General features: G+C 37.4%; 1 protein-coding gene across 1 annotated transcript; it reads left to right on the top strand.

Moving 5' to 3' along the window:
• Positions 1-13,492: 13,492 nt before the first annotated feature.
• Gc (GC vitamin D binding protein) lies at positions 13,493-51,747 on the top strand. Its single transcript, XM_013150123.3, has 13 exons — positions 13,493-13,679; positions 30,809-30,878; positions 31,558-31,690; positions 32,929-33,140; positions 34,401-34,533; positions 34,913-35,007; positions 37,571-37,700; positions 38,542-38,744; positions 39,906-40,035; positions 40,488-40,585; positions 42,402-42,534; positions 49,222-49,276; positions 51,260-51,747. Exons 1-12 carry the CDS (start codon positions 13,622-13,624, stop codon positions 49,255-49,257), a joined length of 1,431 nt encoding a protein of 476 aa, XP_013005577.1. The 5' UTR covers positions 13,493-13,621; the 3' UTR covers positions 49,258-49,276; positions 51,260-51,747.
• The last annotated feature ends 20,342 nt before the right edge of the window (positions 51,748-72,089 follow it).

Raw genomic sequence — 72,089 nt, 5'->3', positions numbered from 1 at the left:
ATATTAATAAGGCAGTGATTGGGCAGTGATCACAGTTGGCTAAAGCTATTTGTAACCTCTTTTAAGAAGCATTTCTGAACTTTGCAACATGACATGAATTTATAAGGGGAAAAATCAAGACTGTTACTTTTTACAAAGTTTCTAAATCATTTAACAAAAATCAGTTCCACAGTTATTGCCACACATCACAAAGTGTAAGTCCTACTATATAAGTTCATAACTTTTTCTTCAGTCCATCACCAGGTAAATTCCTAACTATACTGACGCTTTTACATGTACTTTGTCATCTACCAGACAGTAGGGTCTGAGCACTGTGCTGGCTATGACTTGCAGAGTTCTAGTTTGAGGTTTATTAGAAAATTATAAATAGAAGTACTCACACTACATATTATCCTAGCCTGAGATTCTCCTGCAAGCAAAGACTGTGACATACTTGAATATGTATTTTTTTATTTGGGGAGATGCTCGCACATTGGAATGTTTCTTTCAGAGGAACTATTCAGAACCTAAATATCCTGCCTGTTGCAAAAGAATAGCATTAATCACCAGCTCTTTTCCCACTATTCAGGCGCAGGTCACAGGTGTTCTTTCCTTCACCCTCCAAGCTTTGAACACATATCGGAAGGATGTGTTTCTGCAGGTGTCCAGCACGATGTGGCATAGGACATCCTCAGGCAGAGAATTTATTTTCTGGTCCCCAATGGAACTAAAGTGAGCTGCTGAGAATTTACGCCAAATTTCTGCAGTAGTATATGTGGGTGATGAGAAGGAAAGCAGGCTGAGAAGATGTGAGGTAAGGCCCAGACAGACCCTGGCAAGCCATGTGCCTATAAGGAGGTAAGTTGAAATCATCATGGTAATCACCAGTCAGGCACACTACAGAGCCCCCTGAAAATGTAAGACCAAAGTCTGTAAATTTCTATACCAAAGTCTAGTCTCCTTATCACATTAAGTGTTGAATACATGAGGAAAGAACAAGTGAATAAATGAACATCAATGTTATAGTTTAATTCTTAATGGAATAAAACTTTAAATCACATATTAAATATGTGTAGATCTATATGACCACTTACAATTAAGTGACATAACTAAAACATTTTGTCATACTTGTAAAGCACACATTATGCAGAAAATCAGTTTAACAACAAATAATGGAAACAAGGTACATTAATCTATACATACTTAATCTGTATGTAAAAAATAAATATGGTAAATTTAAATAATAAATCAGGAAACCTCCTTAGAGTTAACATGAAGGGAATTAAGAGTTTAAAATAGGTTAGAAACTTATATGTATGTAATCAGTTAAATTTTGGTTTTAAGAAATACTATGTTTTGTTCTACCCAGTTTAAAAGCCATGTTATACACAAGTGTAGCATACTTATAAAACTATATAATTTCTTTAGAAATCTCTAGATCCTTATCTAATATGTATTTTAATGTATTTTATGGACGTATTTAACAAATGAAATGATACACAGAAATAGGTGGTAAAATAAGAAAAAGTTCTGGTTTACCAAGTGTACTAATTGACTAGTAAATTATAAGTTACTAGTTATAAAGAGCTGAGCCTACTGTAGACTCTGAAAGGATGTGGAGTGCATTTATATTCGTTGTGAAAATGATTTACTCTGCATTTCTGTCATAGTCCTTTAATTTTCCCTCCCATTTAAACTTTTTCTTTTATAGATATAAGGTGATCGGTAGTGGTGAAACTATAGGCATCACAAGTGCTAGGAGGTTTAAGTTCTGATCCCAAAATCAATATTGTCACTTCAACTCTTTTTCCTTATGAGAAAGCTTATTATCACCCACCAGTAACTACTTGTAATTCAATCCCTTAAGCAAAATGGCATTTCACTAATCGTGACATCTAAATATAACTGTAGGGGCTGGGGGTTTAGCTCAGCGGCATAAACGCCTGCCTTGAAAGCAGGCAGTCGTGAGTTCGATCTCTGGTACTGATAAAAAAAAAAAAAAATATATATATATATATATATAACTGTAAAGTTTGGAGAATTCCATCTTGACTGGCTAGAGGCAGTGATGCATGTGCGAGTCTCAGAGGATGTTCTTAGGGAAGAAAGGAAACTCAGAAATAAGGATATGAGTGGGGCCAAACCCCAAAGCACCTTGAGGAAGCACACAGGTTTAAGCTCAGCACCAGGGGTGTTTAGAAAGGGATGCTGGGCTGCCCCACTCTCCCAGGCTTCTGTGCATCCCTGCTCTGGAGAGCATGCTATGTTGGGAAGGAAGCTAAGCCCGGAGTGAAGGAGCCTAGAAACACAGCAGTGGCTGCACTGCCGTGATTGGACCCTAACCAGGCAACTACAAAGTAGTAGCCACTTGTCTCAACTCCTTTCTCAGAGAGAAAGAGAGAAACACAGACAGACAGACAGACAGAAACGGTGAGTCAGATATCCCCAGATTACACTGCTAAAGAAGCCATGCAGCAGAGAATCATTTGGAGGACAGTGATTGAGTTAAGACTGGAAGGCCCTTGGGAAAGTAAAAAGTGAAAGTGTGGTCTTGATTAAGGACCAGGAACCAGATGGTCTGTAGGCAGAGACTAGGCAGGCAATGTGATGGGGAGGGGTGGCAGGTGGCTCCAGCAGCACCCAAGCAGGAATTCTGCCACTGCTCTGCCAAACACTGGAGAGTTGTCTGTAAAATATACTACCCACCCCCTGCCCTTGGTGCCCTCATGGAAACGCTTCCTCCATCTGCCAAAAGCTGTACAGAACCATGAGCCACAGGGAGCACAGAGCTTGCAGACTGAACAGTGTTTCTCTGAAGACTGTGGTCAGAGAGCTTCACATGGGCAGAGAACAGAAGAGGAGCAGCATAGCCAGGTGGGTTGCATGGCACATTCACCTAAAGCAATACAAAAAAAGCAGACCTAAGTAACTGGAGGAATTCTGTGGAGGGAAGGGATGGCCTCTTCAGAAATCAGTGGAAGATTGGGTACTTGGGCAACCACACTGTGGCCCCCTGTCTTGCAACAGAAATGCAAAAATAACTCTAGCCAGCTTGTGCTTACAGGAATACAACTGAAACCAACCATGTTGCCTTTCTGAAGCAATGAGGAGGTTCCGCTGCCTGTCCAGACTCTGGCTGGAATCAAAGCTTCTCCACTTGTGAACACAGAAGGAACAATACATGATCAAATTCCTACCATAGTATAAATAGGACCCAAAGGACTTTTGTTTTTGTTCAAGTTGGTGGAAAATGGGAACTCACACAGCAGATGGGCATAAAGTGGAACAGAACTATAGCTAGCCAATAAGATTAACAGTTCAGGTAAAACTGATTAAATTGGGGACAAATAAGGAAGCGAGTCACATAGAAAGCAGGCATTCTTAGAGAGCGGTGACTCTTCTGTAGGGGGTTGGGATGTGACTCCTGGCTTCCTCAGGGTGATAGGGAACTATTTAGAATATCAGCCCTTAGGATATGGATGCATTTTGTTTGATCTTTTGTCTTGAGGTCTGGCCCATAGCAGGAAGTACCAGTCTCTCCCATAGTTGCAAGGTATCTGGGGTTGTGCACTGGCTCCTTCAAGGACCTGCCCTGTCTCACTGCCTGTAGTATTTCTGACTAACACAGCTGCCTGTAACACTTTCACTTCTTTTGTTCTTTTTCTTCTGTCATTTAGTGTATAAATGGGAAATGTTATATAAATATAAAAGAGGCTCAGGATTTAGCTCAGCAGCATAAACACCTGCCTTGCAAGCATGTGGTTGTGAGTTGATCCCCAGTATCAAAAATAAAAAAGGAATTAATCAGCAATTTAGTTTTAAAAGTGTCTTTCATGGCTGTGCCAAAAATATGTGCTTCAAACAAAAATTTTATTTTAAATAGTATCTTTCATAAAAATACCAGGTTACTTCTCACCAAGAATTGCAGTAGAGGATTCAGACACCAGTCTGATAAATTGGTTTCATCCTTCTCACTGATAGGATTTTCAGCAAGGTTAGAAGAGAGAATATAAAGTAAAAGTGGCCTTTATTCTAACATGGAGGGAATCCCATGACCACTGGGGGTCTGGTTTTCTCTGTGGGACATGTGGTGTGGGGGACATACATCTAGCTTTGGTCTGGGTTGGTACCTAAAGGGGGCATCGCTGATGGGCAAGCAGCCCATTGGAATTCATTTCGGGCCACAGGTAAATTGCCTAGGGCGGGAAAATGCCCTCAAGGTAAAGGCCCTTGGTCCCGCCTCTCACCGCTGTGTGTCCCATCTAGGGCAAAATCCTTCACTCACAGCTTCCTTTAGTCTCCACTTACCCTTCCCTCCCTTTCCCATCCTCACAAATATTTTCTCAAATCCCCTCTCTACCAACCCTCCAACCCAGATATAAAAATAAGATCAACAAAGTCCTACTTCTTTTTTCTTTCATTTGTTATTAGCTCTTCCTCCTTTCCTTCTTTCTGAACTGTTCTGCCCTTCCCCTCTCCTTTGCCCTTTCCTAATCTCTATATCCAGCTTACTCATCAGAAGCAAAATAGCATGCGGGTTTTGAAGTATTTAAAAAACATGACATTAAATTCCTATAAGTGTTAAATTACTTGGCTGAGACATGGTTTCCACTTGTAACTTCTAGTGTTTCTTTCCTTGCAACAAAGTAAAATGCTGGTCCTACTACACCGGTTAGTGTGTAAGTTACTTTTCTGTCATGGTTGGGACAAAAAATATGACACCTAAGTTTAAAGAAGGAAAGGCTTATTTAGTTCACAATTGGAGATCACAGAAAAGAAATCAAGCAGAAATAAGGAGTATAAAAATTCCATTGGAAGTGTGGACTACAGAGATGATCAAGGTGAGGACAGTGTGACAAACTACACAGTCAAGGGGGATGAAGTAGATCACGTACGCGATGAGACCCTGAAAAGAACAAGATACCATGAAAACTGGATCCAATTGCTCTCAGATGACTTAAAAAATCCCTCAGAAGTAAAGAAAAATTAGAAGGTTGCACAAAATTTATAAAAGTTGATTTACTGAAATGACAGTAGAATAGTTTCCAAGTAGGAAAAGAACTGAACTTTCAGACAAATGAGGCACTTAAAGCCCCGAGTAACCAGGCACAACACATCATTATTAGAATTCCAGAAATCCAGGACAAAGAGAATACTAAAGGTTGTTAAATATAAACACTAAGTAATTTATAAAGACAAGCCTCTCAGAATAACAACAGGTTTCTCAAACTTTAAAGACCAGGAGAGTTTGGCATGAAGTTTTTTAAGTCTTGAAAGCAAACAACTGACAGCCCAGCCTTCTATATCTTGCAAAATTGCCCTTTGAAATTAACAGAGAAAAAGTAATTATGACAAAGAACGCCTAAGAAATTCATGACCACTAACAAGCATTATAGAAAATACTCAAATATATCCAAAACCAAGAAAGCAAGGCTAATAATTCCAAGGAGCCTAAAAGAATACATCTCGCTGAATGAATATCTGAACAAAAGGAAAAATACAAGATTCGCCAATGGAAAAAAATTGCAATGATAGAATTCAGTAAATACTTTAAGCAGCATATTAAATGTAAATAATCTTAAAGCCACAAGCAAAAAGCACAGATTGGTAGATTGAACCAAAAATAAAAACCCAACTCTGTGTTGCCTTTAAGAGATATACTCATCCATAAAGAAACACATAGACTGAAAATGAAAGTATACAGAGTGATAGTTCATGCAACAGAAGTCTGAAAGCAAGCAGGCATAGCTATCTTGCTTTTAGATAAAGTGAACATCGCATCAAAATTGATCACAAGAGTCAAAGACGTTCACTATATACTAATAAAAGGAGTCATTAAGTAAAAAGAGATAACAGTTCTAGATATATATGCACTGAATGCTACTGCATCCAATTTCATAAAACAAGCACAAATGGGCCTCAAAGGTCACACAAATTTAAACAGTCATCGTGAAGGACTTCAGTACCCCACTCTCACAAATAAGACAACTAATCAAAAAGAAATTAAAAAATAAACATAAATTGAACAAACACATTTACCAGATTACAAAAATGTTTCATTGAGAAGCAGAATATACATTTTTCTCGGCAGCGTATGGAACTTTCTTTCATGATAATACTGAAAGCATACAAAGCAAAAAGGTACATCACAAACAGAATAACAATTACAAGTTACCTAACTTCGTATCAGAAGGTAATGAGAAAACACTGTAAGTGGTAAAATAAAAAAAAAGAAAAAAGAATACCTCTGAGAAAGAAATTTATAGAACCTGGAGAAATACACAGAACAAAATAGTACAAGTAAAAGACCTTATAAATGATACTATGTTGGTGGAAGTTTTTACATGCAGAAAATATGAAATGGAAATATGAAATACGACATTAAAGATATGAAGGTATAAAGTAACCTTATTTGGTCTGAAATACAAACTACCAGATGAAGAATTAATTACATTTGATTTATTAAAGTACTGTTTTTTCTAAACCAATTACTAAAAGTAAATGAAACTGTTCTCCAAGAAGGTACAAACATTAAAACACAAAAATAAAGATATTCAGTTGACACAAAAACAGTCAGCAAAGGAACAGTTATAGAAAACTGGAAAACAAATATATAGGCTCAAAAAACAAATAGCAAAGAGGTAGATTCAAACTCAATCATACTAACAACAACTTTAAAGTAAATGAACTATAAACAGTCCAGTTAAAGAGAGAAACTACAGTTCTTGATTTGAAAGAAAAGCAAGACACTACTGTGTACGTTTTCCAAGTCTTTCACTTTAATTAGAAGAACACAAGTTGAAAGTGAAACATATGTTAAAACATATATAAATGGCTCCAAATTTATAATGGTTGATTTAAAATTTTTCAACATATCTGTGATACCAAAACAATACATACTCAATAGAAATTCTGTTAATTTTGAATTTCCCAGGTTCATGACATATGATGCATCATTTCCTCACTGTCTACTGATGCTACATGGCATCACTGATGCTCCTTGATGCTAGCTGGTATCAGAATTCTCAGTCAGTAACATCATTGTGAAGCTAAGCAACTGATACTTAACAGGATACTGTGTTGTCATCTGTGCAGTTCCACAGTTTACCTGTCTAAATACATTTTCAGCTCATGATATTTTCAACTTTAGATGATATACCAAGATATATTTGATATCAAGTTATATCAGCGTATAACTCATTATTCAAGGGCTATTTGTACCACCTAAACAGTAAGTATATGGAAGATGTGATGGCAATATTATTATAGCTATTATTATTATTATTATTATTATTATTATTATTGGAAAAACAGACTTCAATATAAAAACAGACTTCAATAAAAAAGAAGGATCTATTGACAAAAGGTCTCAAGGTAATCCCATAAAAATACTATTGTGTCTTATGTCTGAATGTCCCCTCAAAGGCTCGTGAGGTCACAGATGGGGCTTTTCAGAGATGGTTGGACTTAGAGTGTGTGATGTTGGGATCAAGGGTCTATTGAATCCATCTAGCAACTGGTTTGGCATACTTCTGAGCCTGAGTAAGGAGAAAGCCCACCCTATGTGTGAGTGCCACTCTCTCTAAGATACATAAAATACACCTAGATAAATGTAGGGCAGGAAGAGGCCTGCCGTGGCCTCCTGTTTTCCACTCCTTCACTGCTTCCTGTCTGCTGTGCCTCCTGCCATGCACGCTGCCGTGGAGCCAGCCCACTATGCACTGACACTTCTACAGACTGTGACCCAAGATAAATCTTTCCACCTTTAACTTTGGGTATTGGTTATGTCATCTCAGCAATGAGAAAAGCAACTGAACAAATACCAGAGACACTTTTCACAAAACCACAACATAAATTCATATGGAAAAATAAAAGACTTGGAACAAACAGAAAGAAAATCTGGAACAAAAAGTACAAAGCTAGAAGCATTGTAGCATTTGATTTTAAGAGATACTACAGAGCCATCATATCAACAAAACAATCTGGTGTTGGCATAAAAACAAATATTCCAAATAGACATGATTAGAAGACAGAAATTAACACACAGCCACAGCTAGTGGTTTTAGGCTGGAGAAGAACAGCCTCTTTCACAAACGATACTGGCAAATTGGATTTTTACATGTGCCACATTGTAACTCGATCCCTGTCTCTTTCACCTTGTACAAAAATCAGCTCAGCGTGGATTCGAGATCTTAAGACAAGGCCTGCAGCTCTGAAAATGCTAACCCTGGAAATAGACTCAAGAGAGTAAAGAAAATGTGCAGAATGTGGGAAAATCTTTGGTAGCTTTTCATCTGAGGGACCTAATAACTACAACATTTTAAAATTTAACAAAAGAAAAAGTAAATCAATCAATAAATGGGAAAGTTACTTGAACAGAAACTTCTCACAAGAAAAATAAAAGCCAATATATATGAAAAATGAACAACTTTAGCCATGAGAGAAATAAAAATCACACCTGCACTGAGATTCTATCTCACTCCAGTCAGAATGCTTATTATTAAAAAAGTTGTTGGTGAGGAGGTGGAAAAGGGAGCCTTTCCTATATTATTAGTGGAACAATACATTAGTTGTCACCTTACAAAATAGTGTGCAGGTTTCTCAAAAAAACTAAGGTATAACTTTCATAATATCTTTTTATCTATTTCTGGGTGTGTATCTAAAGGAAGTAATATCAGCCTACAGAGCAGATATCTGCACACCTGGGTATACTGTATCACTGTTAACAATAGCTAAGACAGAAGTGGCCTCCATTCATCAACAGATGAATGGGTAAAGACATAGGCATGTGTATATTACAGAATATTATTCAGCTGTGAAGAAATACTATAAAGAATAAGAAAAATAAATCCTGTCGCTGACAGTAAAATGGTTGGAATTTAACGGCATCATGTTAAATGAATTAAGTCAGACACACCACCAAGTATCATACGTTCGCTCTTACATATTACATTGGTCAGTGTTCCATCACTAGCACAAAATACCTGACACACACAACTTAAAGCTGAGAATGTTTACTTTGCCTCACTTCAGAGCTTTAGTCCATAGTTACCTGACTCCAAAGCAGAATCATCATGACAGAAAGCTGCAGCAGAGAAAATTCCTCAAATCAGGGCAAGCAGGAGGCCATAAGGGAAGGCGTCAGGGATCAGACGCAGCCCCCTCTACCTCCCTCCACCCCCCCACCCCGGCAACTCCTGTGACTCAGGCAGAAACACCCAGGAGTATTCTTTCCTAATCTCCTACCTGCGTCTCAAACGAAATGAAATTAGCCATGACATGTGGAAACTAAAAAAGTGAAGAAAGGAAATCTGGAAAGAGAGGAGGGATAACCAGAAGCTGGAAAGCGTCATGGGGCAGTGGGGCTGGGTAAGGGGACAGAGGTTTCATGTAAGCCTGTGTGGGAATCTCACAGCAAATCCTACAGAGGCTCTCTTCTCCTCCTTGTCATGGCCCAGGAAGTTTATACTGGTAATCTTACGGAAATGTTACTGGATTCTGGTGAGTTATTTCCAATCCACTGCCTCCAAGCAACCCACAGCGAGAATAAAGCCACGAAGACATATTTAGTTACGAGCAGCAAAGGGATCCTGAGTCTGGTCCAGATGAGGGTTCATAGAACAAAGACCACAACCCAGGATCTATCCTGGATTTTATTATATGAAGAAGGGAGTGGCTAAGGTGAGCGACTGTGAGAATAGTGGGAATTATGTAAATGCTGTGAGCTGAGTTAAACAGCTCTGCAATACACAGAGAGAATATGCAGAAAGACCAATCTGCATAACACAACTAAAGCAGCATTTAAGGTTTAGGAGGCTGCTACTTCAGTTTCTGATGTGTAAACTTTTGTGTCCTGGGAAGTCATAGTTTCTTACCTTGAGGCTGAACCCAGTTGACAGCCCTGGAGCTGTTGGCTCTGCCATCCATAGGAAAGAGTTGACTGTTGGCTGGCTTCAAAGATTGTACATCATTACTTCAGTTAACCTTATTTACATTGCTTAGCACCAATTAGAGGGAAAAGGAAATGGCCTAGCCAGCTCTGTAATATCAGCACAGGGACACAGAGCCAGGTTAGCCAAAGTGGGGCTAACTGCTCTGTATTCAAGGGGAGCCACCCAGGTGGTCTTCTGCAAATCCCACAACAAAAAATACAATAAAGCAAATAAAAGAAGATACTGAAATCTGAACTGTGCTCTTTTTCTCTGTGTAAAATATACTTTAAATTTTGTACTTCTTCAAATAGTTATCATAAACATGGATAGATTGTGGTGAGGCTGTAGAGGAAGGGGAAACCTTGACCACTGTGGGTGAGAATGTAAGTTAGTATACCATGATGGAGAATAATATAGGGTCTAAAAACACTAAACTAGAGTCCCACATGACCCAGTGATCCCACTTTTGGTTTTATATCAGAGGAATTAAAATTGATACATTAAAATGATGTCTGGACTGTTTATTAATTGCAGCATTATGCACCATAGCTAAGCTATGGGAGCAATCGAAATGTGCATCAATGGGTAAACAAATAATGAAAATGTGGGTCATATACACAGTGGATTACTTTATGGTCTTTGAAAATAAGTAAATCCTGTCATTTCAATGACCTAGATACTAGTTACATAAAACAAACCAGGCACAGAAAGACACAAACAAAACATAGAAAGTTGGTTCCAAAGGCTGGAGGATGGAGAGAAGGAGGCAGGGGAAAGGGAGATGTCACTCACCTCAGACTTACAGTTAGATGGGAGGGTAAGTCCTAGTGATACATCACGCTCTAAGGTAACACTGTTACGATATAAACTTCTAATGTTCTAACCACAAAAAGTATGAAAATGGCAGTTACATTTAAAAGAAGGAGAACATTGTTTCAAGCCACTAACGTCTATTTTCTCAGTTCATTTATCAGGAAAAGATACTAATGTGTAGTTTGGTAGTATAAAGGAACCTAGTTGAAAGTTTCACTCTGACTCATGAAATCCTTCTGAAGAAGGTTATTTCTACAGGAAGAGTTTTAAAGGTTTAGTGGTAGTATTCCAAAGCTGCTATAGTGAAAAAAAGTTAAATATGTTCTTTTGTAAATTAAAAACCTAAGAGTTATTTGAAAAGAAAGAAATGTGAAACTGGAAAAGAGCTAAATAATAGCTTAATCACACAATTTTGAATAAAACTAAGTCCGATTAGGAAAAAAAATGTCTACTTTCTTTGGAAAGCTAATGCAAGATGGAAACAGAAGACAGAGACTGTTTCAGATCAGCTTTGTGGGGAAAACAACTCCTATAAAACTCTACTGGTTAAACATTTAATGAATTTTTCCCCAATCATATATATATTCTCTAATAAAGTTTAAAGTTTCTATAAGTGTTACTGTCACATTCTCAGAAGGTTTGATCTGGCCTTTTCACCCATTTTGCTAACATCTGACTTACTAGCATAACCATGGTCACATGAGCTTCTCATTAAAACCTAATTACTTTTGGGAAACTTTAGAGTCACAATTCACAATCAGCGTCTAAGAGATTAAAGGAAATCACATAAATAAGATGGTAAAAGCATGTTAGTGACAATTTTCAGCTGGATAAAGATAAATACACCAAAGGAATGCATTTGGCAGCCTGTGTGATGATTTCTCAAGTGGGAACCAAAACTAGATGTTGCAATCCTTGCAACATGTAGTTTATCACTAAACAAACGGCGCTATTGCAAAGCCAGAGATAAAGTCATAACTTTTCACAAGTGAAAGGATGGCTGTTCTTAAACTCTGTAGCACAGATTCATGAGAATTAACCTATTTTACCTTCAAATTAACTAATCATCCACAGATAACAGAAGTATTTTAAAAGAAATGAAGCTATGTATAGTATTATCTTAAAATTAAAACTAAAAATTAATACTATTTTAATGGTTATACTGATTTCTGGGTATTAGTACTTTGTAATGTTTTGACTCTCATTTACAGTTTATTTCCAAATAATTTGCAGCAAGACTAAATATATTTTTAAAAATAACTTGCAAAGTAAAACAGGACATTCGATAGTGAGAAAATGTAAAAATTTGTAGAAGACAATAAGCTGCTCTTTAAACAGTATACAGCTGGTATATTTGAACAGGAAAGCTAACTTAATATTTCCACCTATGTTCACAGATCTGCTAATGTCCTTTTTCATGTGTATTTCCATTGATTTAAAGAAGTATCTCTGCTTTGATCTTGTGTTATTAACTTCTCCAAATTGCTGGTCTCTAACACCTATGTACTTTTATATAGAGTGGCGAGTCCAGTTAAAAATGTAACTGCTTAGTGTGGATTATTAGTTTGGACTCTGTCCACATAATGTAGTTGACCACTGGCTGCTGAATTGATAATGGAATCCTAAATCCCTTAACTGTGAGATCCAGAACACAAGCCTAGATTTTAAATCTCTAACTGAGTTCCAGGTTTCTTCCGTGGCTCCAAAGACCTCTTCAGGTATTATAAATGCAGAGAGTCAGGGGAGAAACCACACTAGAATAAAATCAATAGATAACATTAGTGCATGACACTGTATGGAGTTCTGCACATGAATTCACCTCTCAGAAATAATCATGTGACAAAAGTTTTAAGAGTTATCACCTCATTGCATATGAAGAATATGACATGTAGAGAGGTATAAGAAACCTTCCAATGCACACAGCAATGAGCTGGATAAGAATGTCATTCCAGATCCCACAAACATGTATTTAATCATTTCCTAAAAGGAGGGATGCTGCAGGAATCAGGAGCTGGCCGAATCTCAATAAACGATCATCACCAGTGTTTCTCTGGACAAATCATAGCACCTACTTGGGTTTAGTGCTCCCTTCTATAAGATGAAGATGCTGGATTCCAAGTTCCATTAGGCCACCATGAGCTTGCAAGTTAAGTTATCATAAAATGTGACAGCTGTGTAAAATTAGAGGGAGCTTTAAATCATATGTGGGGAGCCTGAGATTTTCCACTGATATTTTGTGACTGGGTTCATTTAACCCCTGAAGTTATTATGTTTCTCTCTTCACAGATTCTTCAAAAAGTGTACCACAGCATATAAATTAAATGACCACACCACCATCTTAAGATTGTTTTACGGCCTTGAAAACATGGATTTAAAGAATTTTGCTAAACTGATTTGTCACTATTCCATTCTCTTCTTTTCACTTAAAATATTTGTCTGTGATAGGCAAAGGTAATGCTGTTTTTAGTAGATTTAAACACAGAAAGAAAGTGTCTAAGCACTTTCTCCAATTTTCCATTAGCATACGAGGAGTAATATATGTCCAATGGAGACACATTTCCCCATAAAGAGGGGCTAAACATGTACTTAACTATATAGTCATCATTTTTTGTGTGTGTGAAAACAGCAGTGGAAAATTATCTGTATACTTTAGCTCTTTTGCAGTTTGACAAAGTTAATGATTGAAATCTCCTAGACTTCCAGTGTGTCTGTTTTCCCTGATTGATATTTTACCTCTTTTGGGCCAAAGATGACCGCCCCTCATTTCCGCATGGAGATTAATAATTGATTAGTTGGCAGTCGGGGGTCTAGTAAAAGGGGACTGCAACTTTTGGCTGTCATCTTTTCCTTGGGGACCTGCAGTGACAGAAATTGCTGCAGGACTCCCGGGTGGAGCAATGAAGCTGGTCTTGTTTCTCCTGCTCGCTGTAGCGCTGGGCCGTGCTTTAGAAAGAGGTAAGGTCTCGAGGATCCTTACTCATTTAATTCTCATCACCACATGAAAACTGTGCAAAAAGATAAAAAAATGAAAGAATTGGAGAATATGTTGGAAGAAAGAAGGAAAAGAATCTCAGGAGAGAAAGTCTAATTATATAGTTTGTCAAATATTCCTATTTTTGATAAATGAAATCTGAAGAAATGCATTAACTTTCAAAAGACAATATGCTGGAGGGATTAATCAGTAAGCATTTTTCAGACTTCAAAGCACTTCCGCAATGGAGAGTGCAATGTTCTATGTCAGTGATGCATAAAGGCAACCGAAAGATTTCTCTCCTCCTCTTCCTCCACCTCTTCCTCCTCCTCCTCCCCCTCAAGAGGTCTTACATACCCAGTATTTTGGGGTTTTGGTAGTGTTGTTTGTTTTTATTTTTGCTATTTTATGTAGTATTTGAAAAAGCACTATGGTTTTTTTAAACATATGCCACATACAATAAAAATTTTCTGTAACTATGAAACAACCATATAAAAGATAATTGAAAGATCATTGAGTTATATTTTTCATTAAAATTGTTCTTCAAATAGTGTTATTTTTAGGTCATGTTTAAAAAATTTTTAAATGATACAAATAGATTATGTCTGGCTGATTTTTAAAATATGTATAATAAAATGTGCATTCATCTTGCCCTGTAAAATTGAAATTTTTATTGAGTGCTGTCAACAGACTTACCCAAGTCATACATTTATATTTATGTTAGCAAAGGAATCAAATACTGCGTTCATTAACCATGATTTGAAAAATATGACTCTTGACTTTGTTACTCTTTTTACATTCACTTTTCCTTGCTGTTACTTTGGCCACCCAAATTACCTTAACCGTTTCACTCATCCGTAGATCTAAGGCAGGCTACTAGACCTCAGGTAAGACTGCACAACCTGAGACAAAATGAGAAGTACAAAAAGGAAAATGCTTTGCACAGGCCAGATCCCTGAAAGTTTATTCTTTTGCCCCAGATTTCTTTGGGAGCAGATCTGACCCTGAACATCCCTGTGAACGCTAACTCAGACCAGAACCTGCAAATGCAAAGGCCCAGGAATGGCTCAATCTCGGAAATACATGTATTGGAAATCTCAGTTCCCTTGAGAGATCTGAATTTAGTCTTCTTGCTCAGATTTCATAAGTCAGATGACGCCCCTCTTAGCACTTGATACCTTACGTGCCAAGCACCTCCTGTGCATTCATTTTAACAAAAGTAGATGTAAGTTTCAGGAAATTAAAGATATTTACTTCCTGTTGTAACTTACTGTTTTAGACAACTACTTGATATATAGTTAGTGTTTGAAAAATGTTTGCATAATATCACAAAACTAGAGTGCCAAACTCCTAAGATAATTTTGAGTATTAGAGTAAAAGTGCACCAGCGAAGCTACATAATGGTCATATTGGAAAGAATAAATTCTTTGTAAAAGTTTATCATCATTATTTCTAATATTCTCATCATACGAAATTTCCACTATGGAGCACTGGCACTGAAGTTTATGCTCTGTAAATACAATTATTGATGGTACTTTATTAATAATTCCAGCATGTTTAAAAGCTTTTGGATAACTTGATTTTATCCTCACAGTACCATAACAAGCTCAGAACTATGATCCCCATTTTATAGATTAGGAAATGGAGCAAAAAAAAAAAGCTAACCATAGCAGAATTAGAGGCAATGCTCGTGGTCACTAATCTGTTGCCTCTCATGAAACAAATACTTTAAATTGAAGTTTTGTAAACTATGAACATATATATATATATATATAAGACAGGAACAAGCCACCACTGACATCAGCTTAATTGCGATTACCAGTGAGTCATTATCTGCCGCCTGACTGTGTGTATCCACAGGTGGTCCAAACCTCATCATCACTCCAACTGGGACTCCTAACGCTCCATTTTCTTTCCTGGCACTGTCGCATCTGAATTCCTTTCTCAGTCCTTTAGAGTCTTCTTGGACATTATTCAATTCATTGTTACGCCCTACATTCCATCATTCCTACATTCCGTAAAGTTTAGCTGTGACGCTGACCAGCTTTGCGCAGAATATTCCGTTGCTGAAACCTCCTCAGTCTCTCCCTCCCAAACAGAACTAGCTCTCAAAGTGTAGGTACTGCCCTTCACCCCACTCCTGCCATTTCTAGTTCCACACAGGGTTCCTAACCAGACCGGTTTTCTCCTTCTCCTGGCTATTGCAATTCACTCTCTAACCAATCAATGCCTTACCTCCCACACTTCCCCAGCCACCATATTAAGAAAATACAGTACAATCTTGATAAAGGCAGTGACTCCAAAAATGAATTAAGCACTTAAATCAGGCCACTGTTGTGAGATTAATGAAACAACAGGGCTGAGTGTGTGCAGCTGGTTGGTGGGGACTTGGACCCTGGTACCTGATATAAAGCCTCTGCGGCTGTGCCCTCTGTTGGAGTCACCTGCTCATGAGTTGGCTCAAGCTTAAACACAAACAGAAAACAAAGCCCACCATCCCCAAAAGTAGAGGTGCCCTAATGCAGTGAAATGAATAGACTGGCTACATCACGAAGGGGAACATTTAAGTTGTAGATGTAATAAAAGTTGCTAAGTAGATGAGCTTAAAATGAAAAGAGAATGCTAGTTTATCTGCGTGGGACCAGGGTAGTCCCAGCGCCTGTTAAAGGTGGAAGAGGAAGTAGAAGAGTCAGAGAAGGTGTGACTGAAGAGGCTGAATCGCAGGCAAAAGTGCTGGCTTTGAAGACAGAGCAGAGTGCCCTGGAGCCAAAGTAGACAGAGCACTCCTAACAGCGCCCTTCTGAAAGCCAGGAGGTGGGTTCATCCCCAGGACCTCCGCTGCTGATCCTGATTCTAGTCTAGGGAGATCTGTGAAAAACATAACAGTAAGGGTTTGAAATTTGAATCTCCTCATTTGTGGCAGTGTAATGCAACTGCCGCAGAAATCCAGGGTGGTGTGTTTCCGGGTCCCCCGGCTGGCTGAAAGTTCACCAGTGGAGGGGCCGGTGAGCCGCAGGAACCCTCTTACTGGGCATCTCTCCAGAACCAGCGAGATTCAGAGAAGGTGCATGCTAACTCCTTTCCCTGCTTCCTGTGGGGTTTCCTGTTTTTTTTTTTTTTTTTTTTACCTTCTTGTTTGTGTTGTACTGATCAGAAAATGAGGATTCAGCCTAATAGTATATCACATGATATGATATTAACACATTTTCAGTTACTGAATTTTAATGTAAAAATTATTGATAACAGTCACTGACAGTTTATCATGTATTACAGACTGTATGTTTGTGTCTCTCAGGGTTCATATGCAGAAGTCCTAGTGTGACAGGGTACTTTGGAAGGGGAACTTTGAAAGGAAGAGTCATTTAATGGGATTTATGCCCTTCCTGGGAGAGAGGGATGGAGGGGGGGAGAAGGACAGGAGGAGGGCAGAGGAGAGAAAGTGGAAGACAGCAAATAAAACAGGAAGAGAAGACAGGAGGAGAGAAAGAAAAGAAGAGAAGAAGGGAAGGGAAGGGGAGGAGAGGAGAGGGGAGAAGAGGGGAGGGGAGGGGAGAGGAGAGGAGAGGAGAGGAGAGGAGAGGAGAGGAGAGGAGAGGAGAGGAGAGGAGAGGAGAGGGGAGGGGAGGAGAGGAGGAGGAAGAGGGACAATCATTTTCTTTACACACATATAAAAGAATGTCATACAAGGACATATGAAGATGCCCTCACCAAATCTGTGAGCATGCTGGCACCCTGATTTCAGCCTTCCAGTCTCTAAGCTACATAACAAATAATGTCAAACTTCACAGTCAGTGGTAATTTGCTGTATCTACCTGAAGACAACAGGTTAGGCAGTAAATATGGAAGCATTCTTACATGGATTAACATTTTGTAAAATGTTAGCCTTATATTTCTGAGTCTTTTGTGGAATTTTTAGTCTTCTGGGATAGGATTATGTTGTTGGCAAGGAGTGATATTTTGACTGTGTCTATGTTGTACCTCTATCACTTATTTCTTTCATTTCCTGATTGCTCTGGCTGATGTTTTAGAACTATACTGGACAGCAGTGGTGATAGCAGAAATTTTTGTTTTATTCCTTATTTTAGGAGGGAAGTCTTTATTTTCTCAGCATTTAATATGATGTTAGCAGTAGGGTTGTTTTAAATGCCTTTTATCTGCTGGAGATAAATCCCTTTTATATCTATTTTCTTCAGGGTTTTATCATGAATGGGTATCGGATTTTGTTAAAAATGGGTATTGGATTTTTTCTGAGCCTACTGAGATGATCATGAGAAAATTATGGTAGACAGTAGTCTTGTGCTCTAATCTGTTATGAAATTTTGCTTTATTTTTTCATAGAAGAGTAGTTTTTATATTTTCCTATCTACATTTATTACATTAAAATATAAAAATAAAAGAATATCCTAATAAAGGTGATATTTATCATATATTTATCTCAAATCCAAGAATATTGTTCCTTGAATGCAAGTCATAAAGTAACTATCCTCCTACCTAATAGTTCAACGTCACCTTAGAAAAAGCAGCAGAGCTTTGGGTGCTGAGTCTTTCTGATTTATCTTCCAGCTTTCTTACTGCATTACTCACTATTCTCCAGATTTCCCAGCTTCTGTGTCTCTTGGTGCTGTAGTCTTCACTTAGAATTCCTGTCCTAATCCTTTTACACCTACTATGACCCTACTTTGCTCTCAGTGTATTACATATAGTAGTTTCTGTTCTGAGGCTTCCTGAAATTTCCTTCCAACCTGAAGTTTCCATTATATCGCTTTGTCCGTTCTCTAGTATGGTAATGATTACTATATTTATTGTACCTTATATTTAGCTCTTCTGTCAGGCTCAGCGTCCTTAAGGATTGGTAGCTTTAGAGCTCTATTTTGCATGATTCCCTGTTCCTAGTAAATTATTCATATAGATTTGTCATATGCAAATGTACAACCATCGTCACAAATGAGAACTTGACAATAATATGACATGAGTATATACTATTTACTGGATGAGGGGCGGTTACTGTTCTGAGCAAGTTAATTTATTTTATTCTCATAAAAAACTATGAAATATCTTACAAATGAGAACCTAAAGAAAAATAGAGAAAATAAGCAACTTGCCCATGGCCTGAGGCACCAAGGATTGAATTCTAGGTGGTCTGGATCCAGAGTTTGTGTCTCCTGGGGATGTGTTTTCTTTGGTTATCATGGTTTAGGCCAGTAAAATGTCTGTGTTTGCATTATGTTTTGTCTTTTTTGTTTTTGCAACGAGTGTCTCATGGCGTTGCCTAGGCTGGTCTCAAACTGGACTCAAGTGACCTTCTTTCATTAACCTCCAGAGTTCTGGGATTACAAGCATGTGCCACTTACCCAACATCACAAAAGCATCTTTAAACTTTACTTTGACTTGTGAACATCTTAAAAGTTGGAGATTTCACATAAAAATACAGATTTCTAGTTTCTTTGGAGGTATGAAAAGATATAAACACAAGGGGCACATTTTCATGTGACAGCAGTGCCCGGAGCTAACTAACTTAACTTTTGGGCTAAATTCATGGTTCATATCACTAAGCATTTTCCTTTTGTCACCTGGATCAAACAAAAATTGTGCAATTTCTGCACTCTGGACATATGAGTTTACTATTCTCAGTGTCTCAGAGACAATTTGAGATTTAATACCATAAAGAATGTTGATACATGATCATCTCTTTACATTAAAATAGGCAAAATAGTTACAGCCCTTTACATGATACCATCCATAGATAAAAAATCACATGAAGATTTTGGTTCACATTTTTATTGGTGTATTTCATTTTGGTCGATTTGTACTTACACTAACATATTTTTACTTTCTCCCCAGGGCTGCCTTGTCTTACCCTCCTCCCTGTTTTCACAATTGGTGGGTTTCAATGTATGTAACACATTTGGATCTCATTCATCCCCCTGTACACCCCTTCACCCACCTCCCCTCATTGTCTTCAGGAGAGTCACTCCTAATTTCTTTCTTCTACTTTAGAGTCCACACATTAATGAGAACATGCTATATTTATTTTTCTGAGTCTGATTCAATTTGCTCAACATGATGACATTCATATCCATTCATTTTTTTTGCAAATGACAATATTTCACTCATATATAAATATATAGTCACATTTTCTTTTCTTTCATCTGTCGATGGCCACCTAGCTGATTCCATATCTTAGCTATTAAATATTGTGTCACAATAAACATGGATATGGATGTGTCCCTAAGTACACTGGCTTCTCTTTTATTTGGCTTTGTTTTATTTGTGTGTATGTTTTTCTTTTTCCTGTTTAATTTTTTTTATTTTAAAGAGATTAAGACAAAAGAGGACATAACAAAGCAGATCAGATCAGAACAATGCAAGCAACACAACATTTTACCACAAGACAACCCATAAGTAACAGTAACTACCATAGTGTCTCTTTCTTTGAAATGGTTTAGCATAACTTCATATACGACACTATCAAACATAACAAAACAGTATGAAACCCTTCAAGAGAATGAAAGCATTACAGGGCTTTCAGAACCAAATAACAGAGAACAATCAATGGCTACTATATTATCTCATTTTCCATAGAAAATTTGTTTATACTGTCACACATAATAAAATCCAATATGATAAAACCAATGGAAACAGAAGAACAAAAGCATAGTCGGACTTCAGAGTAACATGATATTAAATCAGCACTGGCTATTATAATGCCTTGTTTTCTTCAAAATAGCTGTTTATAATATCATAGATAATAAAATCAAATAAACCAGGATAAATCCATTCCAACTAATGAAGGTATATATTATACAAAGCAATGTAATGGGGAATCATGATTACCATAAACTCTTATGTACTCTTACCATTTCTTACACTAGGGAGACTATATGATATTTATACATATGAGTTTGATTTATTTTGCTTGTGAGTATGGTCTCAAGCTGCACCCATGTATTTATAAATATCTCAATGTGATCATTCTTTATAGCTGAGTAGTACTCCATTGTATAAAAATACCACAACTTTTTTATCCATTCCTCAGTTGCTAGACACTTAGGTTGTCTCCAAGATCTGGCTATTACCAATTGTGCTGCTGTAAACATGGGTGCACATATTCACTATGTTTTGATGTTTTCAGTTCTTATGGGAATATGCCTACAAGTGAAATAGCTGGGTCAAATGGGACTTCCAATCCCATCTTTTTGAGGAGTCTCCAGAATGATCTCCACAGTGGTTGCATTAGTCTACACTCCCACCAACAGTGCAGAAGAGTTCCTTTTTCCCCACAGCATCTCCAGCATTTGTTATTGGTAGTTTTCTTGATCCTGGCCATTCTTTCAGGATTGAGATAGAATCTCAGCATTGTTTTAATTTGCATTTCTCTAATGAGTAATGATGATGAACATTTTTTCATGTATTTATTTGCCATTTGTGTTTCTTCATCTGAGAACTGTGTAGTCACCTCAGATGTCCATTTTTGGATTGGGTCCTTGAATTTCGGGGGTTTGATTTTTTAAAATTCTTTATATGTTTTAGACAGAAGTCCTTTGTCTCAGGGACAGTTCACTAAGCTTTATTCCAGGTTTGTGGGTTTGTTTTTCACTATGCTGGACATTTCTTTTGACTTGCAGAAGCTTTTTAATAAGACGTGATCCCAGGTATTGATTCTGGGAAATATTTCCTGTGCAGTTTGATTTCTGTTCATGAATTCTCTACCTACCTCTATGTCTTCAAGATTTTTACCTAATTTGTCTTCCAACAGATTTAGTGTTTCTGTTTTAATATTCAGATCTTTGATCCATTTAGATTTTAATTTAGTACATGGTGATAGGCTTGGGTCTAGTTTTAGTTTTTGGCATATGGAGAGCCAGTTTTTCCAGCACCATTAATTAAAGAGACTGTTGTTCTTCCAGTGAACATGTTTGGTCCCTTTATCAAAAATAAGGGGGTTGAGTGTGTTTGTAGTTATGGTTGTATATTCTAATCTATTCCATTGATCTTCAAACCTGTTTTGATTCCAGTACCATGTTGATTTTGCTACGGTTGCTTTGTAGTATAACTTCAAGTCAGGGATTGTGATGTCTCCTGCCTTGCCTTTGCTGCTTAGAATTGCCTTTGCTATTCTAAGTCTCTTCTGGTTCCAGATGAATTTTAGGAGTGATTTCTCTAGATCTCTGAGGTATGTTGATGGTATTTTCATTGGGATTGCATTGAATCTGTATAACAGTTTTGGGAGAATGGCCATTTTCACAATATTCATTCTTCCTGTCCATGAACAAGCAATGTCTTCCCATTTTCTGAGATATCTTCAGTTTCTTGTGTGTGTGTGTGTGTGTGCGTGCGTGTGTGTGTGTGTGTGTGTGTGTGTGTGTGTGTGTGCTGAGTATGCTGGCTTTGATTCCTTTGGGTATATACAGTTTATATTTAACAAAGTATGCTTTTCATTTTAGAGATGTGAGTTTGGAAAACACTTTTGTAAGAGCTGTAATAGCAAGAGTACTTTTAAAATAACACATTTTAAAACATAACATAGTAAAAAGAAATGTGTGAGTTTGTTATTTATTGATCTGACTACGAGCTAACAAATGGATTTAGAAACAAAGTTTTTCACATTACAAAAATGTACTAGATTTTTAAACATTAAATAAATTTTACTTACATAAATGAAGTACTGGCAATGCTTACACTTAAGTTGATGTTGACTTTAAATTTTCTTAGCAAATGAAGTTAAGGTATTATATCTAATGACAATTGGAATTAATACCTACTACATATCTTGTGGGAAAATTGGCATTTCATTTTCTACAAACATAGCAAATGACAGAATTTCTTTCTTTTAAAAGATCAAATAGTATTCCACTGGTTATACATACCAACCCCATAGTCTTAGCCTAGGTTTACATGTAAGTGATTGTGAACAGCACAAAATGAACACGGAAATGCAAAGGTCCTATAACCATATTGATATTGTTTTCTTTTTTTTTTTTATTTTAAAAATAGTAAAATGTAACAGAACAAAGCCAATCAAGACAATGTAATGAAACTGGTACAGAACTTCAGAGCTAGCTACCAGGATAATAATAATAGACACCATAATATATCTTGTTATCTTCACAATAATTGTTCATTCAATTAAGTATAGCAAAATCAAACCAAAAAAAAGAACATTATGAAGCCTATCAAAACAGAATACTGAATAGAGCAAAACAATTAATCATAATGAAGCAAAGCAGTGAAAACAATATTGGCCTTCAAAGACAAGATACAAAGAACTCCCCCATACAGGCTATATTGCATAAGGTCATTCTCCATACAGATGCTCAGACCTCTAGCTCCAGGTCAGCATAATCAACCCAACAACATAAGTATTTAGTTCCTATATGAGCCTTAGTTGTTACCAATTCAGGCTGACCTCAGAACCATCCAGTTTCTTGGGGTGGGGGGACACCACGGTTGATTGTCAGCCCTCACACTAGTAGGCTCACGGGGGACACTGACTCGCTCTCTCCCTGGTGCGCCCGCAGCTCCCACTGCGTACCAGGAAGGTTGGCTCTTTGCTTTCTTGTTCAGTCCCCCAAGTCCCAGCACCATGTTGATTTCTTTTAATACACATGCAGAAGCAGTATTGCCTGATCACACGGTAGTTGTAATTTAATATTTTCTTTCTTTCAAATGTGAAATTTTATCTTTCAATTCATTTTTATTGTTCATGTTTGCAGTGCATAATGCTAACATTCTGTGTGTGGAGTGGTACGTGTACATAACACATCTTATGGAAATCAATGTGGAGCTTTCTCAAAAACTAAAACCAGAAATTCCATTTCACACAGCTACTCCTCTTCCAGGTATCTTCCTGAAAGAGCTAAACACATCATATAACAGTATTTTTAATATTTGGGGGAATCTTCACACTGTATTTTCATAGTGGATGTCCCCTTTCTCAACACCCTCATACCTAAACTTTCACATCAGCCATTCAAACAAGGAACAGCTAATGTCTCACTGTGAACGTTCTTGTTTGTTTTGTTTGTTTGGTATCAGGGATTGAACTCACGACCTCCAGTCTGCCAGGCAGGCACTTACACCACTGAGCTAAAGCCCTGGCCCTCTCACTATGTGTCTCCTCCAGCATTAGTAGCACTGGGATTAGTACATTAGCCATTTGTATGTCTTTTTTAAAGACATATGTAAGTCACTGCCTATTGTTCATTTGGCTGTTTTCATACTTTTCAGCTGTTCTCATGTATTTTGTATATTAATTCCTGATTAGATATATGGTTTGAAATGTTTTTCCCACTTTGCAGTGTCTCTTCACTTTGTTAATTGCTTCCTTTGCTGTGCAGAAGGTTTCTGTTTGTCTGTTTGTTTGTTTGTGGTTTTTAACATGATGCAATTCCAGTTGTCTACTTTTCCCTTTGGTTGTCTGTGCTTTCAAAACCGTAACAACAAAAGTCTTGCCCAGACTCATGCCTTGTAGCTTGCACATTATGTTTTCTTCTAATAGCAAAGCAATTTTATGTTCCACGTTTAACCCCTAATCTGTTTTCAGTTGATATTTTTTGGAATTTTAATTGAAATACTATATAGTTATCACAGCAAAATTACCACCACTTCCTATTTATATCAGCTCGTCAAAGGGATCCAATGTAGATACTAATTTGTTATTGCTTACTAAATGATTTTTTCAAATGTAATAATATCTGCTTAATGAGTTGGCCTTTTAAAAAGTATACGTGCTGTATCTAGAATTGTGTCTGGCATCCAGGATCTCAAAATTTAGATGTAATCTTTATCCAAAAGAACTTTCACAGAAAGTAAAATGGTTTTATGAAATGAAACAATTAGTACTGACCCCCTTTGTTGGATCTATCACCAAATGTCTGGTATTACTTTCAGATTCAGACTCTGGTGAGACTAAAAATATGACAGACTTTTAGCTAACTCATTAACCTTTCTATTTTACTGTGCCAGACTCTAAAGGAGAAATATAAAGAATAAAAATTAACTTTTCTAGTACTGGAAGTCATAGATTAAAACTTAAACAAGACATAAATAATAAAGATTCTCTTAGTACTATATACACAAGTGCCTTTCAGTAAAATACCTCTGCAACTCACAGGCAAAATATATTCCAAAATTACTATATTAAATATTTGGGAGCTAAAACACAGTTTTCTACAAACATAATTTATAAATAAGTTGAAGTTGTTAACTTTTCAACATTATAGTTCAGATCACAGGTAAACTGTAATAAGTGAAATCTTGTAGGACTTTATGAGGATTGAAATAGCTAATGGAGGTCATGTAATCAGGCCACTACTCACCAAACTGTTGGCATGCGACCATTACCTACTGTGTTATTTTTATCACTATCTAGGTTGAATACACTTAATCCAAAAATCTGAAATCTGAAATGTTTTAATCCTCAAACTTCTTAAGTATGGATGCTTCAAGAAAATTTTGGACTTTGGAGCATTGCAGATTTGAATTTTTAAATTAGGGGACTCAACTGACAAAATCTATGTAAATGTTACAAATTTTAAAAAACAACCTGAAACCCAAAGTACTTCTGAACTCAAGAATTTCAGGTAAGGACACTCAGCCAGTCCCACTTCACAACCTAAAGGCATTCTGAGTTTCCAACTTAAGTTACAGGGCAAATCACCTTCAACCTTCCCCAAGGCTCGAGAGAGAAACATCACTTCCATCTTTATCTCTGCAAAAGTAGCTGTAGATGAGGGAATGATCAGTCCACAAAAGGAAACAGAGAGAAATAGGAAATACGGAGAAACATTTTCTGTTAGGATTTTTGTGGGTGTCCTAAAGGCCACAGCACCCCTGGAAGAAACACAAGGATGCTGGACTGAAGGCGTCTCTGCGGGCTCCTGCTCTGGCTGCTGTATTTCTAGGTCACTGACTCAGCGACCTTGTGTGTATCTCCCACTCTCTTCATGGCTTTCAGGTTTTCAAAACCTGAAATGAAGCTCCATTTGTTCCCCTGACACCGTCCTAAGAGAGACATCCATTTTCTCTAAATTAATGAATCTATAAATGTCCCACAGGTTTCTGAACTTAGTTTTTAAAGACTGAATTTCTTTTGAGTGGTCCAAACCCAGAAAACTGCATACCATCAGTAATAATAAGAAAAACCAAATCATTGTTCAACAGTAACAATCTAAAAGGTCAACGGATTTGCAACCAAAAAAGTCTGACAGATAAAGTGTTAATTCAGTCAGCTTTGCTTCATTTATGTTATTTCTAGTAATATGTCAATCTCCAATAACAAGGACATCTTCTGAAACCAGCTCAATATTCAGTTTCTCAAGTGAAATCTCCACTCTGAAGTCACCATCCTAACTAACTAAATACTGTTGATTTATTCTTGAGAGGTAAATCTTTCTTAAGGAACACTAACAAGCTGGGCCAGGTCACATACTCCTATGAGGGCACATTTGAATCCAGCCTTGCAATGTAGCAAGGCCCTGTCTCAAGAATTTTTAAAGATGACCAGGAAGAGGGAGTGCGCAGCTTAGTGTAAAGGTCTTGAGTTCAGTGTCCAGTACTGGGGATAAAACTCTGGATAAATGTACTTTCTTGACACAGATGAGCCCCTCAGTACAGAATAAAAACTAAAATTTCAAAGAAATGAAACTATAAAAATACAAAATACTAAACAAAGTACTAAAAAATATGTGATTTGGGGCTAGAGATTCAGCTCAGCAGCATAAGCACCTGTCTGGCAAGCACAAGGTCATGAGTTCGATTGCCCAGTACAACACCACCACCACCACCACCACCACCATCACCCCGCAAAGTGATTTTTCAGAACAAAAGAGAGGAGTAGCAACAGTTTCTGGGATACCTTGCTAATGTCAGCTCAAGTTTCTGTTATTTAGGATGATTTATTATTCCTGATATACAAACGATTTCTCTAGGTGACCAAATTGAAAGCTTAAAATAATTATGAAAACACCAAAAATGCCTTTTCAGTGGGTTTTGTATTAAGAGAGTGGCTGTCTCCGCTAGAATGAAGGTTTCACAAGGGCAGGGATAAATCTATCTTGGTCTCCATTGCACACTCAAACTCAATACTGGACCCAATGCCTAGCACAGAACTCTCCTCAAAATATACCTGTTCCACATGAGAATGACTATTCAGCTTTGTTGAGAGAAGTAAGGTCCATAAAGCGATAGAGATTTCCTGAAAGTAAATCAAATTTGTCTTCCAAAGTCCAGCATTGGACATGATTTACCAGAATATTTCACAATATACATAGATGAAAATTGGTCAAGATTTTGCAAAAAGTAAAACTTGATAGTGAAATTTATAAACATTTAGTATTGAAAGATCACTTGATGTGTAAATGATTTCACAAGAGCCACTAAGTTTATGCCAATAGTTACTGGCACCGTACTGAAGTCCAAATCACCCTGATCACAATTAATTCATATACTTCAGGACAGAATGTGCTATTCCATTTGAGATGTAAATTTAACCATGTGACTCACCAGTGACTCAGAGAGAACTCAATTGGGGTTAAAACATCATTACCAAAAAATAAAATTATTAAAGTGGTCCATTGACATGAGAAATCAATTTTCAAGTATCACATTATGAATTAACTTCAATATTTATTTGCTGTTTTCTACAAGATTAGAAAAGTATTAACATGTATTTGTTCAGTCTTATAAGCTAGATATCACCTCTTTGTATAAATAAATGAAAAATTTTATCATTAATGTATTTATTTTAAAAATCACCTTTAACAGCTTCCTCCACAGGTTATTTTATAATAGCAATCTACCCTGATATTTTAATTCCAAAATTTTTCAATGCACCCTTTCAAATCCTCTTCTCTGGAGTCTTCTCATGCCTAAGGCTGAATGTTTCAGCAAAAATGATTCCAAAATACTTTTAGCCTCAGGTTTAAATTTCCACTTTTCTCTCATCAGTACGCATTCAAACCAAAGCAGTGTGTAAACAAGAACTTAAATTAACTAAAACTATTTAACAACAGACAGTCTGTCACACTCATTTGCACTTCTTTCATATTTTTACATGTGTATACACACACACACATTCTCATAGTGCATAGAATGAAAACAGTTTTAGTGAAGTGAGACATCTAAACCTGAAACAAAGGTTTGTTGAGAAACAAAATTTTCTCAAAATGTTCATCAGTAGTACCCCATTTCAAAATAGCCTTTCACTTTGCATGAGCTTGAATGATCACATTAAAAGTACAAATACAATTTTGTAGGAGGTGCTATTTAGATGAAGTTAGCTCATGCTCATTAAAATTAAAAAGCTCTTATTAGACTTCTGGGTATAGCTTACAACATAGTAAGCTTTGAGGGCAGAAAGCAGTGTATATAATCTCTTATTATCTCCAAAAGGGGCCTATTTGTGGTACCTGGGAAGCAATATTAAAGATCATGAGGATACAATCTTATACTAAGTTCAAGAATCTGTTATACATATAGATGGCTATTTAAATTCACTTCAGTTTTTCCACTGAGAAAACAAACTCATTTTTTCCAAATGCTGCCATCAGTTCAACTATTAACCAGTTAAAATTTTTTCTTTATTCTTCCTGGTTTTTTTGAGACAGGGTCTCATTTTGTAGTTCGGGCTGACCCTGAGCTCTCTGTACAGTCCAAGCTGGCCTCAAACTCACTGTATCCTCTTGCCACAGCCTCCAAAATGCTGGAATTATAGGCTTGAGCAAAGTTTTCTTACATTGAGCTAAATTCTACTACTGTACAACTAATACCCATTTTTCCTAACTCTACTTTAGCAATAGATTAAAACTTTATCTGTACCCTAAAATATAACTCACTGTACACAGTTCTAACTTCTATATTTCCCTATTCTTAAAAATTTTTTATTTTAAAGCGATTAAGACAAAAGAAGACCTAACAAAGCAGATCAGAACAGAATAATTTAAGCAACACAATATTTCACCACAAGACCTATATTTTCCTATTATTGTTAGGTCTTCATAAAACACTGTTAATGATTAATGAAAATTTTCTACCTTCCTTTGACCTTTTGAGCCTGTCACAATATCTTATCTTGTAAACTAATCAATAAATTTCAGAAAATATACTAGATGTGAAGGTTCTCAGACATACTGGAGCTTTGCTGCAGGTGACCTTTTGTATTCTGCTGACCTTTTGGTTTATCAGTCTCATGACCTTCGTCTAATCTCCAGAAAATGTCAGGTTTTAACATGTAGGGACTTTCCGAGTTTCCATGGAGTTTTGATGATATTCATTTGAGTTGTTTCCCTCTTACAAAATGATACTTCACAATGTTGTCTCTAATTTCTGATTTTTCTCACCTGAGAAATCTATTTTGTGTTGTTATCTGAAAAATACAGTACAAATTCCTCTACAGTCAATTTTTATCATAAACCTACCAATCCTAAAATGAATCATTTTATTTTAAAAAAACACCTCCCAAATTTGTATCCAACATCACAACCTCCATTCCCGACCATAATACAAGCATTTCAACCTGGTTATATTCAGCCCTCCTAGAACTATAACTGTTAAAGAAATGAGGATATCTTTGAAATAAAATACATGGCAGCAGTTACCACCACAACCTTGAAGATGGCATTGCTAATGTTTAAAGTCAAGAAGATAAATTTCTAAAAGTAAAAGTCCTTTAGAATATAAACAAGGCCATTCATGTACTTCTTACAGTTCTTCAAAGGATAAAGCATGCCAGGGTTGAAAAATTTCTGAAAGGACAGAAACACTGACAAAGGACATCTCAGCAAAGTAAAGAACTCTTTGTCTATGCTGCTGTTCGCTTCTTGAATGGACTGAAATTCAGTTGTGATCATTTTTCTGTTTGCTCACAGAGAATAAAAAAGTCCTTTCATATTTTTGACCCTGAAATAACAACTTCACTTTAGTCCTGAGAATGAATGGTTAAATTTAACACGACGATGTAAACTTATTTGAAGTGGAAGCCCCTTCCCTGCCTGTGACAGGAAAGCAGACATGCAAGCTTGCCTCTCCTTTCCTCTGCCTGCGCCCCTCTCCTTGCACTCTGTGGGCTGCACAGAGCTCCTCCAGCATTAACACGCAAGGAAGGGAGCAGCTAGCAGGAGGGGCAGCATCAGGAAAAACTAACCTAACACACTGCTGTCGTCTCCTCTAAGTACAGAGATGTGCGAATAGGCTGAGAGGTTCTCTCAGTGGGTTGCTTGGCATCTCTCTCAGCATCCCTGGAGAAGTCTGCAGCTCCTGGAGATGCCCTGGGACCCTGCTTTCCAAAGGGAGCACCTCACTGCCTGCAGCCCACTGCCCTCCAGAGAGCCCTTTGGGAGGTGGCAGTACACCTTGTTTCCTGCAGGTCACCACTTTAGACTGCTTCCAGCCTGAATCAGGCACCCGTTCACTATGCCTCAAACTCCAAGGCCACCTAATGAAGTTTCTGAGGAGCTTCCTTGAAGGCCACTTAGCTACATTTGGAGAGCAGGGAAAGCCTTTCCACCTTTCCCCATATTTCCTTCAAAAACCATTTTGCCACAGTTTTTCCCCAGCTGAATTCCCAGCTTTCCTTTACAGCTCCTGCAGGGCGACGGCAGTGCTTGCTCCCTTATACCCTCTTTGGGCTCCTGTATTGGCAGGGTGGCCCCTTCCTCTGGAATGGAAAGTCTTCTCCTCTGCCTTCCTGTTCTGCTTTGTTTAAAACTTAAGTGAAACTAAAATCAACAAAAGAGAGAGGGAGGAAGGAGGGAGACAGAGAAAGAAAGGAGGAAGAAGAAACCGTTCAATTTTGGCATTGTTGTAAAGACAGGATCTCAGGGAATCGTTTTCTTATTAATAGATACAAACTAGTTGGCACAATTATTTGACTAATCTATTCTTGATATTAATCCACTCTTCATTTTTTTCTGCTGTTCATTAAAATAAAGCAACACATTGTTAAGTTGTCATCTATTATATGAAAATAGAAAGATACTCCCCAAATTAAATTGCGGATAGATAACAGATAATGCTACTTGTACCATAGATTGTATAGAAGATCACTTTATACATGTACAGTTTTTGCAATAGACACTAAAAGGGAAAAGATGAATTTTCTATTTCTGGTTCCTAGGTCGAGATTTTGAAAGGGATAAAGTCTGCAAGGAGCTCACCAACTTGGGAAAGGATGAATTCAGAACTCTGTAAGTGTGCAGGAGCTACTTGACTGTCTGGTACTCAAACTTGAACAATAAATGCAAGTCAGCCTCTGTTCAGTGCAAAGGTAGACATGATGGCTGAGAAGATGAAGGGACTGAGTTCCAGGACTTGCACCAGCAGAGCCAGGCAAAGTGGGGCACCCAACAGTTCCAATGGATTTATGGTTACTATGAAGTAATAATCTGACACCAGTAAATTTACAAATGAGCTTAAATAGATGATTAAGGGATAGTTTCCTGAGGTAAAGTGTAACAACAGGCCTCTGGTAAACAAGGGTAATGAGGTACAGCCTGAGATTTTTACAAGCGGCTTTAAGCAGATATTGGGCTGGTTTGATGCAAACTCAAAGTCCAATTTCTGTTGCTTACAAGATAAACGTCCCTAGAACAAAAAGTACTTCTTAAATTCAACCTCAAGAACAGTTTGTGTTTTCACTGTTTGATTGTTTGATCATTTTTCATGCCTATATTTTGCACTCTGAACAACTACTTTGAAGATAATATGCAAAATATTAAAAAATAAATAAATAAATTCAATCTCATTTTTAATTAGCCAAATAAGTTATAGGAAGTATCTCATTTAGAAATTGACTAGTCTTTCTATTTTACTGTATGAAAAACTGTGAGAATTTGGATGAAATGACTATTAATATTTCCCCCTCAGGTCACTAATCCTCTACAGCAGGAAGTTTTCCAGGGGCACCTTTGAGCAGGTCAGCCAGCTCGTGCAGGAAGTTGTTGCCTTGACAGAGGAGTGCTGTGCGGAGGGAGCTGCCCCCGACTGCTATGACAGCAGGGTGAGTGTTCCTGGCCGCAGTCTCCACAGCACAAAGTCCCGAGGTGTCCTTGCCACGCTTTGAGGAAGCCTAGACAGCAACTCTGCTTCCCTGGATTGAGAGAAATAAAGCCTAAAAGCTGTGAGAGGTAAAGGAGGGCTGGGTGGAGGTTCGCTTTAGGACCCACGAATCACGTTGCTTTCCTTCCTGGCAGGAAGGGCCCTTTGGAAGTTTTATCTTAGAAAACAAGACCAACATATAAAAAATAAGGACAAGGACATTAAATTACGTTTTCACACAAAAGTGCCCAAATAATTCTTCCACGATGAAAGGCTGTTTCTAATCCTTTTTGCTCTGTGAAGTCAGTCTCTTGTCTACAGTTTTATCTCACATGTCACATTTCCCAAAGCAAACAGCGTTACTGCAATCCCTCGGACAGGGCTTCCTCACTGCACATGCATCAGTGTGGCAGTGCTGTGCCAGGATACTGGAGTACAGTGTGGTCCTCAGCCTGTGCTGTGCTTCAAAACACATCGGAAACTCTGGGAAAAACTGATCTTTGCACTCCCACTTTGATGTACTGAATCACTACTCCAGAACAATCAAGTGGACACTTGTAGAAGGCTAGAGTGCTACAGTGTCAACAGTCTGCTCATTTAATAAAGGGAGGGAAGGGAGGTCCTCATCCCTGTCGGGTAACCTCAGCGAAAAGCAACGCGGGCTGGCACGGACCCTGGGGGGGGGGGTGCTCCTGTCACCTCGGGGAGCTGAGGTCCCCAGGGACACACGCAGGTAGTGGGGCTGAAAGTCGAGTGGCCGCACTCAGAGACAGTCTATTGATCACAAAAGTTCTATTGTGTGTTCTACTCTGAGGGAAGTCTTCTCTTACCATACACAAGGCCTTGTGCCTGCCTTTAATGTAGTTGTGCAACTTTTCATCTCCGCAAATCATCTCCTAGAAACTTCTGCATGACCCCTTTGTGACTAATGAGAATCGTTAAATTACAGACCAAGACCATCTTTATGCCCAAAGTATAAATAAAAGGCAAAATAATAGATAGATGATAGAAGTAGAGTCGGATCTTTCTCAGGGAGGAAAGGGGTCAAGAGAGGAGGGAGACAGGAGACGGGGAAGGACAGGATGGCAGGAATGAAGGTGCGCTGGGTGCGCACCAGCTTCACGTACTGGAGTGGAGAACTGCAGGGCAGAAACTTGCATATGGTACGCTGTGAGCTCCCTTTTCTCTCCCCTCGTCCAGACCGCGGCCTTGTCGGCCAAGTCCTGCGAGAGTGACTCCCCCTTCCCGGTGCACGAGGGGACGCCCGCGTGCTGTGCCGCCGAGGGCCTGGAGCGCAAGCTCTGCATGGCTGCGCTGAGCCACCAGCCGCAAGAGTTCCCCACCTACGTGGAGCCCACGAACGAGGAAATCTGCGAGGCGTTCAAGAAAGATCCGAGGAGATTTGCTGACCAGTAAGCTCTTCTCATAATACAAAACTGGGTTACAAAATGTCTGCGCCCAAACCTCCTCCGATGCCTCTCTGGGGCAGCCGAACAAGCAGGAAGAGTGGGTCCTGGGCTTTGACCCGAGGCAGTGTATCCTCTGTCAGCGCTGATTGTCCAGAAGCCTTTCTCAGCCAGAACCACTACCCCAAATGCTGGCCCTCAGCCGAGTTCTGTCACCTGCAGCGGACGCCTTGGATCCCCTGTCATGGTGACATAGGCCCAAACATTCACCAGTCCCTTTGGTGAATCCCGTATGACAGGGACCCTTGCAGACCCCAAATGATGAAGCAACTCTATTACTATGGACATTTTAAAATACTTACTTTGCATTATAGCATAAGAAATGCAAGTTTTGTTTTGTTTTGTTTTGTTTTCTTCACTCTTATGTTTCTTCAAAAACAGATATGGGATGGAGGGTTTAGCTCAGTGGCCTAAGTGACTGCTTAGCTAGTGCAAGCTTGTGAGTTTGATCCCTGGTTAAAACAAACAAACAAAAACAGATATGAACATGACACAGGAACTACAAAAGTGGAGATGTAACTTTGACGTTCTCATTATTTAATGTGCATGAGGAGGCAGATTAGCTTCTCATTATGTTAGTCTAGGAGTCTAAAAATAGACAAAAAATGGGGAAAAGTCAAGGTACAATAGCAGAAAACTAATACACACATATACAGATACAAATAAATCAAAAGCAATGCTATTCAAATTGTCATCATTTTTAAAAATTATAAATTGGCTTCTCCATTCCTATAAATCTTCATAGAGGACTTCTCTAAAGATTTCAAAATCTCCTTTAGCTCATAAAAACATATTCTTAAAAATGAAAATGATTTCTTCTAACATATAAGTACATTTAACTTAGGCTGTTGTCTAAAATAATCAACTGAAATACATAACAAACAGTCAATCCACCAACTACAGTCATTGTAATTAGCTCAACAGGCAGCTTAATAAGCAGTTGCAGTGGATAAGCACTTGTCTAGATACCAAGAGAATAAAAGAGAAAATAACTCCTCCCTCTGTCAAACCACATGGGAATCCATCTATGTTTTTTAAATAAATACACCGATTAGACATGACTAGTATTACAGTTCTTTCTGTAAATCCCTAATGCTTTTTAGACAAAAAATGTAAACTTGTATCATTTCTTCATCACAATACTCCCGAAGTGTTAGATTTTGTTTTCCTACAAATTCTTTAATTGATCCTGTTTTTCTCCCGCAGATTTGTGTATGAATACTCCAGTAATTATGGCCAAGTCCCACTGCTACTTTTAGTTAGTTACACAAAGAGTTATCTTTCAATGGTCGGGTCCTGCTGCACCTCCCCAAATCCAACCGTGTGCTTTTTGAAAGAGGTAGGTTCTGTTTATTATGCAGTTTTGTTCTGTTTCTCTGCATGTAATTTTGCAATGAGTAAAAGTTTCTAAAATGTGTCCATTAGAATTTCATGAATTGGGGGCCAGGGATTTAGCTCTGCAGTATGAACGCTTGCTTTGCAATTACAAGGCCGTGAGTGTGACCCCTGGTACAAAAAAAAAAAAAAAAAAAAAAGAATTTCATGAATTGAGAAAATAAATATGCACCTTCTGGAAAGAAGGTATCAATCAGTCTCTTTAGTCATTGCTCAGTTTTCCATTCATCAAAAACGTAACGAAATTACTATCTGCTTTTGCTGTGTGAACATTGTTTTCAGTGAGTCTTGATCATCTAATAAGATTCTTGCTTACTCTGTAGAGACTACAAATTAGACACCTATCACTCCTGACCACTATGTCAAATCGAGTCTGTTCGCAGTATGCTGTCAATGGAAAGGAGAAATCACAGATCAGGTAAAGACCTAGCACCGTTAGCTGTAGTTTGGTTCTGGACTATCTATCATATTAATGTTCTCTAACGTGATTCTTGTAAAAGACAATATGAACAGAGTCTACCACAAAGCTACTCAAATAGTGACATTTTCTCTAGTGCTTGCTTTCATTTGCTTTTCATGAGATAGTGCCTTTGGCAAATAGAACATAAGAATTTACAACATAAAATCACCATGTACACTATTTAATTAATATTACTTTATATTTGCATTAATGACAAGAGTTTACTGCAGAACAATATCATCCTTCTCAAATGGGAAGGGGATCAAGAGATGCAGGGAGGAGGAGGAGAGGGAAGGTAAGAAAAATGTAGGTGTATATGTTCCAACTTCCCACAAGGAATGTAACATGATATAATGTAAACATAATAAAAAAGAAAGGAATATCACTTACCCCAAACAAAGGTTAAGCTACAAAATACTGGTACCATGTTTTTAAAAGTAAAAAATTGTACATTTCCCAGTCATCAGATAGAAAATGTTCCAGTTTTAGTACATAAATATAAAAGAACATTACAGTTTGCCAAAATTATGCTATAAAAGAGTGCTTAATGAAAACTACAAAGCACTGTTCAAGGAAAGCAAACAGAAAACACAATAACTGAAAAACCTCTCAGACTTACTACTATTAGAATATCCATTCAGAAAGCAATCTGCTGACCTAATAGAATCTCTGTCAAAAGTATGTTTTGTCAAAACAGAAAAATATCTGTTAGCTTTCTATGATTATAATGAATATCTGAAATAATCAATTTATCAAGGCAACAGGCTTGTTTTGGTTTATGATTCTAGAGGTTGCAGTCTGTGACCAGTTGGCACTGTTGACACTGTGGGGCTGGGTAGGGATAGGAGCACATGGCGAAGCAGACTGCTCACTTTATAGCCAGGAGAGGCAAGAGAAAGAAGTCGGTTTCACTCAGCAGAAACTGCTTTGATGGGTGAGTCCTCAATAATCCCAGACTGCATCTCCCAGGGCCTCATCCTCAGGATTCTACCACTCCCAACACCAGGACTCTCTAAGGCATTCCACATCCAACATCTAGCACCTCTTAAAACTAAAAGGGCTCTTTTGGAAAAGAGTAAAGTTGAGAGCTTAAAACCTCCTGATAGCAAACATACCAGAAGGTAACAGCACTCAAGATGCATGATGTTGACCTAAAATCAGATAAATAGACCAAAGGAATAGAACACAGTGCTAGACACAAAACGTTGTCACAAATGAATGACAGTGCCAAAGCTACACAAGGAGGAAAGAGTTTCTTCAACAAGAAAAACCTGGATATCTGCAGATAAAAGCATGAAGCTGGTCCCTCTCATTACATCATACGTAAAGGTGAACTCAAAAGGGGCTTGAAGATCTGAATGTGACACCTAAAATGATAAAACTACAAGAAAACAGGGGGTAAATTTTGAGGGTATGAAATGTGGCAGTGATTCTTTGGATGTGACATCAAAATGTGGTCAAGAAAAACAAGGAAAAGGGAATCACATTAAATAGTAAAACTTCTGCCTGAAGAACATAATCAACAGAGAGAAAAGGCAATGCAAGGGGTGATTAAAATACACAGTGAATGTTTAAATTTTAATCATGTATTACAGTAAAAGGGCATTGCTGTTTATCGCTTCAAAATACTCTCCCTGTCTTGGAACCACCTATCCCATTATTTGGCATTTTCTGGAGCAGTCCTGGAAATTCTCTTTCCTGACTCTTCATAAAATGTAATCACAAATGTACTTCATGCTGCTATGGCATGCCATCTCATTAAAAACAGAACAATATGTCTAATGTAATTTCTGTACTTTTCAGTCATCCTGTGCGTTCGGGCTTTTCCTAGAGTCAAAGTGACAATGAAGAGTAAGTATTTCAAATTAATTCAGGCATTGAGGCAGGCCAGGATAGCACAGCTAAAGACAGTAAGAGGACTTCCACATCTGCTCCAGAAAGTGCCAAAAGTAATGTGTATTTGAATGAGGGGAGGAGGACTCTGAAGGGAATTCATGTGACTTTTACTGTAATACTTATAGAATAAAACACTCATCCTATGTTTCAATCACTATGTGCACTTATACCCCATGTTCATTTTTGCATTATTCACAATGACCATGAGATGAAAGCAACCCAAATGTATTTGGAGAGATGAAATGACAAAGAAAAAAATATGCATATGTCAATTCCTCTCCCGTCCCCTTCCTCCATCTCCTGATACCCTTTCCATCTGAGAAAGATCTGTCTCCCCAGTTCTGATTACCTATGCTTTGTTTATTGTGTTTTGCAGTCAACATTTTAAAGGTATGCTTCAATTATGTAGATCTGGCCAGAGATGTTGCATTTGACTTCTGAAAATATGAAAACATTCATTTGGGATGATTTGATTTTGAATATTGTTTTTGGTACACAGAATCTATCACAAGGCAGATGTGCTCCATGCTTTGAAACTACAGTATTATTCATCTTGGTGGTACGTTAATGAAACCAGGAAAACTGAGAATGTGGGTATCTAACAAATTCGTTTTCAACTCTTTAGCCATCTCATAAAATTAGCCCAAAAAGCGCCTACTGCTGATTTGAAGGATGTCTTGTCCCTAGCTGAAGATATCACTACCATCCTCTCCAAATGCTGTGAGTCTACCTCCGAGGACTGCATGGCCAAAGAGGTAAGGTGTTTGTCCTCAGCAATGCTGTGTGCAGCACTGGGTACATGTTCCAACTGGCACACACTCTTCTGAGCTGCTTTTCACATGCACTGTCTTTTTAGCTTTATAAAGATTAACAAGGTTCAATAATCTGAAACTGTGAAACTTTTAAGTAACAGAATCAGCATACAAGGACAACATCATCTGATTCCCAAACTCTTACTCTGCACACACTATATATAATGCAGTAATCCACTAACCACACGATTATTTAAATTAATAATTCAAATGGAATGTATGTATTTAGATTGAATGTAACTTAAATCTCAGTTATTCATTCATACTAGCCACATTTCAAATGCATTATAGTACTGGAAAGTGCAAAGTTTTCATAAAGTCATATTAGTGTTGAAACCATTATACTATTAGAGCCTATTAATGTTTTTACTACAAGTTTTATAATTTGGTGAGCAGCTCAAATGTTTACACTATTTTTAAATTGTGTAATTTACTCAAGTAGATACCAACTGAACTAATTGCTTTAGATGAAGGTCAATCTTCAAGGTCTCGTTTCTTCCTTAGTAAGAAATACATTTTGTTGTCTGTTTCTTTCCCACCAAAAATATGTGACTGTGTTAATGGATACTTTTTACCATGAGGTATAAGGCTAACTAGGACTCTGTTGCATATTTCTATCGCATGTGTCTCACTTATTTTTCCAGATACTCTATATTTTTACTTAAATAAGAATAGTCATACTGACTTTTATATATATGCTTCTAGGACTTACAAGATTAAGTCTTATTTTTAATAAGGCTACCAACAAAACTACCAATGCTCAAATTCACCATTCCTTTTGTAGCTGCCTGAATACACAGTAAGAGTCTGCGACAACTTATCCAAGAAGAATTCTAAGTTTGAAGAATGTTGTCGAGAAGAAACGCCCTTGGGCATTTTTACATGTGTGTACTTCATGCCAGCTGCCCCGCAAGTAAAGCTTCAAGCCGTTGAGCTGCCCACAAATACCGAAGTGTGCGGGCAAAAGAGCACCAAAGCCTTGGACCAGTAAGTAGGGTGCCCTGGGGGGGCTGCTGTGCTGTCTCCTGGATGACAGCCTGGCTGAGGCAAGCTGTGCTCCCCCACTTCAATCACAAAGTTTTTCATGTGTTTTTAATGGACTTGAAGTCTTCATTAATTGATTTTAAATTGCTCAGAATTTCAAAACGCAATAGTCTGTTTTAAATGAAGAACAATCAACTCTAATAGATTTTTATGTGGAGAAACAAACTTGGAGTTCCAGATTCTGCCTCTCTGATTATTGCAGATGCATGGCAGAAGAAGTGACCTGGTCTTTCTGAACTTTAACCTCTTCTTACTTCACATTGCCCGAGCACATAGGTTGCCCGTAAGAAATGCACGTAGAAATGCAAGTGAAAATGAGTGTGAACTTTTATACAATAAAATTGTGCACTTATAAAATATAGTATGATAAAAATATGTATCATGTTAGCTAGTTTTATCATATTACTTATAATTCACTACCACTAAACATAAAAAGAATTTAAATATGAATAAATGATAAATCTTTATTTTATGTAACTATAAAAATATAAGATAAATAAGTCATGGGTTGCATATAGTGTAAACACTCACTCAGCAGAAATACTCAGCATAAAAGTATTTCACAAATAGATTGGTAACATACTTTAGGGTAACAATGCCCAATATTAGACAGCAGAACCATATAAGACTTAAACTTTAATTTACATTTTTTATTGATAGTGTTTTTATAAGTGTATAACAAGCAGGATGAGACATGATAAAAAATTTGTACAAACCTATTTTTACACAAAAGTTGTGGAACGTATACACACAGTGTTATCTGTAGGATTAATTTTGATACAAAGTACCGTTCCAGAGGAGTTTGGAGATGTGTATATATTATACAAGATATATATTTATATGTTACATATAAATCAGATTGTATTGTGTATTATATTTACTTGTATTATATATTCATATATACTTCAAAGTAAGTATTAATGACATATTTTAATGAAACTATGTAATATAAAATCTTCTGATATTGAGTCAGTTTGGGCTAAATCTCTTAGGGTTCTGTTTTTGTTGTCAGTGTGTCACATTTCAGTACACAAACCAAACCTGCACACATTCACATGTCTTGAAGAGTTCTGTCTATCTTCTTCTCTCTCTCTCTCCTGCCAGGTACACGTTTGAACTCAGTAGAAGGACTCCTATTCCAGAAGTATTCCTTAGCAAAATCCTGGAGCCAACCCTGAAGAGTCTTAATGAATGCTGTGACTCTGAGGACTCTGCCTCCTGCTTTACTGACAAGGTAGAAGGCTCGAGAGCTTCTTTATCAGCCTCGTGGACCGACGGTTGATAAACTGAAGCTCATGAGCTACTATGACTTTTGTGTGACCTCAGGATCAGAACAGAAAAGAACAGCATGTCCTAATTATTAGGAAAAAGCTACCAAAAGTAGATGACTAATTCATTGACACAAAAATTAAATGAAATTCAAATTGCAGCCTCCATTATAAAGTGTCACTGGAATACAGTCATCCTCTGTTTTTACATGGTTCGTGACTACCTGAATGCACAAGGGAGTACTTAATAATGAGAACACACACGGCCTAGAAAGGATTAAATATTTACTATCCTGCCTTACACTGAAAACACTTCCCAGTGCCCTGTGTGAATGAAATATGGAATTCTGGCTTAGGAGCCTGTTGGGACAGTGATTCAAGACAAAGGACTTTGTTACGAGATTATTTTTTTTAACAGGGTTCTCAACTGAAGAAAGAATTATCTTCTTTCATTGAGAAGGGACAAGAATTATGTGCGGATTATTCAGAAAACACGTTTACTGAGTACAAGAAAAAGTAAGAGGCCTACTCTGGTCACATTCCCCGAATTCTGCATTAATATTTGTCTAATACTGTATTATGACTTTAATGGTAACTGAAAGTCTAGGATATGCTATGTGAGCAATAAAAAGAGGTAATTAAGGCATTTTAAAAAGTAGAATCTGGCATCAGTATAAGGAGCAGCTGAGTTCTTTTCCCAGGAAGAAAAATGCCCTGTGCCAAGTGAGCACTTGATTTTAACAAAACCATGCTAGCATACTGACACCCGTGCCTGAAGTTATCTGTGGGTATTGGTAAACATACTGAGGATTCATAAAACTCCTGATTTCATCACAGGCCTCCTGACAGGTAGACCCAAACTGTTGATCGGTTGCTCTCTCAGCCATTACCAGAATGTGCTCCTTATGAAGTAGGAATAGGAATACAAATTACCTATAATATTGTACAGTAGTCATTTTCCTCAATTAAGAGGGGAGGAAAAAGCATTTCTTTGCAGGTGGACATTAACAATAAAATAACAAATCTTAGTAATAATAGAGGAGGTACTGAATTCTTGGGAAAAGTCCCCACTTGAAAAGACCATGTGATTCTCAACTTTAGTAAATATCCCAGATGCATTTCAAATCATTTTGAGCCAGTACTCTAAGTAAACAAAAATAGAACTTCCAAAAAGATCTTCCTAGTGAATAGTAAAAGCAAGATACATTCAATGATCCCCATCACCTGTACTTAGTCAACTCTAAAAGAAAAGAAAACCTATGGGATCCTTAAGATTGAAATGGTGATTTCCTCAGTTATCAGACATGTTCAATGGCATAGTTTCAAAAGAACATACATGACGGAGGCAGGATAGACAATGTCAAGTAGATGGTTCAAAATTAAGTTATCTGTGAAATTTCAAGCCCCAGGACTGTATGAAGGCAGCTGAGAAATCATCTTATCATCTCAGTTCCAGATGAACATGGAGTAGACTGACACTGGGGCAGGAAATTAGGGAAGATTGAGACTATCCAGCGAGGCATCTGAAATTCCCTCCGTCTGCCACGTGTCTCTCCCATCCTCTCCACCCCCTCTGAGGCACCTTGCCTCCCAGTCTCAGCTAGAACACACGTGTTTAATAAAGCTCTCATGGGCAAACTAGTCTCCCCGTGTGCCCTCCTCTCTGCCCTGCATCTACCTTGCCAGGCCCAACTCCAGGTAAAAATGGGCAAGAATATCTCAAAGAAGGTCACGAAACCAGGCTGAGCTGTCAGTTTTTAGTGGGGAGGCACCAACATCACAGACTGTTCACACTGAGACAGTCCAGTGCTGCCAGGTGCTGTCACTGTCTTGAATGTGAGATAATTAGCTAATGAACAGCTCAAAGTGAGGGCCAGTGTGACTGCTCCCACTCATGCTGTCTAGCAGGAGTTAAGAAGAGGTGAGTTGAGGGGAGAAATACGGGAGGAAAGGGAACACGTGAAGGCATAGGAGGTCTTGTAAACAAATATCCTTTAAGAAGCTTGAAAGCCAAAACCAGAGATGGAGTGAAAGGCTAGAGAAAATCATTTATGTTGAAATCACGGCCAAATGAAAGGGGAAAGACTGGAGCTCAGTTTGAGCAACAATTTCTGTTTACTTTCATGGTTTTAAAAGAGGCACAAATTTACCTTTCTAATCTCAAGTATCTACAAACCTCATTCCACAGCCACAGAAAAAATAGAACGTTTGATACCTGCAAGTATTTGTCTTTTTATTGTTTTATTGTACAAATTCTGAAATGGCTGTTATTTGCCTGAAAAGTGTTTATAAAATGTATCTAGTAAAACCCTCTGTAAACATGGTGTTTCAGGTTGACAGAGAGACTGAGAACGAAGCTGCCTGGTGCCACCCCCACTGAGCTGGCGGGCCAGGTGGAGAGACACTCAGACTTCGCCTCCAAGTGCTGCTCCATAAACTCACCGCCTCGCTACTGTGACGCACAGGTAAGAAGGCATAACCGTGTGTTGCTCATTGCAGAAGACTGAAAGAGTTGTGCACTCAGATTTACCCAGTTCGCTCATTAATGAAATGTTATCATGGCAGTGCTGTAATAACCTTGCCTCTTACCAACGAGAGTAAGAAAGCAACTGTGTCTATATTATGTTCACCTAAAGGCAAATTTATGAAGGTAGTTACAAGCTTAGAAAATTTTATGTTTTAAGAAACAAAAAGATTTATGAATATAGGCAGCAAAATGTGTTTTTCATACTATAGGCTGGAACATGGTAACGACTTTTAAAAGATGAAAGAAGAAAAGAATACAGTACAAATACAGTGCAAAAGTCTCTACTTATGCATGCGTGTTCATGTAGTATACACACCTGCGTGCATATGAGCAGGCAAATTCATAAAAAGATATACTTTTTGAAAACAGGATCATGATATCCACTTTAGTTATCAAAAATTTCTTTTTGTTCTAATACGACACCAGAAAAAGAAATGTAACTGAAGAATTTCTGGAGATAACAAAAATGCTTCTTTACCATAACAGTTATTTCTGAGGTTAAAGGTTTTACTGTTAAACATTAAATGTTTTACATCATGACTACTTTCCGACACTACCAGTTGGCTCTCAATTCTGAAAGACATTAGATCTCTTAGATATGAATCTTTCAACTTTCTCCCCCCTCCTCTCAATTTTTGTTAGTTGTTTAGGTCATCTTTCTTTAAACGATTTCCCTTCTCTTCCTCCCTCGCTTTCCTCTTCCTCCATCCTTTCTTCCTTATTTCTTAAACATATTTGCATAGTGTCCGCATCATGTGTTTTATACACTGCATAAACACAAGCTTTGTGCAACAAGAGATCAAGCAAAGTTTCCGTATTCGTGGTCTCTAAGGCCTCTTGGTTGTCTCCTGGAAGCCAGGTGAGGCTGCATGGCTGTGTTCCCTGCACGGCTCTGTGAACCGCGGGGCAGCAGAGGCCATTCAGGCCGTGTGGGCTCCCTGTTACCAGCCCTCGGCTCCCTCTAACTTCTGAGATTTGTGTCTTACCCTATGCTCTTGTCCTCCAGGTCAGGCATCAATCTTACTTTGTGGAAGTAGGTTTTTATAGGCCTTTTTCAGAATTAGCCCATCTGTACACATTTTTCACTTTATCTATTACTCTCTATTAATTGCTTATTATTTAGAAGTGTCTAAAGCTAAGGGCAACACTATATATCATATTGCCAGAGTGAAGATATGAGACATAATTCCAAGAACTTTATGGTTTTAGCCTCTTCATTTAAGGAATATAGAGGCACTGGTAAGAACAACTGTATATCATGATGCAACTTTTTTCCTTTGTTTAACTCTGAAACTCATACTAATTTGTATTCCTTGCCCACTCTGTTGGCTGCAGTTCAGGTGTTTTGTGGGGGTTTTTCTTTGACAGATTGAATTTATTATTTTCTTTTCTTTTTATTTTATGAAAGAAATAAAACAATTTTTCATAACCAAATAGAGAATAACAATAGTTATTACACTGTGTATCATTATCTTCAAAGTAAGTACTCAGTAGGAGACACAAAGCTTTGTTACTGGTCTTAGTTATCATATATTGGAAAGAACCTTACTAAGACAAAAATCCTAGCATCCAAAAGGGATTGCTCACAGTTTGTAGAGGTTTCAGTCCATAGCTGGCTTTGGGGGACATCTGGACACAAGCCACAGTAATTTATGATCTACTTTTAACTCATTAGTTTTGTTTATCTTTGTAGAAAAATAACTTTACTGTGAAGGTCAATGACTCTTAGCCTAATAATTTAATACCAGTTATTTAATACCAATTGAAAGAAGTTAAGAATGCATATGAATGTTTGTTCATTCATAAAACTATGAGAGAAACAAAGAATGGTATCTTTTATAACATATTTGAAAATATCCAAGAAATTGATATAATAGAATCACAAAAGTGTAAGTGCTAGAAGAAAACTATGAAGATCATCAAGTGTAATTTCTCACCCAGCTAATTTCTTCCACAAGCCATTCAGTCCCCACTTAAATACTTGTAGTCAATTTATTTTTTCTGTATTTAGAAATAGCCTGTTTCACTGCAGGTAGCTTCATTTATGAGAACAGTTTTCTATAAACTAAGCTTGATAGTTCTTTCATAATTTCTATTAAACCTGCACTGGATTTCTCTAAACTGAAAAATGACTGTTTGTTCTCAGTAGCAGCTCTTTTATATTTGAAGTAGCTTTATAAAAATTATTCTGTGGAAAGTACAAAAAGTATACTATCAATTTCAATTCTCTTGATAGTTTAGTAAAGTTTTATTTTGATTTATTATATTGTACCTAAACAGAGTTTTAAATCAGTTTGACAAATGCAGCTACATGATATTCTTTCCTCTTTACCTTCCCTTGGGGATCTCCTGGGGGATGATTCTTCTCCTGATTTTTACACTTACACCCCTCTGTATTTGCTAATCTTCTTTGTGACGATGTATACTGAGAATTCCAAAATGAGAAGACTATGTTACTAAAAAGCCAGGTCTTTAAATTATTCTGACAAAAATATCACATATTTATCATTCAATAAAATTCCATAAACATAACACTTGAATATAAGCATTAAATAAGTTGGATTATCAGGTTATTTCTATCATCATGGACATTAAGGTATTTAGTGTAAAATAATTAAATTGAACAATTTCTTTTGTACTAATTTGTTTTCCATCACCTAGATCTAAGATGAATTTAGATAAGTAAAATCAACTTCTCTGCAAGTTATTTGGTACTGGGAGAAGTTTCCTTTTTAAGATTCTTTATTGGTATAAGTTTGTGACCAACAGTGACTGCGCTCAGCGAGGGGTCTCAAGGGGTCTGATACACATCCACACGCATCAGGAGAGTTTCTACTCCCCGAGTTCCCCAAGCTCCCCTCTCTTCTTTCCCTGATCCTCTTCCCATCTCCACCGCCTACCTCTCTGTTTCTTAACCTCATTCTTTGATTCTTGGCCATTTAAAAAGAGTGCAAAATCAGACAAAGCAACCTTCTAGGTTCTGCGCGGAGCATCACTGTGAAATCCTCCCCTTCCTTTGCTTTCTGCTTCCGGATGCACTTTCCTCTTGCATCACAAAGACAAGCTGAACTTTGGAAATGAAACGCATGCTTTTCCAGACCCCTGGTCCTTCCTGCTTTGACTTGCTTGTCAGCATATTTTCCATTATAACATATTGTCATTTTAAAACATTTTTAGTTTTAACTGCAGCAAAGAGGTGACAGATTTCTGTTTTCTTGTGTTATCATCAGCAAACTTATACTAATGCAGCTGAGCAGCCCATCATTTAGTAATTGCTAAAAAAGAGAGAGATCAATGGGATTGTTAGGATTCTTGTACACAATTGATGATTTAGAGTCCCAGAGATTTGGTGCTGTTTCTGAGGCCTTCTAAAATTATCCCACATCTGGGCAAACAATTCCAGGCTGCCTTTCTGACTTCATGTCAAAGAACAATTGTTATAACAGCATTCACCTTTGGAGCAAAATTTGTTAGATCTCCCCCGCCTGTATTTGCATGACTGTGTGTGTGTAAAGGAATGTGCATCCAACTCCTTTCACTCATATCCAGGGATTGAGCTCTAATTGTACTTGGCACAACTACTACAAGAGTAGCAAGAGGGACCAGCATACAGCCTACCAGGTGGAAATCACCACCATCGTCATCCTAATTGCCATGATTGAGAAAACAACCACCAGGAATATTGCCCTTGGCTTTGCCATGGCACCGTCACAATGGGCTCATTTGTTTATGCCATCAAGGCCCACCGCCTTCAAGACAATGTGCGTTGTCAAAGTCAGGCCTCAAATGTTTTTCTCTCTCCACCAACACAGACAGGGCACCCTGAGAGACTCTAGTGAGAACTCATTACTGAACTACCTCTGGGATTTGACTAAGAGCTCTAGTCTACACCAAACATGGTGCAAAGTCTACGGAGAGCTGCAGTTCCATGCAGCAGTTCAGACTAGGCTCTTGAAAGCAGACAAATGCAAACAGCCAGGCAGGGCTGGGCAAAGAAAAAGCATGTTCTACTCCACACCCTGGGATGAACTTTCACCAAGCTCCCGTTTGCCTATCTCTCAAGAGATGGAGAATGCACAATGTGTTGAGAAGAACAGTAATGGCACACATTTAGAGAGTAATATAAAACAACCCTGAATATTTTTAAGTACCATTTGCACTGTCCTCCCATAGACAGGTGGAATGTGATTTACAGAAATTGTAGGATGGTGGGAAAAGCATAGGTTCAATCTGCACGTTAGCCTGCTCCTCTCACCACACTGTCAAGGTCTTCACGTCTCACTGAGCTAATTAGTAGGAATCTTAGTACTAAAAGACTACCAACTATTGACTGAAATCCAAAATTATTGTTAAAGTAACAGAATGTCTACCAGGTTAAAAGTATCACTCTGAATTCTATTGACCTCCTATCCTTATATTCATCCTGCATTAATTATAATATCTACTTTTTAAAAGTTTTTTTTTTATTTTAAAGAGAAAAGAAACACAGAAAAGAGAAACAAAAACAAGAGACATACAAACAACTACAAGAACAACAAGAAAACCCAAACAATAACAATATATGCTTTCAAACCAAGATGATAGGAATTTAACAATGGTTGTAATATTGCATATTCTTGTCTTCAAAAGACTTGCTTAGATTACCAAATACAGACATACAAATTGATTGAATCATAAGAGTATTAGCTGTTCTTTTCCAAGAACTAATAGAATTAGTAGTGTAATCAACTTAGCTATTTTATGTACATATAAACAAATTTATATCTTTTTCTTTTACCTTTCTGTTCTCCTTTCCCCTATCCTAGTTATTTTTCCCTTTGAGCAGATTCTTACCCTTTCAAAATATCTATTGTAGATTTTGTATCTTATTTTCTCTTTGAGTTTCTTATACTAGGGAGACAATATGGTATTTACACATGTGAGTTAGATTTATTTCACTTGTGAGTATGGTCTCAGGTCACATCCGTTTACCTATAAAAGCCCTGATGCAGTCCTTCTGTAAGCTGAGTAATACTGCATTGCATGAAAATACCATATCTCTTTTAATCTCTTCATTTATATTAACAATGTCTTTTCACTGGCTTGTCCAATTTGTATTAAAGTTGCTTTTCTCCTTATCTCAAAAATGTATGAATGAATAAATAACAAACTATGGACACCCCTCTGTATTTTTCTTTCCTTCTCCCCTTATGAGATCATGGAAACCTGTGCAGTATCCCTGCTCGTCACCTCTCGTGGAGACTATCTAGTCCTGTGCAACCCGGCTTGTGATGTGACTGTACCACTCCCGCAGTGGTGGCCTCAGTAGTCTCCTTCTTGATAAATCCAAAAAATCTTGTCCAGTCCTGGTCCGACTTCTCTACAAAACACTTGATACCCAGAACTTCCTCTTCTCCCTGAATCAGTTTCTTCAGTATCTGTGTTTTGCCTTTTCTCACGTGATTTTTCCCTGTCTTGCTCTGACATTTCCCTGAGCATTTTCACTTTTGCACACACCTCTGTGCTGCAGCTCTGCATCTATCCAGGACTTCTCCCCTGAGTGCCAGCATTTTCTCAGGCCCTCTGTGGGACTCTCTCATTACATGAGATCTCATCCCATAAGAAATTCAACTCAGCCAGGTACGGTGACATATGCCTAAAATCTCAGCACCTGGGAGGCTGAGGCAGGAGGATTCCTGTAGAGCTGAGGCCAGTCTGGGTTATATAATGATTTCAAGTCTAGCCTCAGCTACATAGAGGGGCCCTGTCTCAAAACACAACTGAAGCAAAATTCAAAGTCAGTATAACCCAAATATTTTCCCTAAAACTTCCTCTTGTGTTTATTAAAATTTATGAATATCACTATAATTTTCCAAGAAATGAAAACTTAGTAATAATTTATCCTTCTCCTTTCCCACACATATCCTATCAATTATAACTTAATATTCCTCAATATTCTACCTGTCTTTTTCAATATTTTAGTGTCTAATTTTAGGAACTCTTTCACCTTGGCCACAGTTTCCCAGTCGGTCTTATATCTCACACTCAATTCCATCTCCGCACTGAATCAAACTAATTTCTGCAAAGCACAAAACGGTTAATAGGTTCCTCCCACACCTTTCCACTGGTTCCAAACTGAAGGCTGGATTCCCCCAATCCAGAGGCTCAGTACACTCGGTTTCTCCACAGCCTGACCTCCTGGCCTGTGTCCTGCACCTCCTGCAGGCTTCTCCACATCTTCTTGCCGTTCCCAAACTTTAATTTACTCTGATCTCAAGTTCTCAATGCAGAAAGACTCGACCCAGCTTCCCTGACTTTCATCAGGCTTCATCCAGTCCAGAATCCCTCTTTCTCCATCCGGCAATCTGCTGTGTACACCCGCTAATTAGCAGTTATTAAACTCTCCCGTCTTCTTTTTTTTTTAATTTGTCTATTTTTCCAAGAAGACTAAACTCTTTAAGGCAGGGGACAATTTAAAGTTAAATAAATGTAAATCACAACCAATAAAAACTGCAGTATGACATTGCATTTTGGCAAGACTCTTCTTCTAAGTTGGGTTTCAAATTGTGGTATATCTTCTCTCTGATCTAGTAGCCTGCAATTAAAGGACCTTTTAAATTATATATAATGTTGTTTTTGTTATCAGATTGATGCTGAAATGAAAGCTAGACTGCAGTCATAATGCATAAGTATTATCCTAGGTAAGTACATTTTCAAAATGCAGCACCAAAGAACCCAGCATTATACAGTTTATTTTAAAATTCGAGTGGGAAGTTAATACTAGTTAATTTATTCAGATTACTTGTCCTATTTATTATCTATTCATTTATTATCTATTCATACAAAGAGTTATATGGTTTTGAATAACAAAATTATATCTTCTTCACAAGACTATCAAATTGGTACACTTGATATCCAGAAATAATTATACAAACTAAACCATTTTTTAGATTTCTAAAACTCAATCATCAACCCAGGAGAGAGAATTTTGTTGCCCTATTGAACAACTACATATTCATTCAATTACCTGAAACTTTGCCCCAAAACAATTTGATCCACTAACGGGGTGCTCTCTGCCCACTTCCTGATTTACTTTTTTTTACCATGTAGAAGACTTTCCATCATATTTTAAGTTATTCTAGAAAATACCCATTTTCTTCTATATTTTTGTCTGACTGTAACAGATTGTCTTGCTGGTGGTCGAAGAGAGGCATTGTTTAGGGTGAAGCTGTTTCTAAACAGTTCATCTAATTTTGGGGGGCTATGAATCTTCTTAATAAAAACCTACCAATCTCTAGTAAGAGATCTTATCAGCTTGTAGAAAGCCAAGTCCTTTTTTCTGTAGGTGTTCTGATCCCTAGATAAACATTCAGTTCATGCCTTATGGTCAACAGTTACATGGTCTTCACAAGGTTATCACCAACTTGAGTTCTCATTTTGACAGTTTTGGGGCCCTGAATCAATTATTTTCTCCAAGGCTTCAAGCCCCCAAATTGGCTTGCACCATATTTTCATGCCCTACTGAGAGAAAATTACTGTGTCTCACAGCACCAGGTAATCTTTTCCCCTTCACTTTGGAAACGTGTTTTTAGTGTCCTCTGGATTGCCAAGGGACAATCTTGATTGCTTTTTTATTCAAGATGGGTGAAAAACATTTTATATACCAGAGTTAAGCCTAGCACAGAGCTCCTGCTAGGGGACAAACAGGTGGCCAGACAGTACTGTGTAGTTATCTCTGCTCTCACCCTCATTCCAAGCCATAAACTTACTGCAGACAATGAAAAGTGGAATTTCTTTCAGTGTACAAAGAGAACTCATCACATTTTTTGAAAGGGATTAAAAAATAAGGAATAATACATACACCACAATACAAAGTAGAACAACTTGTTTTAAAAATTTTTGCATTCATCAATGTTTTACCAAAAAAAAAAAAAAACACAAAACAAACAAACAAACAAACGAAAAAAACCACTAAATGCTTTCTCAATTTCAAGAGCAGGAACTGTGGTAGTCAGCTTTCCGTAACATAATTCCTGAGATAATCAGCTTATGAAGAAAAAGGCCATGCATTTGTTGACACTTTAGAGCTGCCAGACCACGACCGGGTAGAACCCATGCTTCTGCCTCAGGCAGGGGAGCCAGAGAGCAGTGATGAGGTGAGGAAGGTGAACAGAGCAGTCTTCACCTTATCATCAGGAAACAAAGGGACCGGCTGGGGCCCCTCACCCCAGTGACCAAACGACCCCCCAGCTCTCAGATTCCGCCACCTCCCAATTCTGTCAGCCTCGCAACCAAGGTTTATCACATGGGCCTTTTGGATGTTCAACTTCCAAACTATAGCAGAGACATCATTATGGTTTTTACTGCCTTTTGTGTCTGGCAGTGACTGTCCTTTCCCATAAAGCAGAAAGCCAGACACATTGTTAGTTTAAACAAGAAAAAAGGCACTGGAGAGGTGCCTTGGTGTAATAAAACCAAGCACTTCTTTTCCTTAGCATTGGGAATTTCTTACTTCTTCTTTTGGACCCATAAAGTGGACCACATGGATATATGGATCATGCTAGCCAGGTTTATCTTTACTGTAAACATAAAAACAGCTAGACTTTGTATGCCTCTGATAAGCAGGATGATAGTTGAGGGCCATTCATTATTTTTTAATTTACCATTCATCTCCACCATTGTAGACCTCGTGCTGAAACAGCCATGGAATGAGCTCTGACGGTCAGACTACGGGATCCCTGGGAGACGCCCTATCTTTTCTCTTACATTGTCTTCATGGAATCATCATCATAACGATTTGCGATGAGAATCAGTTGAATTATAATGCAAACAATAAATACAATGGATAATGATGGTTTTCAGAACTGTTCTTGTGTCTTTCACAAAGATGCCCTTGGAGACAGCCTGAACCTCACCAGTCCCATTTGTTTCTAGATATCTCCTTAATCATCCACTATATAGTTTCCAACACACTGCGCTCCATCTCCTGATTGCTGCTCAGGCCTAGTGGGTGCCATTAGGAAAAAGATAGCCTGCTCCACAAGCACGCTGGGATAACTCCCTGCTTAAGAGCAAGATGAAACACCTTGGGACTCCCTCCTGCCTGCAGTGCAAGTTCCATGGATAATGTAATACCAGCCTTAATAAAATAAAAGTCTTGCTGCCTGACTGAGTTTTTTGTTTGTTTGGTTTTTTTGCTAAAATCCTGAGAACAACATAGTGAGACAGAGTTATAAACATTATCTTTCAGGTTACCTCAATTTATAATATATGAAGTATATATGATTTTCTGTGTGCCTGCTTTGCCCAGGAAAAATGAAAGCATTCTAATTTGTGTAGAAAAATCATATTTTTAACATATATATCTCTCTTAAACCACTATAGGCCAAGGAAAACCTTCAAAATGCAGAGTTGACTATACCAGAGAATCATGAAAGATACAGAATTATATAGAGATGTAGATTACCATGAAAGGTGTAGAATTACATAGTACAGACGAAATATATTTCTTGGAAAACATTACAGGAGTCAGAAAAAATCATCTCTGTCACATAGCAGTATTCTAAGTCCCATCAAGCAGTATTTCATTCCCTGAACTAAGGTCAAGCACTCCTCTATTAGCTAGAAAATAAAATGCATAGTCCCTCCCAGTTTCTATGGCAGCAGGTGCAGTTCTACTTTCCACAAAGACTCTGAAGTGGGAAACTAACCTCAAATACAGAAACACTTCACATGCATGAAGTCACAAAGCAACGAAGTCCACACAACATTGATTAGACAGCATTTGGGGAGGGGTTGTTTTTAAAATTTTATTTAAAGAAAGAAAAAAAACCAAAGAAGTAAAAGAATACAAGTAATACAGTATTTCCAAAAAAAAAAAAATAAACAGTAAGAAATCACTAGTTAATGGATTATGTATTGTGATCTTATTGTTCAAGCTATAAAATTAAGCATATAAAGTGAACATTCAAACAGTGAGACTGCAAACAGTTGTGTTTAATGATCCAACAAAAACTTAGTAATATGGTCATCTATCTTAACACACCTAAACACACTTGCAGGTGTATCCTTAGAGAACTTTCTTTTCCTCTCTTTTTTTGCAATAACAATTACACGTGTTGGGTTTTATTACTCCCAGTTTTTATTACTTTTTTTGGAAGAGAATAAAACCAAATGTGACAAAACAAAGCAGAGTCAAAACAAATGATGGATATAGTACATAATGTAAAAAAATAACACAAGGTAATCAACAATGGTTACCATCATGCCTCTTGCTACCTTAAAAAGATTTGCCTATATCATCAGGTATAATAAAATTGAACAAAACAGTACAGAACAAAACCAATAAAACCTAAACATTGGAGACATTATAGGACTTCAAAAGAAGATAATAGTCAAACCAGAATGGGCATCATAGTGAATCTTATTGCCTTCAAAGTAGTTGCCTATACCTACAAACTTGATACTATTGAACAAAACAGAATAGAATAAAATCAGTCAAAACAAGATTGTGAGAGCTATACAGGGTTTCAAATCAAGTTAATAGGAAATCAAAAAGTTACTATAATATATCCTGCTAAATACAGATTCAAAGCAATTCCAATAAAAATACCATCAATCATACCATAGATATCGAAAAGTCACTCCTAAAATTCATCTGGAGTGAGAAGAGACCTAAAATAGCAAAGACAGTTCTAAGCAGCAAAGGTAAGGTAGGAGGCATCACAATCCCTGACTTGAAGTTATACTACAAAGCAACCGTGGTAAAATCAACATGGTATTGGGATCAAAATAGAGCTGAAGAACAATGGAATACATTAGAAGATACAACCACAACTACAAACCCACTAATCACCTTATCTTTGATAAAGGGGCCAAACATGTTCACAGAGAACAACAGTCTCTTTAATAAATGGTGTTGGATAAACTGGCTCTCCATTTGCCGAAAACTAAAACTAGACCCATGCCTATCACCATGTACTAAATTAAAATCTAAATGGATCAAAGATCTGAGTACTAAAACAGAAACACTAAATCTATTGGAAGACAAATTGGGTAAAAACCTTGAAGACATAGGGGTAGGTAGAGAATTCCTGAACAAGAATCAAACCACACAGGAAATACTTCCCAGAATCAATAACTGGGATCACCGCTTATTAAAAAGGTTCTGTATGTTAAAAGAAATCTCCAGCATAGTGAAAAGAAAACCTACAAACTGGGAATAAATTTTAGTGAACTGTTCCTCAGACAAAGGACTTCAGTCTAAAACACATAAAGAATTAAAAAACTCAGACCCCCAGAATGCAAAGATCCAATCCAAAAATGGCATCTGAGATGAATAAATAGTTCCCAGATGAAGAAATACAAATTGCAAATAAGTACTAGAAAAAATGTTCATCATCATTACTCATTAGAGAAATGCAAATTAAAACAACACTGAGATTCCATCTCACTCCTGAAAGAATGGCCAGGATCAAGAAAACCAACAACAACAAATCTGGAGAGGCTGTGGGGAAAAAGGCACTCCCCTGCACTGTTGGTGGGAGTGTAGACTGGTGCAACCAGTGTGGAGGTCAGTCTGGAGATTTCTCAAAAAGCTGGGATTGGAAGTCCCATTTGTTCCAGCTATTCCACTACTACGCATATTCCCAGAAGAACTGAAAGCATCATACCACAGTGATATATGTGCACCCATGTTAATAACAGCACAATATGTAATAGCCAGATCTTGGAACAATGTAAGTGTCCATCAACTGAGGAATGGATAAAAAAGTTGTAGTATTTTTATACAATGGAGTACTACTCAGCTATAAAGAAGGATCACATTGAGATATTTATAAATAAGTGGGCACAGCTTGAGACCATACTCATAAGTGAAATAAATCAAACTCACATGTATGAATACTGAATAGTTTCCCTAGTGTAACAAAGGATTCAAATGTATAAAAGTATGTGGTAATCATGATTCCCCATTATGTGGCCTTAAAGCCTTATAAAGCTTTCACTCATTAATTGGAATGGCTTTATTCTGGGCTGCTTGATATTATTGCCTGTGATAAATTGAACAGCTATTTTGAAGAAAACAAGACATCATAGTAGCTAGTGCTGATTTAATATCATCTTGTTTTGAAGTCTCATCAAGCTTTCATTCTTCTGTCTCCATCTGTTTTATCATGTTGTATCTTACTGGATTTTATTATATGTGATAGTATAAACAAAAATTTTTAAAGGCAAAGAGATAATATAGAAACCATTGTTCATTTTCTTGTTAGCTGGTTCTAAATACCCTGTAATACTTTCATCCTCTTGAATGGTTTCACAGTATCTTGATATGTTGGATGCTATAGTATATGAAGTGTTATTCAAATATTTCAAGGAAAGAGACACTATGGTAAGTACTGTTAAGTCGGGATATCTTGTGGTGAAACACTATGTTGCTTAAATTCTACCTGTATTGTTATGTTGTTATGTTCTCTTTTATCTCAATCTCCCCCTTTTTAAAAAAAATACTTATTTTTTTAAATTTTTTAATTAAGGTAAAAATTACAAAATTAACAGGATATATTATAGTAATGCTTTTGATTTCCAGTTAACTTAATTTGAAGCCCTGTTGCTCTCACCATCTTGTTTTGACTGATTTTACTCTATTCTGTGCTGTTTGATAGTATCAAATCACTTATTTCACATGTATGAATACTAAATAGTTTGCCTAGTGTAAGAAATGATATAAATACATAAAAGTATATTGTAATCATGATTCCCCATTATGTGGCTTTGAAGCCTTATAAAGTTTTCATTCATTAATTGAAATGATTTTATTCTGGGCTGTTTGATTTTATTGTCTGTAATGATATGAACAGCTATTTGAAGAAAACAAGACATCATAATAGTTGTTAGTGCTGCTTTAATACCATCTTGTTTTGAAGTCCCATCAAACTGTCATTCTTCTGCCTCCATTGGTTTTATCATGTTGTATCTTATTGGATTTTATTATATGTGATAGTAGAAACAAAATTTTTATAGGCAAAGAGATAATATAGAAACCATTGTTCATTTTCTGTTAGCTGGTTTTAAATACCTTGTAATACTTTCATCCTCTTGAATGGTTCCACACTGTCTTGATATGTTTGATGCTATACTATACGAAGTTATACTCAAATATTTCAAGGAAAGAGACACTATGGTAACTACTATTAAGTAGGGTTATTTTGTGGTGAAACAATATGTTGCTTAAATTGTTCTGTTCTGACCTGTATTGTTACATTGTTATGTCCTTTTTTATCTCAATCTCCTCCTTTTTTAAAATTTTTTTTATTATTTTTTAATTAAGGGAAAAGATTAGGCAGCATTTGTAGATATTTTAAAAATATCTGCAAATATCACCCTATTGAAACTTAAAGCAAATCTGAGAAGTAGATATCATTTAGAAAATATATAAGGACAAATTTCAAAAAACAACTCAGTGGCTCCTAGTTATAATATTTTAAAAGCATAACATAGCGTTTCTGTTCAATTCCAGCCTTTTATGGAAGATTCACAGGGAGACTTTAATCAAATTAATTTTTGAAATATAGTATATTTTACACTTCAAGAGTCAAAACTGACTTTATACAATTTATCACACCCCAAATTCACCTTACCACTGATATCTTTTTGCTAGTAATTACCCAGAATGATTTCTCTGTGAAATTAATTTGGAAAATTCTGCTCTTTTTATTTGATTAATTTACAAATCACTCACAAAGTATGAAAACTAAAACCATTTGGTCAAACATTTATACTCTTGATCAGGTAAAACTAGGTGTTTCTCTTTAGCACTAAGTAGCCACCAAATTTTACAAGATTGTCTGAAGTAGTGTTTTCACAGAACCACTGAATATACAGTAATTCCTTAGTTCAAAAATGCTTCTGTTTGCAGACAATTCAGTTCATCAACAGAAGCACTCACCAAAATTTTGCTTCTGCTCATGAGTTCTGCATCAAATGAATAGCACGGCCACAGCCATCTACCCCACGTGATCATGAGCACGGCCTTCTCCCCCAGAATCATGGAAAGGATTATATTCATGAATCCAAGTGTTCTTCAACAAACTTTGAATGCATTTTATCATTTTTTAAAAAATTAAAATAATTAATCCAGGGCTGGGGATTTAACTCAGCGATACAAGCGCCTGCCTGGCATTTGCAAGGTCATGAATTTGATTCCCATTACCCCCTGCAAAAAAAAGAATAATCCAAATATTCTGTCCTTTTTACATGAGTTTATTTTTATTACATATTTGCATATATATTTGCAAATATATTTACATGTATAATTATGCCCAATTTCACAGGAAACAGATATCTTTTTATGCTATATTGTCAATATATGCTTATCCTATGAAATCCAACATTAAACATGCATTTCCATGTACTAACAAGTGATTCCACCAGTGAACTTATTTTTTATGAGAAATCTTCACCTTTTTTGTTATACATAACCTTCATCCAAGAACCTGAGTCATTACCATAATAGAAGACAAATAAATTGTTTTCTTTTTTCTAAGAATGACAGTTTTTTCAAACTTATACTTGAATGTTTTGTTTTTAATTTAATTAAGCTTATTGTTACAATTTAGGTATATAGTGACTGCACCCATCATACAGAATTCATACGTCTACATGATATACCTTGATTGTCTTTTTTCCCCTCCGCTCTCTTTAGCCCCTCTCCTCCTTATTTATGAAGTTTATTTTCCGTTTATCCTTCTTTTCTCACTTTTCCTTTCCCCTTCTTCCCCTCTCCCTCCGCCTCCCTAATCCCCCTTTCCTTTTCAGCAATCTCTTCCCATTTCATCGTATCTCTTGTACAGTTTAGTTCTTATTTACACTTACAGTTTCTCACAAGAGAGACAATGCATTATGTGTCACATATGTGTCAGGTTTATTTTACTCAAGAGTATGGTCTCAAGACCCATCCATTTGGGCCGGAGGGTTAGCTCAGTGGTATAAACACTGCCTGGCAAGCGTGAGGTCATGAGTTCAATCCCTGGTACCGAAAAAAAAATGATGCATCCATTTAGCAATGAATGTCTCAAGTTCCTTATTTATGGAAGAGTAGTACTCCATTATATTAAAACAAATTTTATTCTATTCCTCAGTTAAGAGGCATTTGAGTTGTTCCCAAGATTTAGCTATTACAAACTGTGAAACTATAACATGGATGTTCACATATTGCTGAGGTGTGATATTTTTAATTCTTTTGAGAAAATACCGAGAAGGGGAATAACTGGGTTAAGTGAGACTGCAGGTGCTGGTTTTCTGAGGAGTTTCCACACTGATTTCTACAGTGCTTGCACCAGTCTACACTCCCTCCAACAGTGGAGACGGGCTCCTTCTTCCCCACAGCCCCTCCAGCATTTGTTATTGCTTGATTACTTGATGACAGCCATTCTTTCTGGGGTGACATGAAATCTCAGTGTCGTTTTAATTTGCATCTTTCAAATGATCAGTGATGCTGTCTGTTTTTTTCATGTATTTGTTTGCCATTTGTACTTCTTCATCTGAGAATTGTATATTCATCTCAGATGCTGATTTTTGCACTAGGTCTTTGAATTTAGGGGATCTGATTTTTTTCAATTCTTTATATATTCTGGATATTAGCCCTATGTCTGAGGAACAACTTGCTAAAACTTTTTCCTACTCTGTGGATTGTCTTTTCACTCTGTTGATGATTTCTTTTGCTGTACAAAACTGTTTAAAAAGATGAGATCTCAGTTGTTGATTCTTTGTAGGATTTTCTATGCAATCTGGGTTTTGTTCATGAAGTCTCTGCCTATACATATGTCTTCAGAGTTCTACCTACTTTGTCTGTCAGTAGATTTAGTGTTTTTGTTTTAGTATTTATATTTTTGACCAATTTCGATTTTAGTTTAGTGCATGGTGAGAGATGTGGGTCTAGGTTTAGTCTTTAGGATGTAGAAAGCCTGTTTTTCTGACACCATTTATTAAAGAGGCTATCTTTCTTCCAGTGAACATGTTTGGTCACTTTGTCAAAGATAAGGGGGCTGATTGTCTTTAGAGTTGTTTCTGCATCTTCTAATCTGTTCTGTTGATTCACAGATCTATTGTTTGTTTGACTGGTTGTTATTTGTTTGGGGTGGGGTTTTTTTTGCCAATACCATGCTCTTTTTATCATAGTTACTTGGTAATATGATTTCAAATCAAGGATTGTAATACCCCCTGCCTTATATTTATTGCTCAGAATTGCCTTTGCTATTTTAATTCAAATGAATTCTAATTCTTCTAATTCAAATGAATTTTGGAAATCTTTTTACTAGTTTTGTGAGGTACAGTAATGATATATTGATTGGGACTGTATTAAACCTGTATAAAAATTTGGGGAGTATGGCCATTTCCACTTCAAGAACAAAGAATATCTTTCCATTTTCCAATAACCTCTTTTATCGGCTTTTTCATAGTACTCTAATTTTCAATGTTGAGTACTGTTACTACCTTTGTTAGATTTATTCTGAAGTATTTCATTTTTTCAATGTGATTATGAAAGGTGTGGTTTCACTAATTTCTCCCTCAGTAAGTTTATTCGTGTACAGCATTGTTATTGTTTTTTGAATGTTGACTTTGTAGTGAGTTGTGCTATTGAATTTGATTATTAAATCTAGAAATATTTTGGTGGAGTTTTGGGGATCTTCTATGTAGAATAACTTCTTTCCTACCTGCCCTTATTTATTTTATTTCTTTCTCATCTGATTGCTCTGGCTAATGTTTCCAGAACTACATTAAATAGGAGTGGTAATAGTGGACATCCTTATCTTGTCCCTGATTTTAGAGTGAAAGCTTTCAGGTTTAGACTGTTTAATATAATGTTGGTTCTTGATTTGCTGCAGAAGAGCTTAGAATGACATTTACAAGTCACATTTTTAGGGGCTTTCCAATGAAACCAACAGTAGGAAATAAAGAGATTTGTTTTAAAGAATTGACTTAACCAATTTGAAGTTTGCAAACATAAAATCCATATGGCATGCTGACAGTCTAGATATTCAGGCAGGAATTGTGTTGCAGAGTTGAAGTAGATTTTTTCTTTTCCGTGAAACATCAGTTTTTGCTTTTAAGGCCTATAACTGTCATTGTGTGAGACTCACTGATACTATTAATGTTAAAACCCTTTACTTAAAGTCACCTGATGGTAAATGTTAGTCACATCTACAAAATACCTTTACAATGATGTCTACATCAATATTTTGCTGCTAAACAATTGGGCACCCACACCTAGAAGTAGACACATAGAATTTAACTGTCAAGCTTTCTGTTCAATTTACAATACTACCTTCTGGTATTTCTCTGGATTCCTAAGTCATTCCAAAAGGTGGTTCTTAAATACCTCCTGAGAAGAATCACCACACATTCCTCACAGTATTACTGTACAATTATCACACCTGGTAATTCTTGAGACACAGTGCTGCCTTTTATGGAGATTCTGACAAGTGCAAGAAAAAATACTCTAGAATTAGTTCAATAGTTATAAGTCCCAGTAAAGCGAAAAATTGATCAGCTTGACAGTCTATCCAATTTTCACTAGGAGATAAACAGCCAAGAAACAAGAAACAGCCAACAAACAAGAAAATTAGGAAGGCTGTTTCTTACACTCTAGTCTCCTGTTGTGCACCAGTGTCTTAGTTATTTTTCTCTCATTTCTGGAGCAAAATACCTGACAGCCAAAGTTAAAGAGGGAAAAGTTTTAATTAGCTAATAGTTTGTGGAAATTGTAGTTCATAATCAGCTGGCTCCAATCAGGATGGAATGGCACCCGGGCAACAGTTCAAAGCAGCAGAAGACAAGCAACAAGAGCAAGAGAAGATGAGAAGGCACGCCTCTTTCCCTCCCTTACAGTGTAAGAGGGTGCCCAGCCTCGGGCAGGGGTGGCACTCACACCATCTCAGTGCCCCCCCCCCTTGCACAATCTGAGGGTGTTCACAAGTGACGACTCTGGCCCCTGCTGAGTTGCTTAGTTAAGCTTCTAAACTTCTCAAGTTGACACAATGCATCAATCATTATAACCTGTCTTTATCACACAGATATAACCCCATCATCCTACCTAAAAACGTGGAAGTCAAGTTTGGCAGACACCTCTATTCCCAGCCCTCAGAAGGCTGAGACAGAAGGCTCACCAGGTTATGGCCAAGTTGGGCTACAAAATAAGATCTTAACTAAAAAATAAGCCTCCTCTCAAAAAAATAAAAAATCAGTCTCTACCATCTCCCCATCCCCGCAGAGGTGCAGATTTAATCCATCCTGAGCAAAACCTACTATACATCCAAATCCCAAGTTAGAGCTCCAGAAACCAGTACCCTCACCCAAATTAGATTTTTTAAAAAGCATCTGAGATCAACCACCAAACACATTTTGGCTCAGTGACTCATCCTGCTATAGCAAGGGTTACATTTTAACACTACATTATCTCAATCTGTCATTACTTTGAGTATTTTTCCATAATCATAAAATAGCAACTCTCTCTTCTACTAAAGAGAAATTATAAAATAAATAATTATAAAATAAAATAACTAGAAAATAAAACTTTCTCTTCTACTATGAAGAATAATCATGTAAATACCCGCTTTTTCCAGATTCTTTCAACCTCGTCCATTTCTTGCATGACCTAACTGGAAAACGAGTTGTAGCTGGAGTGGATGGATCTCATTTTCAGGGAAGCAGCAGCTGTGCCTTTAACCACTTCCACTACCACAAATCTCACAGTGTCAAGCTATTTGATTTTTGGCAAGTTCTGTCTACAATTAACAACAGTCATATCTACTTATCCATCCATAGATCAGGAGCTTGGGACTCCTTTGTTGCTTCCACCCAAGCAGGAAATTTTCCAGCTCTAACTGAGTGAGTGAGAAGGGTGTATGCACTGTGTGCTTCATGAAGTCTCAAAACGTAACTGCTTCAAATAACAGGCTCTGCCTCCACCTTGTGGCTATCACGTATAAATGCAGACAGCGGAACAGAAAGATTCTGATCGCATCTGTATACAAGGTAGACAACTATATTACTAATCTCTGTTAGTTCATCAGAAAGAACAAGTTGTGCTTTCATTGTTCAGTTGTTTGATCATTTGTTCATGCCTATGTCTTGTAACCTGAACAACTACTTCAAAGATAACAATATCCAATACATTAACCCAGTTTAATCTCCTATTATTTTGTTTTGAAATTCTATATCATCATGTTTATCCTTTTTTTTTTTTTTTTTTTTTTATCGGTACCGGGAATCGAACTGACTACTGCCTGCTTGCAAGGCAGGCACTTATGCCGCTAAGTTAAATCCCCAGCCCCCTCTTTTTTGTTTTTAAAATTAAAAAAAAAAAAAACTGTCACCAGGAAACCATCTGAAAAAGGCTTTCTGATACAGTTCTATTTACAACAATGTGAAAAGCAGTTAAGAAGGTAAAGAAATTTCAACTTTTTTCTCAGAAATCAATTGTAATCATTGTGTCAGTTTGGCAACTCTACATTGACTGAATGTTCCAACAAAATGCTTCCTTTAGTCACCCTGGGTTCATCTTTTCTGCTCCAGGCACCCACATGCCCAGAGCATGGCTCTGCAGTCTCTCTTGCCCTTGACCTGCAAGGATGGGAGGTGTTCAGAGAGAACACCAGACATCCTAGACGCCAAATTCATTGGCAGAGGTGCTGAGTATATGCAAAGATGAAAGGCCAAGACAGGTACTGAAGATCCTGTCAGTAGTGAATGGGCCTTGGAGAATACTAGTTCATTCAGAACCTACCAAAGACTGTGTACCGCTGGGAGGCACAACTTGAGAGTCCTCTGTGTGGTTCAAAGAGCAAAGAAATTAACCCATGTGTGTGACTAGGTCTGAATCTATTAAACTTAATAGAAGAGGTAAAAAAAGAAGATACATATAAAAAAGCAAATGAACCCATCACTGGAAAACAGATACGTCTCCCAACTCCCTCGAGCAGATCAAAGGGCCACTGATAGAGAAGAAATCACACACCAAAAAGCTGAAATGATAAAGAAAGAAACAAACAAACAAACAAAGAAACAAAAGAGAAAAAATAAGAGAAAAGAAAAGAAATGAAACTAACTCAGGGAGCTCAAGCCCTCAATTATAACTAAACAGATAGCAGACTTAATAAACAAAATAGTGAATGAAAGAAGACTAATAAAAATCACAACTAACTAAAACAAATCAAAACATGAATGACCAAGTTAGTAAGAATTGTAGTCTATTAAAAGTTGCCAAACAGAAATACAGGAGATAAAATAAAAGTTCCAATAAAGTATGGGCATCAAAACTGACTGACATGAAAACAAATCTCAGGACAAGAAAATAGAAAAATAAGTAAAATGGATCCTATACTTCCTAGATAACAATAAAACTAACCTCCTATTATTTGATATTAGAGAAAAGAGACAACATGAGCAGTGTAACATAACACTTTCCAAGTACGAAGAAAGAATTCAACATTTATGTAAAGGTGTAGAAGTACCACGCAGGGGGGCTGGAGGTTTAGCTCAGCAGCGTAAGCACCTGCCTTGCAAGCAGGCAGTCGTCAGTTTGATCCCTGGTACCAATAAAAAGGAAAAAGACCAAAAAAGAAGTACCAAGCAGGCACAGCCAGAGAAGACCTTCTCCACAACGTATCGTAGCCAAAGGACAGAATCTTAAAAACTGTTCGTTAAGCATATCCTACTACAGTGGCAGATGCATTCCCCTAGTTACAGCAGCACAACTCACAATAGTTCAGTCTTGGAAGCAGCTATGTCTATCTATGTCTATCAACAAGTACATGAAGAAAGAAAGTGTATTTCCCAGTGGTGGGCTGTGCTGAGGTGAACAAGAAGTCAGCCCTTTCCTGTGAGCCAGCACTAGCTGCAGGCCATGGGGAGGAGAAGCAGCAGCCAGCCTCTTCCTGTGAGCCAGCTGGTGCATGGGCTGGGAGACAAGAAGAGCAACTGACTGATTCAGAGAAACAGGCTAAGATGATAGCTATTGAAGTAAAAAAAAAAATAATAATGCTTGCAGTGTTTAGTGTTTGATTGACTTTGCAGGCCCAAAGCCAGGAGAGTGATCATCTATTTAGAGGATAAAAATATGCTGTCTAGCAACTATTGAGGGATCTCCTGCTTCTAAAGGTGGTAGCCATTGTTAATTGTCTGTTATCCTGTTTTAAAACCCTGTATCAGTTTCATTGTTTTGTTTTGTTGTTTTGTTTGATTTTATTTTATCTGATGGCATGGGCAGCTATTTTGAAGATAATAAGAGGCATTTTGTAGCCATTGTTGATTTCCTGTTATCTGGTTTTGAAGTCCTGTGTCATTTTCACTGTTTTGTTTTAAATGGCTTCAATCTATTTTATTTTGCTTGGTTTTACTCTCTTTAAAATAAAAAATGAAAGTGTAGTACTTACACACAATGAAGCACTATTAAAGAAGAACAAATTTGAGTCATGCATAGGGAAATGGGCGATCCTTGAAACCATAATTTAAGTGAAATAAATCAGTCACACAAGCTTAAATATCATGTGGTTTCTCTTGCATGAAAAATTCAATATAAAAAAAGAGGAAAATGAAAGATAACATGAAATAGAGAGATCTTGTGCAAAAGATAGGAGTGGAGAGGGACGAGAGGGGAAGGGAATGAAACAAGAATTAAGATGTGTTATGTTCATCTACCAACTCTCCACAGGAATATAATTTATATGTACTTCAAACATATATCAATAAAAAATAAAAACAAAAAGAAAAAATAGCAAATCCCTTAGTGTTTCAAGTCTAAAAAAAAAGTTTTCAATCCAGACTCAAATTTTCTGTAAAACTATCCTTCAAAACTGATAAGGAAAGCCCGGAGATTTAGCTCAATGGCATAAGCACCTGCTTTGAAGCACATGGTCATGAGTTCAATCCTCAGTACAAAAAAATAAAATTAAAAAGTGCCTTGAAAAATTCATGATCACCAAACAGGTCTTCTGAAAAATTGTCAAGGAATCCTAGAAAGAGATAATGCATCTAAACAATGGCATGAAAGTTACTAGAATGACCATATCAAGCAGAGTGACCAGTTAAACAAAAGGGGAAAAAGAAAAAAACAATGTCAAGAATAAGACAACACATTTCAGTAATAATTCTCAGTATATGTGTTCTCAACTCCCTAGTCAAAAGACACTATTAGCAGATTATAACAAAAAATTCATATGCTGCATGATAAGGAGCACATTTAATCAAAAACTGCACAAACTAAATATTAAAGGGTGAAAAACACTGTTCCATGCAATGGAGATTTGAAGGAAAGCAGGAGCAGCTACCAGACTTACAGAGGAAGTAGACCTAAAGCCAACAGTAATTAGAAGAGGTAAAAAAGGTCACTACATATTAGTTAAGGGAACAATTCAATAGGAAAATACAACAACTTTAAACATACATGCACCAAATACCAGTACAAAAAAATTCATAAAACAAACACTGCTGGACATGAAAGTGCAAATAAACAGCAACACAACCACAGAGTGGAACCTCAATATCCCACTCACACAAATAGTTAAATGGACATAAAGTCAATCAATAAACATACATCAGAGTTGAATATACCTTTGAACAAACAGACTTAATAGGTTTACTACAAATAACTCTTTCCAAAATAGACCACATACTAGCCAATAAAGCTTATTTCAATAATTATGAATCAGTTATCTCATGTACATTATCAGATCATAATGTACTGAAACTAGAAATTAATGGCAAAGAAAAATAAAAATTTTAGCAACAAATGGAGATTAAATAATACACACTTGAATAATCAATGGTTCACAGAAGAAATTAAATGACTCTTAAAATCAGTACAAAATACTGGAATCTATGCGACACAAATCCTAAGAGGGAAGTTTATTGCCATGAATGCCCACATCACAAAAATAGAGGAATCACAAATTAACCAATGACACACCTCAAGGTCTTAAAAAACAAGGGCAATTCAAATTTAAAGTTAACACAAGGAAGACAATTATAAAGATCAAGGAGCAAATTAATGAAATTGAAAGTAAAAAAAATAGAAAACCACTAAATCAAACAACTTGTTCTTCAAGAAAATAAAATAGACAAACTCTTTGCCAAACTTACAAAAAGAAAGACCCATATTCATGTAATTACAAATGAAAAATATGAAATCATAATAGACACAAAAGAAATCCAGATTATAACCATTATGAAAAACTATATTCCAATAAATTAGAGAATATAGAAAAAATATATGGACTCTTAGACACATATAAATAAACAAAACTGAACCAAGATTCAAAAACCCTAACAGTCTTATAACAGGTAATGAAATTTAGGTAAGAAATACCTACCAACTAAGAAAATCATAGGACCTGATGTTTTCACTACTGAATTCTACAAGAACTTCAGGGATGAACTACCAATGATACTCCTCAAACTTTTTAATAAAATTAAAATGGAAAGAGTACTAGAAATTCTTTAAAATTATCATTACTTTAACTCCAAAATCAGACCAGAACTAACTAACAAGAAAACCACAAGACAATCTCCTGAATGAACATAGATGCCAAATCCTCAAGACACTGACAAAAAAGAATAAAACCATAAATCATCAGAAAGGACACACAGGACGTACATCATGAACAAGTTGGCTTTATCTCAGGGTTACAAGGATGGGTATACAAGTCAAGAGAAGGACAAAAATCACATGAACATCTCAGTAGACACAGAGAAAGCCTTTGACAAAATCTGACATCCATGGGTAGGGGATTTAGTTCAGTGGCATAAGCGCCTGCCTTGCAAGCATGAGGTCATGAGTTTGATCCCCAGTAGCCTCCCCCCAAAAAAGTCTAATGTCCATTCACAGTAAAAGCCTTGAAGAAAACAGGTATAAAAGGACTGTACCTTCTTATGATAAAAAGCCAATTTTAATAAACCAACAACATAGTAAATGGAGAAAAGCTGGAAGTTTTCACACTAAAATCAAGAACATGACAAATAAATCCAGTGTCACCACTTCTATTCAGCATAGTAGGAAACTTTAGCCAGAGCAAACAGGAAAGAGAAAGAAATAAAAGGGATACATACTGAAAGGGTTTTGGCCCAAGCCGGACACTGTAGTCGGTAAAGCCAAGGAGCTCCTACCTCCCCCACCCCTAGAGATGAGGTATCTGTGCATCCCTAATGGCCCTAGGGCACTACCCTAAGCTTAGGCTACTTATATACTCCCCACGCCACGTGTCCACTGGAGAGATCACCAGACTCCAGCGGCCGGGGGGTGTCAGTTATCTCTTTCTGTGTTCTCAGAATAAAGGCCTCTTTTGTTTTATACTTCATATCTTTTGGAAATAATATCTTTTGGAAATAATCCTATCACATATAAGAAAGGAAGAAGTCAAACTATCATTGTCATTATCCACATCATCCTTTACGTAGAAGATCCCAAAATATTCCAACCTAGGACTCCTAGAATTGACAAATTCATCAGTTCAGTACAATATAAAATCCCCACACAAAAATTCAATAGCATTGTAGAGCACCAGCAATGAACCTACTATGGGGGAAAGAAACTCCCGACCTACTAGATGTCTGGTGAGTTATGTTCTCTAAAATCGAAGATGCATTTTAGGAAAAACAGAGGTTAGGAGTAGATTATATTCACTGTGAGAAAGAAAGCTTATGTCTGAGAGAGAGAGACACAAGGGGTCCCAAGAGGGTTGCCAATGACTGTCTTTTCTAGGGACATTTATAGGGTAAAACCACAAAGTGAGACAGGTCTAAGGTGGGGAACTCACAAGTGGGCATGAAGTGGGATAGAACTATGGCCAACCAATAAGATTAACTGCTCAGGTAAAATTGATTAAATCAGGAACAAATGAGGAAGCAAGTCACTTAGCAAGCAGGCGTGCATAAAGTGCAATTTCCTGTGTGTGTGTGTGGGGGGGTAGGTTAGTGACTCTTGGCTTCCTCAGGGTGATAGAGATCTACTTAGAATATCAATCCCTGAAGTTTATCCTTAGGAAGTATGTGGGTGCATTTGTTTATCTTTTGTCTTGAGGTCTGGCCCACAGCAAAGGTGTCTGTCTCCCCTACAGTTTTAAGTTATCTAGTCCTCTGCACTGGCTCCTTTGAGGGCCCGGATCTGCCTGCAATACTCTCTAACTCAGTTGCTTGTAACAAACTCTCTGAGAAAAAAATCAGAACAATTCCATTCACATTTTCCTCAAGAAGGATCAAATGCTTGGGAATTAATTTAACAAAAAGAGTGAAAGATCTGTATAACAAAAACAATAGTCAAAGTGGGTATCAGAAAACAGAAAGGTCCGCCCTGTTCCGGGCTAGGCAGAAGCAATTGACAAGATGGCCCCTTTCCTAAAACAGATAAATAATGCAGTCCCAATCATAATGCCAATAGCATTCCTCACAGCATTAGAAAAAAAAAAAAAAAACTTTAAAATTCATATAGAACCAGAAGAGACTCAAAATAGCAAAAGCAATCCTGGGCAACAGAGCAAAGTAAGAGGCATCATAATCTTGGGTTTCAAGTTTTTTACAAAGCTACAGTGTTACCAACAATATATTACTGTCACAAATGCAGAAGTGGTTTGATAAAACAGAGGATGCAGAAACCCCAGGCCCACTCAATCATCTGATATTTGACAAAGGGGCCAAAAACATACTTTGGAAGAAGGATAACCTCTTTAACAAACAGTACTGGGAAAACTCCTTATACACAAGCAGAAGATTAAAACTAGACCCATATCTCTATGTATTAAAAGAAAATCAAAATAGATCAAAGATCTATCAAAACAGAGTCAATCTGCTGGAAGACAAAAATAGATGAAACTCTTAAAGTCATATTCATAAGAACTTTTTTTAAACAGACATCAACTACACAAGAAATAACATCAAGAATCAACAAGTGGTTATTTTATATTAAAAGTTCTATAAGCAAAAGAAACAACCAACAGAATGAAGAGACAGCTTATCAAATGGACACAATTTTTGCCCACCATTCTTCAGAGGATTCATAACTGCTATAAATAAAGAATTTAAAAAGTTAGATGCCCAAAATAAAGCCCCAGTCAAAAAATGGGCAAATGAAATGAGTAAACACTTCTCAGAAGTACAAATGGCCACTAACTACATGGGAAAAAAATGTTCAACTTCACCGACTCTTAGAGAAATGCAAATTAAAACAAAGCTGAGATTACGTCTCACTCCAAAAAAATGGCCGTTAAGATGAAGTCAAATAATAACAATACTGGCAAGGTTATGGGGGAAAGAAACCCTTCTACACTGTTGGTGGAAATGAAAACTAGTATGAAAATACTTCAAGAAACTAAATTCAACTCCAAATTCTTTTCTTCCTGAAAGAATTAAAAGTATCATATTAGAATGATACATGTACACCCATGTTGCTATAGCAATACTACTTATAATACTGAATTGGCAAGTGACCATCATCAAATAAATGCATAAATAAATTTTCTTTCGAAAATGCGGTAAATATACACAGGAGGGTGCTAACTCCACCATGGAACAAGACAATTTTGAGTCACTTGTCTGCAAACATTTTGCACCTTGAGACTATGATCTTAAATAAACCAGACATAAAGCACAAATACTGCATGGTCTATCTTATGGGAAAAGCGTAAGATATAAATAATTTAAAGAGCAAAGTAAAAAGTAGGTATAACAAGATAGGGAGATAGATCCTCTGCAAATGGGGAGAACTAGAGATAGAGCGGGAGGTGCTCAAGGGGAAGTGAAAAGGATCTAGACGTGCTTTGTGCTGGTACAGCTCCCCACAGTGAATATAGTCATTTCAAACAGCAGTATGTACTAATAAATATAGAAATTAAAGGACAATAGGTGGAAATGTTAGAAATTTTTCTTTTCATTCCTTAGAATTATAAAATTTGGGGAAATAATATTTTGTGTTTCAAAAGACAGTATTTATGAAGGAGTATAATTATTTTCTGCATAAGTTCTTGTTTAGTTCAAGTTAAAAATATATGAAAACAGTAGTGTGTCGATCTGTATGACTTTTATTATTTTTCAAAGGACTTTCCAATCCAGGATCTCATCTCATCTTCTCCGCAGTCACTCAGGGCCGATGATCCAGGTCTTGTTGCATCTAATTTATGGATGAATGGGCTCAGGGGCAAAAATGCACTAATAACGTCACTCAGTGACAAACAGACTGATACAGCAAGAGAGAGCACTTAGCGCTTTCCTTAAGACAAGGGCATTTGCTATTTTGTGACTGTGCCTCTTACCAACCTGCCACCTGAGAACAGCTTAAGTAAGGCTCACAGTCTGGGTTCAGCTGGGCCCAGCATGACTATTCCAGCAGAGCTGGGCTGGAGCCACCTTGAAGGCTGTCCATTTGCATGTTGGATGCCTGAGCTGGAAGAAATCTAGCTGTGATGGTGGCATAAGTCAAGCTCCTGCAGGGGGTTCCACATAGTGGCCTGCGGCCAGCTAGGCTCCTTCTTGAAGATGGCTAAAGTCTCCCAGAATGAGCTTCCTGGGAAACAATGGCAATAACTGTCCTTTCTATTTGATTCCAGAAGGGAGATGACATCTATTCCACAACATTATATTAATCAAATAGTTCAAAGGCCTTTCCCAGAACAAGGAAAGTGGAAATGCACTGTGTTTTTTGATGAGGGAAAGAACAAAGGGCTTGCAGATGTTTCAGACTAGCCATATGTCCTTTATCGTCATTAACCCACTTGAGGCAGCTACTGCTGCTACCCCTAAATCACAGATGAGGACTCTGAGGTGCAGAGTAGCCAAGGAAGCCCACTGCCACCCCGAGGTCAGCACCTTGCAAGCATCAGTGGTAGGATGTACTTCTCACACTGAGACCAGGGCTAGCTGTGCATTGACGTTTCTGAAGGGCTGTTTGCTGTCACTTGGATTTATCAGGTAAAATACATACAGAAGGAGACATTCATGTTTCTCTTTATCCCAGTTGCACACTCAAAAAAGGCTAGTCTGACAATGCTATGTTTTGAAGAATGTTTTTTTTTTTTTTTTTTTTGGATGTTTTGAGTAAGAGTCTCACTGTATAGTCCAGGCTGACCTTGAACTTGCTATGCAGCCCAGGCTGTCCTCTACAGTATCATCCTCAGCCTCCAGAAAGCTGGGATTACAGTGTACGCTTTGCCCAGCAGAGTAGTTAGCATGATAGCACGGAGTCCTTTCCAGTAAAGGTGCTGCAAATCTACCAGGGAAGACAGACATGCAGACTCACACACGAGGGAATAAAACCTATGGGAGAGAAGGAATCCCTCAGGATGCATAAACTGAAAAGAACAAAACTGGCCACTGGCCACTGACAAATGCTCTGTTTGGTGAGGAGCTGTGCTCCATGAGGTTAGCTGCAGGGAAGTGCTTCACAAGGCTTCCTGGCGGGGTAGCAAGCACATCTCCTGTCTTTTTTTCTGCTTCTCCCCAGCCAGCTTAGCTGTTCTGAAATTCCATCTGGGAATTGAAACTCAGAAGAACAATAAGACTATGCATCACTCACCAGTATCTCATTGAGAAATCACTGTAAGTTGTCTGGTTTTGTTTTTGTTTACTTTGGTAACAGGTGGGGAAGTGACACATCAAATAATAATCAAAATACGTCATGCTGCCACTGTCTACACAGTGAGGCCTGGGAAACCTCCCTCATAGAAAGGGACTTGCCCAGCACCTTACCATCTCACGCTGGGGGCCCTTCGTACTTCCGGCCAGCCTACTTTTACTAGAACTTTCTTCAAGTTCTTCCGTGTTCTTAACAACGTGGTGTCTTATTTTTATATAACTTTGCATTCTTCTCAATGCATTTTTGTTATTATTACATTTGCTGTATTTATTCAGTCCAAAGTTGATGAATAACCTAGTGATTTAAGTTTGTATTCTCATTCCCAGAAATATTTGCTAGTTTTTTTTTCCCTAAATTGACTGAAAGTAGAGGCGAAGGAACTTGATAAAATTTGAAATTTGAAAGATGCATGGACAGGACCGGACAGTCTAAGCCAGACCTTGGCGCAGTCCTCTGAGAGGGTTTGTGAGCCACAGGCTGCGATCTCACTGTTCTCATGAGGGCGCTGCCTGAGAAACATTTCAGATATTCTTGAGCCTGAATAACACAGACCGACAGTCTCAGGAATACACAGCTCAGGGAGGTCCTAGCACTTGCCTAAAAGCCAGTTTTGGTGTGAAAATAATCAGATGAAAAGCTGTTTACATGGATGAGATTCTAGATATTTAACAACTGGAATGACACACAGCCTGACCCAGAACTGGTTACTTGACCAAGAAGGATACAGGGTAGCCATGAGCCCCAGGAAGTGGCTCAGCCTAGGAGGGAGGGCCGTGTCTGAGCATTTCCTGGTCACTAGAGGAAAACATGACAGAGCTAGAAAAAGCCATGGCAAAGAAGGGATACAAAAGTAAGCAATTTACAAGATAAATTTTACTTAGTTTGGAATTTCTTAG

This window comes from Cavia porcellus, unplaced genomic scaffold (genome assembly GCF_034190915.1).
Source record: "Cavia porcellus strain 051 isolate PalLab524CR breed Dunkin Hartley unplaced genomic scaffold, mCavPor4.1 scaffold_30, whole genome shotgun sequence".
Lineage (NCBI taxonomy): Eukaryota > Metazoa > Chordata > Mammalia > Rodentia > Caviidae > Cavia > Cavia porcellus.
Note: the sequence above shows the minus strand (reverse complement) of the source record. Positions and strands in the feature narration are given on the sequence as shown.

Coding starts and splice junctions, on each gene's coding strand:
- Gc (XM_013150123.3), top strand. CDS start 13,622: ATGAAGCTGGTCTTGTTTCTCCTGCTCGCTGTAGCGCTGGGCCGTGCT. Junction 30,879..31,557: donor AAGGATGAATTCAGAACTCT/GTAAGTGTGCAG, acceptor TTTCCCCCTCAG/GTCACTAATCCTCTACAGCA. Junction 31,691..32,928: donor CCGACTGCTATGACAGCAGG/GTGAGTGTTCCT, acceptor CCCCTCGTCCAG/ACCGCGGCCTTGTCGGCCAA.